We start from the raw sequence: 72089 nt of genomic DNA, 5'->3' as shown, positions 1-72089 counted from the left end.
TAAAGGAATAAAGGTGGAAGTGTAAGTGATATTAAAAGAAAAATTACTGATAAAAATCTACTTCAAACAATACCAGCTTTTGTTACATTACACTTTAAAAAATCAAATCTGCTCCTCCCAACAACCTTGTGTGATAGACAGAACTGATATTATTTTCCCCATTTTACAGATGAGGGAACTCGGGCTCAGAAAGATGAAATAACTTGCGCAGTATCTCACAGAGAGTAAGTTTCAGGGTTGGATTGAAACTGATATTTTTTCCTATCAAATACAGAATTTTTTTTCACAAAGATAACATTTCCTTTAAGACTAGAAAATTTAGTAATAGATTGCAGAAGACCTTGAATATTAGTTAAAAGAGAACTTTGCTTGGCAGACAAAGGGGTGCAACTTTTGAGCAGAGCAATGACATAATGAGATCTCTACATGAGGAAGCTTAATCTACTATCAGTATAAGGAATACCAGAATGGAGAGCAGAGAGCAGAGGTGGTGAGACCTGTAAGACTATTGGGTAGCTGGTAATGAGGACTTGTACTATAGTGTTGATAATGGAAATAGTAAGGAAGAAGCATATGTGATGTATATGACCAATATGAGTGATGTAGAATCAATAGGACTTATAAATCAAAGGGAAACGAAAGATGTGAGAGGTGGAATGAAAGAAACCACCATACTTTCAAATAATGGAGATCTAAAAAATGTTTGTGCAACTGACAGAAACAGATTAATAAAGAATAAGAGAAGACATTGGAAGAGAGATAAGCTTAGGTATGAGGTTCTAATAGGACTTTTAACCTCATCTAACCATAAGTATCCCACAAGGCTCTGCCTTTTCTCCCTGTACTACTTCATTTGGTGATCTCATTAGCATCCATGGATTTACTTATCATCTTTATGTTAATGATTCTCAAATCTATCTTGGCCTAACTTCTCTACAGACCTCCAGTCTTGCATCTCTAGGTGCTTTTCAGACATCTCAAATTGGATGTCCAGTAGACATGTTAAACTCAATATGTCAAAAATGGAACTTATCTTTCCCCTAAAGCCTCTATAGCTCCTAGCTTTACTATTACTTGTCAAAGGCAACATCAGCTTTTCAGTTTCTCAGGCTCACAACTTGGGTGTCATCCTTGATTACTCACTATCTCTCACTCTCCCCACTCCATATCCAATATTTTGCCAGCATCTATTGATTCTACCTTTCCAACATCTCTCAAATAGGCCCCCTTTTCTCCTCTGATATTGCCACCACTTTGATGCAGCCCCTCATCACCTCATATTTGGACTACTGCAATAGCCTGCTGGCGGGTCTACTTGCCACAAGTCTCTTTGTACTCCATTCCATCCTCTATTCAGCTGCCAAAATGTTTTTCCTAAGGTGCAGGTCCAATCATGTCATTCCACTGCTAAAATAAACTCCAATGTCTCCTTATAACCTTTAGAAATAAATGCAAAATCTTCTTCTTGTGTTTCAAAGTCTTTCATATCCTAAGGCTTTCCACTCGCCTTTCCAATCTTCTTACACTTTACTCCCCTCACCTCTATAGACTCCCTGGCCTCTTTGCTGCTCCACACAGGTGACCTTCAATCTCAGCTCTCAGCATTTTAAATGGCTGTGCCCTACATCTGGAATGCTCTCCCTCTTCATATCCACCTGCTGGCTTCCTTGGCTTTCTTCAAATCCCAACTAAAATCCCATTTCTACAGGAGGTCTTTCCCAACCCTTAATTCTAGTACCTTATCTCTTTTAATTATTTTCCATTTTTCTTGAATATAGCTTGCTTGCACATACTTATGTGCTTGTTGTCTTCCTCTTTACATTATAAGTTCCTCTTTTGCCTCTTTTCGTATTTCCAATATTTACCACAGTGCCTGATGTATAGCAGATCTTTTTCACTATTAACCAGCTACATAAGCAGTAATCTTTTAGGCATCCTACAGGCAGTTAGACATGACTAAAGCTCAGAAGAGAAGTCAGGGCTGATAGATCTGGGAGTCATCTGGTTGAGATGACAGTTGAGATGTATGATAAGTGAGATACTAAGGATAACTAGCTTTTAGATAGCACTTGGAGGCTTGCAAAGCATTTTACACGTTACTTTATTTGATCCTAACAATAATCCTGCTAGGTAGGTACTATTATTATCCTTATTTTACAGATAAGGAAATTGAGGCTGGTAGATGTTAAGTGACTTGCCAAGGGTCACACACAAGCAGTAAGTATCTGAGGAAAGATTTGAATATGGGACTGACTCCAGTACTTTTTTTTCTCTGTGCCACCTGACCACCTCACTGACAAGGGGGAGAATGTGGGAAGAGGATTCTGGGGAACACCTGGCTGCAAGCAAGTAACAGGAAGAAAACAAGGTGAGGGACTGCTTACAAACATTAGAGAAACAGGATAGTGTACAGTGTCTCTGAAACCAAGAGAGGAAAAAGTATCCAGAAGTTTAAGGTTAAAAGTTTCAAAGGCTTAAAATAGATAAAAGAGAATAAAGGCCAAATAAAGGCCACTGAATGTAGTGATTAGGATATCACCTTGAAAAAGCAGTTTCAGGGGGTAGAGCCAAGATGGCAGAGTAGAAAGATGCAGCTGCTCTAGCTCTTCCCTCATAGCCCATAAAATACCTGTAAAAAATGGCTCTAAACAAATTCTAGAGCATCAGAAGCCACAAAAAGATACAGTGAAAGAGATTTTCAGACCAAGGCAGCCTGAGGCTGACAGGAAAGGTCTATTGTATGGAGCCCAACCCAGCCTTGGCCATGCATCACCAACAGGAACAGGATTGAAGCACGCCTCAGGGGTGGAATCCCTGGCAGCAGCTGTGGTTCCCATATCCCTCAAACCACAAATGCCAAAGACAGGTTCAAAAGTCAGTGAGAAAGCTTTTTTACCTGGGTGGGAAGGGAGTAGGGTTCTCCCCTACCCCCAGCCCCAGGCAATGTCAGCACCAGCAGCATCCATTTTTGGAGCCCTCTGCCTAAAGACCCTGGGGGAATTGAGTTGCTGATCTGAATCTTAGCCCTGAGTGGTGGTCCTGGGGTGAGGAAGAGTTCTGGCATGGTGAAACTGGTGGAGGCTCTGGAAAGGGAATTCTACTTGCAGATCCTAGGTAGAAAAGCTTCAGTAACTCCCAGACCAGAGCACAGTCCAGGAAAGGAGTAAACTCCTCTCCCTCAATTGTGCCACCTTGGAGGAACTGAGAACTTACAGGTCCTCAGAGTATATCCTCCTCTTGACAAAGGACTCAAAATTCAAGTAAATGGCTGGGAAAATGCCCCCAAAAATGGGGAAAAATAAAACTGTAGAGGGTTATTTTCTTGGTGAACAGGTATTTTCTTCCATTCTTTCAGGTGAGGAAGAACAATGCATACCATCAGAGGAAGACATAAAAGTCAAGGCTTCTGTATCCCAAACATCCAGAATAAATATTCAATGGGCTCAGACAATGGAAGGGCTCAAAAAAGGATTTTGAAAATCAAGTAAGAAAGGTGGAAGAAAAATTGGAAAGGGAAATGAGAGCAATACAAGAAAATCATGAAAAGTGAGTCAACAGCTTGCTAAAGGAGACCCCAAAAAATGCTGAAGAAAATAACACCCTTAAAAATAGACTAACTCAAATGGCAAAAGAGGTCCAAAAAGCAAATGAGGAGAAGAATGCTTTAAAAAGCAGAATTAGCCAAATGGAAAAGGAGGTTCAAAAGTTCACTGAAGAAAATAGTTCTTTAAAAATTAAAATGGAGTATATAGAAGCTAGTGATGTTTTGAGAAACCAAGAAACTACAAAACAAAACCAAAAGAATGAAAAAATAGGAGATAATGTGAAATACCTCATTGGAAAAACAATTGACCTGGAAAATAGATCCAGGAGAGACAATTAAAAAATTAAGGGACTACCTGAAAGCTATGATCAAAAAAAGAGGCTAGACATCATCTTTCATGAAATTATCAAGAAAAACTGCCCTGATATTCTAGAACCAGAGGGTAAAATGAACATTGAAAGAATCCACTAGTCACCTCCCAAAAGAGATCCAAAAAGAAAAGCTCATAGGAATATTGTAGCCAAATTTCAGAGTTCCCAGGTCAAGAAGAAAATATTGCAAGCACCCACAAAGAAACAATTTGAGTATTGTGAAAATACAATCAGGATAACACCAGGTTTAGCAGCTTCTACATTAAAGGATCAAAGGACTTGGAATATGATATTTCAGAAGTCAAAGGAACTACGATTAAAACCAAGAATCACCTACCCAGCAAAACTGAGTATAATTCTTCAGGGGAAATATGGTCATTCAATTAAATAGAGGACTTTCAATCATTCTTGATGAAAAGACCAGAGCTAAAGAGAAAATTTGACTTTCAAACACAAGAATCAAGAGAAGCATGAAAAGGTAATCAGCAAAGAGAAATCATAAGGGACTTACAAAAGTTGACTGTTTACATTTCCACATGGAAAGATAATGTTTGTAACTTCTAAAACTTTTCTCAGTATTTGGGTAGTAGGAGGGATTATATTCATATATATAGACAGAGGGCAGAGGGAGAGTTGAATGGGAAAGGATGGTATCTAAAAGAAATAAAACTAAGCGGTGAGAGAGGAATATATTGGGAGGAGAAAGGGAGAAATGGAATGGGGCAAGTTATCTCTCATAAAAGAGGCAAGTAAAAGTTTTTTCAGTGGAGTTGAAAAGGGGGGAGGTGAGAGGGGAAAAAGTGAAGCTTCCTCTCACTACATTTGACTTAAGGAGGGAATAACATGAATACTCAATATGGTATGAAAAATCTATCTTATACTACAGGAAAGTAGGAGAGAAGGGGATAAGTGGGGTGGGGGAATGATAGAAGGGAGGGCAAATGGGAGGAGGGAGAAATAAGAAGTTATCACTTTAGGGGAGAGAGAAGGTCTAAAGAGAGAATAGAATAAATAGAGGGCTAGCATGGAGGGAAATATAGTTAGTCTTTCATAACATGACAATTATGGAAGTCTTTAGCAAAACTACACATACATAGTCTATATTGAATTGTTTGCCTTCTCAATGAGGATGGGTGGGGAGGGAGGAAGGGAGAGAAGTTGGAACTCAAAGTTTTAGGAACGAATGTTGAGATTTGTTTTTGCATGCAACTGGGAAATAAATAAAGGTAATGGAGTATAGAAATCTATCTTGCCCTACAAGTAAAGAGAGACGATGAGGATAAGGGAAGGGAGGGTGTGATAGAAGGGAGAGGATATTAGGAGAAGGGATAATCAGAATGCATGGTGTTTTGGGGTGAGGGAGAGGAGAGATGGGAAGAAAATTTGGAACTCAAAATCTTGTGGAAATGAATGTTGAAAACTAAAAATAAATAAACAAATAAACTGAACAAAACAAAAAAGAGAAAAAGTTTCAGCAGACTGATGGACAGTGATCTTCAAAGTGGGATGTGTATACCCTAGGCAAAGTACAAGATGATCCATAGGGGTGAAAGAAAAAAAACAGAACTAAGTAGAGAAGTTGTTTAATGCACATAAAGCTAGTGTCTGCTTCTGCCTCTTTGCTTTACCCATTTTGTACCCTGAGCAAGCTACATTAGATGGTTAACCATGCTCATCCTAGGTAGGCAAATTAGCTGCCATTTTCTGCCTGGCTCACCATCTTTCCCTTGTTTATTTCTAGCAGTATACTCTTTCTCCTTCCCCTGGCCTGGGTACTACACAGAAAGTGGACAAGTTCCTCCTTGCCTACTTAGGCTCCTCAATTCCCTCACTCTTGAGAGAACAAGCCCTGGAGGAAGGGCGGTAAGCAGAGCTCAATGTAGCAACAGCTCCAGGAATGATACCAAGAAGCAACAGTAGCAGCAGCTAGCAAGAGATAAGTAAGAAAGATGTGCAGGTGAGTGCTGCTGCTGCTTTTAGTGGGTTTGGGGAACAAAGGGGCAAGCACAGAACTCTCTCAGATCTGCAACCATGACCCCAAGATATCCCCTTCCCTCAACTGCCAAACCCATCAGACAACTTGACAAGATACAAAGCTTATCTACTACCAGACAACCATGTTCTATTGGGGAGACAAATAACTGTATGTATAATATGTATATAGTGCAAATTAATACCAATTTCAGAGGAAAAGGTTAAGGCTGACAACCAGAAAAGGTCTGCTGTAGGGGATAGGATTGGAACTCTCTTGAAGGAAGCAAGGGAAGCAAGTAGTTAGAGATGAGGAAGCAGAATATGCCAGGCGTGAAGATCAGCCAATAAAAAGGCATGGTTGACCTAGACCTTCTTCAAAATGGAAACACTGGGAGAAACTCACCAGTGGGAGAAGGGGACTGACATGGCAGAGGGATATTCTAGGGTGAGGAGGTCTCAGCTGCTAAGGGAATGACATTCTAGGATGAAACTGAATACTCTTTTCTTTCTAGGTTTTCATGACACTTGATTTTCCTTCTTTCTGCTTCTGACATCTTCAGACATCTTTCTTCTTATTGACTGGTAAGATTGAAATCCATCTTAACATTCCATGTTCACAGACTCTAAAATTCCTTTTCCTGATCATAATCTTCTATCATTTCTTTTTTCCTTATGTCTGATAACACCTATTCTTCATCTTCATAGTGACTGCCCATCAGGAAGGGCCTCTGCTCTTTCTTGAGCAGAGTCTTCAAGTGGAATAAAGGATCTGAAAAGTCAGACTTATACAGAGAGAATGTTCTAGGCAGTCTGTGCAAATACTTAAAGGAAGAACATAATGTGTGATGGATGGATAACAACAATAGGCTATTTTGGCTGGAAAAGAGTGTATGTGAATGGGAGCCCTGTGAGATCAGTCAAGAAAGCTAACTAGGGACCAGAACTTGATAGATTCCAATGTCAAACCCAGGAGTGATTTTGTTTATTAGCAAGTAAATAAACTGACTACTGTTCTGACTAATCTTGCTCAATTTCCTTTGCTGGATTGTCATCCAAGTCATGCCCACTCACTTTGAGAGCTCCCAAGACTTGTCTTAGGCCCTTCTCTCTTTTTTCCCTCTATACTATCTTGCTTGGTGATCTGATCAGTTTCCATTGTTCAACTCTCACGTGCGCACAAATGACTTTCAGTACTATATTTCTGGTCTAAGTTGCTGTTATGAAGTCTTCAAACAGACTCAAGTAGGCTTGAAGGCCCCACGTACTTGTCAGGTGTGTTATATGAATGAATGAATGAATGAATGAATGAATGAATGAATGTGAACATTTAAGTGCTTACAATGTATTAAGCAATTCTGCTTAGAATTTTTGCTTAATTTTAGAATAATTAATTAGAATAATTGCTTAATATGGACACAAATTTTAAAAATTGAGATAGTTCTTGCTTTCAAGCAGCTCACATTCTAATTAGCAGAGACAATCCATAAAAGAAATTTCAGAGACAGGGTAAATGGAAAGACTTGGGAGTTCTGTAGGTGCAGTATGTGGGTGAATGTCAAGGTTGAGGAGTCCTTAGGTTACATAAGTAGGTCAGATGTAAGTGTCAGAGGACTACAGGAGCAGAGGTAGAACAGATGATAAAGCCTAGAGGATCTTGGGAGGTGGTGATATGGTAGATGGTAAGATCTGGTGCTCCTCCACATCACTGAAAGCTTATCATATGGCTACACAAGTCTCTGTTCCGGATTTTATCTGGTACAGAGGACTAGCCTTGTGCTTTCACTATGTATCACAATTCTACTACATTTATGCTAAACTAGAATACAACCAATAAACTGACTTGGAGTGAAGTAGAAAAAGTCTTGCCAAACTCTCTTGTACAAGTACAGGAGCCAGGGAATTTTTGGAAGTTCCTGAAGAAATGAAGGAGTTTGAGGGAGAGGAGCCAAGATGGCGGATTAAAGGCAGCAACCCAGATGAATTCTCTTAACATTCCCTTTCAAACAATTTCAAAATAACACTACAAATCAAATTTGTGGAGAGGCAGACACAACAAAGGATAGGGATGAGACATTTTTCCAGGCTAAGACAACTTAAGAAGTCAGCAGGAGAGGTCTATGATACTGGGGTGAAGGCCTGTCTAGAATGTACAAACATGGCTGCAGCAATTAGTGGAAGCAGCAACTGTCCCAGCAGTAACAGCAGTTTGGGGTTTTTTAGCTCAGAAACAGTAAGGGGACTGAACAACTGGTAGCGAAAGAGATTATAGGGGATCTCTGGCTAGCTTGGGGTACAGCTGGTGCTGATAGTGACTCTGTTTTCTTTATGAAGTTCTGGGTCACAGTTCCATGACAGTGCCTGTGAACAGTGACAAGGGCATCCTGGTAATAGTTCTAGTGTTTGTGGGTGCAGGAGAGCAAGGGCCCTTTCTGAATAAAGACCAGAGAATAGACCAGGAGAGCAGTGACTGCACCTCTCTCCTGATCATACCACTTTGGAAGCACTGAAAACTTGCAGATACCCAAAGCTAGCTCTGAAAACAGAAACACAAAAAAGGCCTGATGATTGGGATAGTGCCTCTCCACTCCCATGTGAGTATAGCCCAATGTTAACATAAAATTCAAAGTCGAAAAATAGGCTGGAAAAATGAGCAAACAACAAAGAGAGAGAGAGAGAGAGAGAGAGAGAGAGAGAGAGAGAGAGAGAGAGAGAGAGAGAGAGAGAGAGAGAGAGAGAGACAGGGAGAGAGACAGAGAGAGAGACAGAGACAGAGAGAGAGAGAGAGAGACAGAGAGAGAGAGAGACAGAGAGAGAGAGACAGAGAGAGAGAGAAGGATAAACAGAAGAAAATAGGATAGAGGGAAATACACAGTTATCATAACTGTGAATGTGAATGGGAGGAACTCCCTGAAGAAATGGAAACATACTGGATTAGAAACGATAATCCAAGAATAAGTTGTTTACAAGAAACACACTTGAAATAAGAAGACACACATTATTCAGAGTAAAAATAAGAACTGGAACACAATTATGTTTTACCTGAAGTAAAAAAAAGATCGAGGTAGTAGCCATGATCAAAGCAAAAGCAGCAATAAATCGAAATAAAAGAGATAATCATGGAAACTACATTGTGTTAAAAGGTATCATAAACAATGAAATAACATAAAAATTTTTACTGCAAGTTTCTCTAGTAAAGGCCTCATTTCTCAAATATATAGGGAATTGAGTCAAATTTATGAAACTAAGAGCCATTCCCCAGTTGATAAATTGTCAAAAGATATGAACAGGGAGTTTTCTGAAGAAGAGATCAAAACTTTCTATAGTAATATGAAAACTGTCCTAAATCACTATTGATTAGAGAAATGCAAATTAAAACAATTCTGAAGTACCTCCTCTCACCTTTCAGAAATGACAAACACTAAAGGGGATGAAGACAAATAGGTATACTAATGAACTGTTGGTAGAGTAGTAAACTACTCCATTCTAGGTTTTAGAGAAAAATTTGGAAATATGCCCAAATGATTATAAAACCCTGCATATCCTTTGACTCAGCAATACTACTATTGGATCTGTATTTCACAGAGATTGAAAAAAAAGGGGTTAATGACATATATATATATGTACACACATATATGCGTATATATATACATATATATATATTTTATATTTTTACTGACTCTTTTTGTGGTGGCAAAGAATTGGAAATCAAGAGGATGCTCATTGGTTGGGGGATGATTGGATATGGTGAGGTATATGGTTGCCATGGAGTGCTGTTATGCTGTAAGAAATAAAGATAGTGGTTTCAGAAAAAACATTGCAAAACCTGTTTGAACTGATGCAAAGGGAAAGGCGAAGAACCAGAAGATCATTGTATGCAGCAAGAGCAATGCTGTAATGATGAACAACTGTAAAAGACTTGTTTACTCTGATCAATACAATGATCCAAGACAAATCCAAAGGACTCATGATGAAAAGAACTATCCATCTCTATAGATGGATAAAACTGATAAAGTCTTAGTGCCAACTGAAGAATAATTTTCTCACTTTTTTTGCAATATGGCTAATGTGGAAATATATTGTACATGATTTCACATGTATAATTGATATCGTATTGCTTGCCTTCTCAGTGAGAGAGAGTGAAAGGGAGAAACTTTGGAAGTCAGATTTAAAAAAGCAAACATGTAAATAAATACATTTTTGAAAGGAAAAAAAAACTAAGAAAAACAAAAACCAAACAAAAAGAATTGAAAGAGTTCCTGGGGATGGGAGGGTTCTAGGAGTCACAGTGACTAAAGGTCAGCCAAGGGATGAGCAAGGGTTATTGACTGGGGTCAGGTAGGGTTGATAGCTTGAGATCAGCCAGAAGAAAAGGCAGAGCTGCTCGGGAAGAGGGAAAGAGTAGCTGACCTGAAGGAATTGTCTGACAAGTCTCCAGAACAGCAGGAAGAGTTGCCACTGCCTGAATGCCAACATAAGTTTCCTTGGGCACCAGGAGAGTCATCAGTTAAGCTTGAGTAGCCTATTACCTCTCTAGAAGAGCAACTATTGCTTGCTTGATAGCTGCAGGGATGGTCACTAGGAGCTGAGACACTGACCAGGGCAATCTGGTTCCTCCTGCTATACTGAGGAGTCCTTTTTGGATGGATTAGATGGTCAGCAACGTCCCTTCCAAACCTCCAAACCTCCAATTCTACAATTCTGTGAAAATGAAACATAGAATCCATGAGTAGATATTTAACAGTATTGAAGTATAAGCATGAAGGTCTAGGGTTTTAGTTCCTGCACTTTATGTGTATGTATTTTATTTATAGACATTATTTTGGTCATAAAAAGGGCATAGGGCCATTAGAAGTCCATGTGGAAGCAAGAAAGCACTGACAATAGCAGAAGTAGCACAGATTTTGAAAGCAAATGTTCTCATTGTGATGACTAATGAACAAAGGTACTTCCTGTGAGAGGACCTCATTTTAATTTCCATCTCTGATCCTTAGCTTTGTGACTCTGGGCAAGTCACTGTAATTTTTCCAGCCCTCACGTTGCTCACTGGTTTGGATTTGATGGCTTTTCCAGCACTAAATATATGATCGTATGACCCTGATTGATTATTGCAGGTGTTAGGGTAGAGATAAAGAAAATGATATTTTATGACCATAAAACTCTTGATATCATAATGTGATTATCACCATTTGTTAGAAAAGTTTAAGTGATTTAGAATTGTTGTCATAATGAGAAAGCCAAAAGAATTCCAAAGATCTTTTTTGTGATGGCCTACCTGTTCCGTTCTCACATTTTTCATCAAGGTTACCCTCAGAACATTCATAAACTCTTTAGATATGAAAAAGTAGGCACATGGGGAGTAGGTGTGGATATGTTATTTTTATTCTAAGTTCTTGTGATGGCAATAATAGTTAAGTCTGATTCTTTTCCAATCTTTTGGATTTTTATCTCCACCCCAATTTGCTGAGATTATTTTAAAGGGGTGGGATTTGTGATAACCTCAGAAAATTGATGTTTGAGTGCCTTAAAATTGCGTGATCTGAGCATGGATTTCTTCTGTCTGTTTTCATTAGGCACACCTGTTCTTCCTGACTTTACATATTTCATTTAAACTTCTTCATCAGTCAATCAATTAAGAAACATATATTTAGCATGAATTAATTGACAGGTAGAATGCAAAGGACTTGGAATACAAAGACAAAACCGAAATCATCTCTGCTCTCAAGGAGTTGATGTTCTATCTAGGGAAACAACATGCACACATTTAAATAAATGCCAAATATAAAGAAAACACAGCTAATTTCAGTCAGGAGGAACTAACACCTGAACCTGGAAATAATAAAGTACTTGAAAAATCAGGACCCAGCAAAGGAAATCAGGAAAATTCTTACATATAAAGAGGCACTTGAATTTTGAAGGAACCTTAGGATTCTAATAGGTAAAGGTGAAGAGGGTATATACCCTGGGTGTGCAAAGGCATGGTTTTTGTTGTATTTGTCCTTTGTTCTCAAAGAGGACCATGGCATCAGGGAGATGATGACGTGACTGTGACTTGAGTGAGGGAGGTCTTTATAAGGTCACTAGCCTCACTTTCTCCTCCAGAACCATCTGGGTCCAGTGGCCAGATATGGATCAGGACGACTAGAGATGGCCCAGGATGCAATGGGAGACCTCAAAGGCATGGAATTGAGAGGTGAATGAGAGAACGAGAGAAATCTCTCATGGAAATGAGAGATGAATATGGGGAATATCAAGTAGTTCAGTCCGTCTGCTTGTGAATAATATAATATATAATAAGTATATACATATATAAACATATATGTGTGTATGCACATATGTAGATGTAGATATATAATGTGTAACAAGTGTAGAAATATAGTCTGGAGGCAGATTGGAAAGGATGTTAAATACCAAACAGAGCAACTGGCAGAGAAAGTACCAAGAGGGTAGAGTTGAAATGAAGTGGTTCCACTGTCATTGTGCCCATTAGAATATTAGCCCTTTGAGAGGAGGAGCAGGTTCATTTGTGTCTTTGTCATAGAGCCTGGCACATAGCATGCACATATAAATATTTGTTGAATTGAAAAGAAAAGACACATCACTACAGAAACATGACAAATCTGTTCCATTTTGGGCCTAATCACTGCCTTCCTAGTTGTATCCGGTAATGCTCTTGGGATAATTTAGCTTAGTTTAGTTTTTAGGTAGGTTTGCTTTCTCCTCCATTATTATCTTCTATAAGCCTCACCCATAATGTTTTAGAAATATCATAAACCAGTGCTGCCCTTAACTTTTTGCTGCCTTTAACTACCATCTATCTTGTCTTGACAATTCTGTAAAAAACATCCTCAAGGACATATAGGTTTGGAGAGAAGGCAGGTTAGTCACGTTGCAAAAGAGATAAATAGTATATAGTCAGTCTAATTTTTACTTCCAGTGTATGAACAGACCCAGAACGGGTCCTGCATGTTTGGTGAATCTACTATATAGAAATGTGGCACAGACATGTTGTGATCTTCAGTGATGAAAGAAATGCCACACTGATGTGACCGTAGATCCATTAAGTAAATATTATAACAACAGGTAATCATCAGAGGAGAAGAAACCAAAGGGGGCCAGTGACTCATGACTCTGCATCAAGGAAATTTTTTGGGTGCTGACTGAGGACAAGAGAAAGTTGCCCAGATTCTATTGGCCTTTAGTTTTCTATCAACTTAGCTTATTGGGAAGTGGGAAATAGGAGGGAAGACCTCTTTGGGAGTACAAATCATTTCAGATATGTCCAACTCTTTGTGACTCCATTTGAGGTTTTCTTGGCAGATACTGGAGTGGTTTGCCATTTCCTTCTCCAACTCATTTTATAGATGAGGAAACTGAGGCAAACAGAAGTAAGTGACTTGCCCAGTGTCACACAGATAGCAAGTATCTGAGGCTGGGTCTGAACTCGGGTCTTCCTGACTTCAGCCCTGGTATAAATACATACCTAGAGATTAAGTTGGTTGTAGGCCAATAAAAGTTGAGAATCATGCTATGGAGAGTGTGGGTATACAAGTCAAGGAGGGTTCTCCTGGTCATAAGCTTTAGGCAGCAACCGGTGTATATCACAGTTCTGTGATCTGTGACTTCCAGGGTGCCTAAGTCTCTGACACAGGTACATCTTAAAGAAGGTAAGATCTCAGATGTCTTGTCAAAGATACAATTATTAGTCACAATAAATCAATCAGGCAACTAATTGTGAAGCCCAACGCACGAGATTTTTCCAGGGACCATATAAAACAGGAGAATACAAAGAGAAAGTCACTCAAATATTCAGATTCTTCAAAACTACACTATTCTGCTATAAAGCAATCTCATCTGACTTTCTTGTCTTTCTTTTTTTTTAAATCACAATCAGATGCAAATGCACTGTCTAAGGACCAGCATAGGAATTACAGCCCAGAAATCTGTCTTCCTGTCTTTATATGTGGCTTACAGGCAACTTCAAACTCAGAGAAAAGCTAATATCCTTGTTAGAGTGATTTGCATTAGCTATTCCTTTGGATTCCCACAGTTCAACTGCCTTGATTATGATAATAACATAAGAGGAAGAGATGACTTTTCAAAAACAAAACAAAAGGCTGATAGGAAAACCAGGAAATCTGCTTGTAAAATCTACTTAAGTGAACATTCAGAACAGAGAGATGAATGTGGCAGCAAAGATAGTAGTAGCTTCTGAAGGGATTAAAGTCTGGTGAACTCTTTCAAGCCTTGAAATTTCGAGCCAGGAAAGTTTGGAAGTCATAGAATAATTCTTTGTTGTTTAGTCTTTGGAAAGGGGAGAGGTAGCTTTTCCCGTGCTGTGGAAATCATATTTGTATGATTTATCTCAAAATAACCATGCTAGGGAGGTAACTCAGGGATGTTCTTGCTCAGGTCCAGACATCATATGCCACATGTAAGGGTTGTGAAATCATTTCTGATTGGATAAATATATGGTTATAGAACTAGAACTGAGTTACTATTAGGGCTGAAATGGAGAAGAATTTTAGGCAGAAGGGAGCTAAAGAAAGAGGGTTGCAAGTCCTGTAGCTAGCAACTACCAAATAGACTTAGCGCTAAGAGTCTTTAAACTATGTAACTGTTACCATTTTAATTAATTTCTTTACCTTCTTCCCCCTCTCTCAATTGTATGTTCACCTCTGGTGCTTCATAATAACTCACCTTTTAAATAATAGCTCCAAGTAAGAACAGCAATAGGGGTGGGGGGGCAGAGTAAAGGTGGAAGAAATGAAACCTTTGTGATCTTGCTTCTATTGGGAATGGAAGAACTACAATTTACTGAGCCCCAGAAAATTAAAATAGCTGGAAACCTAAAGTAGACACATGAGTTAAAGCCACAACTTGGGCTGGGGAAAAATAGTGGGGTGCAGTGACCTAGTTTTGTCCATGATGCCACAATCCTAATTTTAGGCGTTTCCTCTGAATGTTCAGAAATACCCTCCTACCCCAAGAGATAAAGGCTGGTCTCCCCTACTTTTCATTGTGCCAGTGAGTAGAAAAGACAAGGAATATCCTTTGAATCTGGAAGTTAGATGGCCTAGTAAGAATCACAGATTTAGAGACAGAGGAGACTTTGAAGGAAACCAACCCTTTCATTTTATAGATGAAGAAAGTGAAACCCAGAAACAATAAGTACTTGGGTTGGCAGAACCCAAATTAGAACCCAGGCTCTATTGACTCCAAATGCACTGTGATTTCCTCTCTGCCAGACGAACTCCCTGAACTAATTACATTATTCTGCGACCTCCAAAATGTGAAGAAATGCAAAGTAAAATAGCATTCTTCCCTGAATGGAACGAGCCTTCTTGAATGATCAGTTGTGAAAATACACAGAAGCAGCATTCAGAGGAAGCCTTTCTACATAGCTGCTTGTCCCATAACAACCTCTTCAAGGTCCATTGACCTAAAAAAATAAAACCAACCAAAAATGATTCCTTATTTCATACTTTGAGAATTATAGATTCTTGTGAGAATCAACTCATTCCATTCAAGGTGTAACTCCCACCTCCCCACATCTGGAATTTCCCGAGTGTCTTCTCTGCCTCTTTTTATGTTGCTTTCTGTCTCCAGGTGTACTGAGGCAGGGTCACCTGTATTCCCTGCAGCAAGGGTTAAATTGCTGTTCTTTTTGTACCCATGGGTGTAATCTGAACCGTGCCAGGTCTACCAGCATAAGCCCGCCTATTCAGACTTGTTTACCAACCTAGACTCAGCCTATCCCTGGCCCCCGGCATTTCTCGACCCTCCAGCATCCAGTTCCTGAGCATCTAAGAGATAGTGATCTAGGTGGAGCTGCCACTTTGCTGACTACAAAGTCTTTCCCCGGAAGCTTTTGCCAAGATTCTCCTTAAACACTTCCCCTCTCACCTGATCCCTTCAGTGGTGCTCAGGCCTCCCAGCTGTCCGCATCTCAGCTCCTCTCCGACCTTGGTCCCTACTTTGGTCCCCAGCTCCTTGAAGTGTCTGACACGATGCTACGCTGCGGCCTGGACTGTGAGCGATGCCGGTGGATCCTGCCTCTGCTTCTGCTAAGTGCCATCGTCTTTGATATCATAGCTCTGACTGGCCGAGGCTGGCTGGAATCAGAGAACAAATCCCAGACGTCCTCCCTGTGGTGGAAATGCCCAAACGAGGTTGGCCCCAGTGGCACCGGCTCCTTTGATGAAGGCTGTGAGACCCTTATGCATTATGGTGAGTGCTCCTAGGGGGACTGAGGAAAGGGCTAGCTAGCTCTTGCTTCATGTGGGACCAAAAGATGAAACTCCAAAAGTGTATATTTTTCACTGGAAAACAACACAAATTCCCTGACCACCACCCCACCCTTGATCCATCTTCCCTAGGAACTTTGTAAAAATTTGTTATCTTTTATTTTTCTTCTTAAAATGCTATGATTTGATACACTCATTCCAAAAGACTTGTCTTTAGTTCTTAACCTACTTTTGAAAGATTTGATAACTGTATTTCATTACAACCGGTTTCCTTTGTAATCCCATGCATTAAGAAATATTATTCTGAGGAAAGGTTTATAAGCTTCCTAAGAGGGCCCGAGGTGTCCATGACAAAAAGTTCATTTATTTTTTTTTTTTTAAGAGAAAAGCTCTGCTCTAGTTCCAAACTAAGGAGAACATCAGCAGATCTAAGTTTGGGAGGTTAGATTTCAACCAGTACTTCCTGGCCCTAGCCCAGAGGATGCTCTTTGGTGGAGCTGACAGTTTTTACTCATAATGCTGCAGTGCTGATTTTGGGGAGTCCCAGAAAAGTAATTGGAAGTATGCACTGTACATTTTCATGAAGGGTTTCTGAAATGGTCCTAATGCATTAGTGGACTGATGATTCACTATATATGTTTAGTTCAACCAGTGCCACCCCCCAATACTCTTACTCATTTCAACTTGAAATTCATGTTGAGAGGAAATGCCTCCAACAACAAGGTTTCCTCCCCCTTTGCACCCAAGTCTTGTTTTCCCCTTTCCTTATTAAAAAATACCTTTCCAAGGGCGACCTCTTATTGATGTAATTTTAATAGATTCTTCTGTAATTTGCAAGGTGAAATCATGTTAGCTTTTGTTTCAAGGAAGATCTTTCTGACTTGCTGACTGAAATGCTCAGAAAAAAAAATTTGTATTTAAATCTATGTCAGAATGGCAACTTCTTGTGGTCAGAAATGACTTTTTATCCGTCTGTCTTTGGATCCCTTGAAGCCAGTATGGTATCTTGCACAAAATGGACACTCAGTAAATGCTTGTTTCTTTGAATTGAATGTAGAGAGCAATGCAAATAAATTCTCATAAGGTAGGTATCAGATTATTTCTATCCTGGCAAAGTGGAATTCAGAGTTGCCAGGTTTTGGGGTTATAGATATAAAGTTGGGAGGATATTAGAAGTTATCCAGTCCATAAATGATGTTTTTCATTATAATTATATAGTATATTTAATGTATAACATTTAATATGTAATATATCATTTGTTATGTAACTATAATTATAATGGCCAAGAGATGGAGAAAGATGGATAAGAAAATGCATCTCTCTCCTTTTTCTTTGATAGGGGCTATAGGTCAATAAATAGGTATTTATTAAGCTCTTACAGTATGACAGCAATTGTATGAGGTACTCAGGATACAAAGACAGAAATGAAACAAGGAGTTTACATGTCCGTATATAAATTAAGGCAAATTAACACTGGGAGATTATGTGCTAGCATTGGGGAGAATCAGAAAAATCTTAATGTAGGTGACGGCACTTGAGCTGAGTCTTGAAAGAAAGCAGAGATTTTAAGAGGTTCATGGGGCGAAGAAGGGAGAGCTGTCTTCGCATAGGGGAAAGTCGGTACAAAGGTGCAAAAGAAATGCAAAATATTACACAAGCAATGTGTAATAACACTGGAAAGGGAGGGTTGGATCATATTACCAAAAACTTTAAATGCCCAGCAGAGGTGTTGATATTTGAGATTAGAGTGAAAGGGAAGCTGCTGAAGTTTATTCAGTGGGGAGTGATATGATCAGACTTGTACTTTAGAAGTTTTGGTGGCTGCAAAAAAAAAAAAAAAATGGATTGGAGAGGAAAGATACTTGAATCAGGGGACCCAATTAGGAGTTTATTCTGATAGTCCATGGGTGTGGTAACAAGGGACTAAACTAGATTGATGGCTGTGTGTGTTGAGAAAAAGAGACAGATGTAAGAGACATGAAGATAAAAACCACAAGATCTGGCAATTAATCAAATAATATGCCTTGATTACAATGGAGAGACGATAATAAGCATTTGCCAATCAATCAATAAACATTTATCTAGTATCTAGTATCTAGTATCAATAAACATTTATCTAGCATACAGGCACTGTGTTAAGCACTCTACAAATGTTATCTCATGTGATCCTCACAACAGACCTGTGAGGTAGGTGCTATTATTATTTTCATTTTACAATACAGGAAACTGAGGCAAACAGAAGCAAGAGGTTAAGTCACTTGTCCAAAGTCACCGAGCTAATAATTAAGTCTGGACTTGAACTCAGGTCTTCTTGACTCCAGGCCCAGCATACTATATACAACGCCACCTAGCTGTCTCAATTATTAGACATTTAAGGTGAATGAAAAATGGAAGATAATACTTAGGTTGAGAACCTGAGTAACTAGAAGGGTAATAATGTCCCAAGAGAAATAGAGAAATTTAGTAGCAGTGTAAATTTTGGGGGAAAGACAATGAGTTTTGTTTGGGTTATATTGAGTTTGAGATGCCTACAGAACTCTGAGTGTGGGACATCACATATATATGTGTGTGTATGTATGTATGTGTATGTGTATGTATGCATATGTATATATGTGTGTATATATGTATCTATATTTAGATATAAATGTCAGAGCTGAGTTTTGAACCTAAGCCATCTGATTTCAAAACCTGTACTTTTTCAGAGTATCACATTACAACGCTAGATGTAAGTCACAGAGCTGGGATTTGAACCTAGACCTTCTACTTCAAACCAATTTTCTTGAATTACCACCAATCCATAACAATTTATTAAGTATCTATATTATGTGCCAAGCAATAAGGATACAAAAGATGCAAAGACAAACATGAAATGGTCTGTTTCTTCAATGGAACATATATTTGTAACCATAAACATAAATACATGTCAAACATAACACTCAAGTAGAACCCCAGTTTGGGATTTCCTGTGAAGGATATTGTTTGCAATCCATCCCAACTTGTCAATGTTCTGCCTAAAGTGAAGTTGACCCAACACATTGGAAGTCTTCTTTGCTTTTCTCCACTCATTGCTTCTCCAGAAATATGTCCATTTGTTGGTCATTGGACAGGGATCTCACCTTTAGAGTATCAAAGTCATGCTGATCTAATGCTGTTGATTGATTTAAAAAATCCTCCTTTGTTTTTCAGTCATTCTCCAATGTCATTGCAGAAATAGAAGAGAACTGCACAGGACTGAAGCCCATTTTAAAATTTTTCTTTGGTTTAAGAGCATGGGCTGCCATCTTCTCCACCCCTCTCAAATTTTATCACCAACTGGCAGCCTATTTGTGATGTGCCCCTCTATAATTAGCCATGTTGGTTTTCAGAAAACAGGCTCACTCTGTTCCTGGGGTCATATTTGAGTATCCTAGAGTTTTTCCAGCATGGTAAAACCTGCCAGAGCTTGTGTTCCACTGGCATAGCCTTTAAGAATTCAGGGTCACCTCCGTACCCCTGAGTCAATGGAGTAGGACTTTGTGACAAGTACAAAATACATACAAAGTAGTTGTGTGGGGGCAGAGCAGACTAGAAACTGAGGGGACCAGAGAAGGAGGGGGGGAGGGGAATAAGTATTGATGAAGTACCTACTGTGTGCCAGACACTTTGCTAAGCACTTTTTAATACATATTGGATCTTCATTGGATCTTCACAAAACCTATGTAAGGGAAGACCTTTTATTATCTACACTTTACAGAGGAGGAAACTGAGGCAAACTGAGATTTAATACATTTACCCTTTCACACCCAGAGAAAGAACTATGGAATTCAATCGCAGAATGGAGCAGATCATTTTCTTTTGTATTACGTTTTGGTTTGTTATATGACTTCTCCCATTCATTTTAATTCTTCTATACAGCATGACTATGGTGAAAATGTATTTAATAGGAATGTATGTATAGAACCTACACATTTTAACAGACTTTTCAAAGAACTAGCATTTGATTTGATTCTGTAATTTTATAATCTTTTTGGTTTCCAATTTATCTTTTTTTCCTCAAATTTTTAAAATTTCCTTTTTTGGGTTTATTTTTAGTTTATTGTCTGGTTTTTTACATTGCATATTCTGTTGAGTCATCTTTTTTTCCCATTTTGTTAATGTATATTCATGGAGATATGACCTCTCTTTCTGGATTTTCGTGACTGCTCTCCCTTAATTCTTTTCCTAAACATTCTCTCTCAATATCCTTTGCTGTTTCATCCTCCATGTCATAACCCCTAACTGTGGGTATAAACCAGGCTGTTTTCCTTCTATGCACCCTCACTTGGGGAGGGAGAGGGAAAGGAGGGGGAAAAATATCTAAGTTATATGGTAGTGATTGTAGAACACTGAAAATAAATAAAATTAATAATAAAAAAAAATAAAGACAAAAAAAAGAGAAATTTACCCAGGGTTATACAGTTAGTGTCTGAGGCTAGTTCCTACCTTCCGTACTCCAGGTCTGGTACTCTCTCTACTGTGCTACCAATTGCTTCATCAGGATCAAGAGAGGCTTCCTGTGGGAGGCAGCATTTGAGTGGAGATTTGAAGAAAGAAAGAATGTGAGAGGGAAGTGAAAAGGGATTGCATTCTAGGCATGGGAGACACTCAGGGCAAAAGCATGGAGATGGGAAATGAAATGTATATATGGAACAGCAAATGGTCTAATTTGGTCATAATATTGAATAATCTGTAATAAGTCATAAAAGATAGACTGGATGCAGGCTGGGAAGGGTTACTAAAGACAGAGGAGTTTTCTTCATAAGGGCAAAACAGAGCCACTGGAGTTTCTTTTGCAGGAGGTGATGTGGTTTGATCTGTACTCTAGCTATATCACTTTATTAACTCTGGAGAGGATGAATTGCAGGGGAGACATATTGGACAGTGAAAGAGCAATTAGGAGAATTCTGTAAAAATCTAGGTGAGAGGTAAGGAAACCCTGAACTGGGGTGATGGCTATGTGAGAGAAAGAGACAGGTGAGCTTTATTGCAGATGCGAATCAACATGACTTGGCTACTGATTGGATATGAAGGGTGAAGGAGAGCAAAGAATCAAGGGTGATGTCAAGGTTGTCAACCTATGTGACAGTAGGCAAAGGGGGTCCTCTCAACAGAAATAAAGAAGTTTGAAAAGTATAGGATTTGAAGCCAGGGAAAGATAATGAGCTCTGTTGTGAATACATTGAATCTGAGATGCCTGCAGGAAGGTAGTTTCATTTATAAATGTTTTCAGGATAATCTAGTTTGGTTAGCATTCGTGCCAAAATTTCTGTGGGTTCATTTTTTTCCTTTCCTGTATGTGATCTTCAAAATCCTCCTGCATAATGTATGGGAAATAAAATATGTTCTCTTAATTGGTTTTGCCTTTGGCTACCATGTCATCCTGTTTAGAAAAAAAAATGATATCAAAAACATCGTAAAGCAAGGATAATACTAAGCTTAAATACACAACTAGCATAGCACCTACATCCATAAAGGGAAAATTAACAAACAGACATGAATGATAACACAACAATTGAAGAATGCCTTAATGTTCCCTGTGGAAAGATGGTTAAGTCTAACAGAAAAAATAAAAAGGGAAATTGTGGAACTAAAGGATTGAAGAATTTAGAGCTATAAAAGTTATAGCATCCTGAATGAGAACAATTTTTAAAAATACATATTTTTCGGTACTCTGAGGTACATTTATAAAACTAGACCGACCACATGGAGAAATTATAAGTAAAAAGGAAATAAGCAGGATACTACACAAATCTTTTGCAGACCATAGTATAGTAAAATGGTAATTAATACAAGGAATTTAAGGAAAAAGATTCAGACATAAATGGAGATTTAAAAATGAATGGGTCAAATAACAAGTTGAGGGAAAAAATTACTATCTTTGTAAAATGATCATGATTAGACCATATACTAAAATTTCTGGTTGAAGCTAAATCAGTCCTCAGAGTTAAAGTCATATCTCCATGAGTATACATTAACAAAATGGGAAAAAAAGATGAATCAACAGAATATGCAACTTAAAAAACTAGAAAATAAACTAAAAATAAGCCCAAAAAAGGCAATTTTAAAAATTAGAGGAAAAAAGATATTGGCAGCCAAAAAGATTATGGAATTATAGAATAAAACTAAATGCTGGTTCTTTGAGAAGTCTGTTAAAAATCAATGAACTAATTTAATTAGAAAGAAGAATGACTTCCTCAACAGATAAATGGTCAAGGATATAAACAGACAACTTTCAATGTTGGAAACTCAAACTTTTAACAACTGTATGAAAAAAAATACTCCAAATCACTAATAATAAGAACAGTGCTAATTCAAACAAATCTGAGGTTCTGTTACACATCTAACAGATTAGAAAAGGTAACCAAAAAAAAAAAAAAAGGAAAGTAAAAGTCAATAAACTGTGTATACTCTTTGATTCATCGATACTATGCCTAGGTTTGTCCTTCAGAGTCAGAGAAAGAGTCTATACGTACAAAAATATTTAAAGGAACATTTTTTTGTTATCAAGCAAGCAGGAAACATTTAGTTCCCACTATGTGCCAGGAACTGTGCTAACCACTGGTAATAAAAAAAAAAAAAGCAAGAGACAGTCCCTGTCCTCAGGGAGCCTACAATGTTACAGCAAAAGAACTAGCAACAAACATCCCATATACACCAAAATACTTTTGGGCCTTTTGTCGCTTTCTCTAGCATTTGATATTACTGATTACCTCTCTTTCTGGATTTTCATGGCTACTCTCTCTTGGTTCTTTTCCTAAACATTCTTTCTCAATATCCTTTGCTGTTTCATCCTCCATCTCATAATTCCTAACTGTGAGTATCAACCAGGATGTTTTCCTTCTATGCACTCTCACTTAGCAACCTAATTAGCTTAATGGATTTAATTATCATCTCTATGCAGATGGCTCTTAAATTTATACTGAGCACTACTCTCCATCTTGAATTTCATCCATGTACCACCAACTACATATCTTACCTTTATCTAGCATTTAATTTTTTAAAATTAAAAAGCATTTATTTTTTTCTCTTTCCCACCCTCTCCTCCCCCAGTAAAAAACGGAAAACTGAACCCTTCTGACAAATTTATATAGTCAAGCGTAACATATTTATATTTGGCCATGCCCAAAAACGTATCTCTCATTGTACATTTTAAGCCTATAAGCTCTCTGTCAGGATGTCAGTCTATCAACCAACATTTATTAAGTATCTACTATTTCCCAGGTACTGTTCTAAGTGATGTGGGATTCAAAGAGAGGCAAAGGCCTATACCTGCCCCTGAGGAGCTAACAATCTAATGGGGGAGACAACGTGCAACCAATGATGAGCTGTATGCAGGATAAATAGGAAATAACCCAATGAGGGAAAGTATTAGAGTTAAGAGAGATATAGAAAGGCTTCCAGTAGAAGGTAGGATTTTAACTGGAACTTGAAGAAAGCTAGGGAAGCCAGGAGGTAGAGAAGAAAAGGGAGAGCATTCCATGTATGAGGGAAGGCCAATAAAAATACCCAGAGTCAAAAGATGCAGTGTCTTGTTCAAGGACTAGCAATGAGACCAATGTCATTGGATCAAGGAGGATGTGTGCGTGTGTGTGTGTGTGTGTGCTTGTGTATGAAGGAAGGGGGAGGTATATAAAGGATAATAAGACTGCAAAGGCATGTGGAAGTATTGGTTACAAGGGATTTTGCATTTTATTCTGTTGGTGATAGGGAACCACTATAGTGGGGGTGACATGATTGGATGTGTGCTTTAGGAAAATCACTTTGGCAGCTGAGTGGAAGATGGACTAGTATAAGGAAAGACTTGTGACTGGTAGATGAACCAGCACGCTACTGCAACAGTCCACGTATGAAGAGGTGAGAACTTGTACCAGGGTGATGGCAGTAGCAAAGGCAAGAAAGGGGCAAATTCGAGAGATGTTATGGAGATAAAATTGATAGACGTTGACAACAGATTGGGGGAGTGCTGTAAAAAAGAGTGAAAAGAGATGATAGGTAGCTCAGAAGCCTGAATGACTGGGAGGATAATAGCATCCTCAGTAGTAATAGGGCATTTTAGAAGATGAGAGGGTTTGGAGGAAAAGATTGAGTTCAATTTTGGACATGTTCAGTTTAAGATATCTAAAAGGTAGTTGGTACTAGATAAGAGTCAACAGAGAGATTAGAGCAGGATAGGTAGTTTTGAGAATCAGCAGCAGAGAGATTGTAATTAAATCCATGGAAACTGATGAGATCATCAAGAGCAAGAAGAGAAAGGGGTCCAGCAGAGATCCCTGTGGGATATTCATGTCAGGTATGACCTGGATAAAGATCTAGTAAAGGAAAGAGAAAGAGTAGACTGATATAGGTAAGAAGAAAACCAGGAGAGAGTAATATGGTAAGCACGTTTCATCATTCGTTCCCTGGAACTGTTGTTGGTCATTTCAGTGTTTCTAAGTTTTTCGAAATCATTTGTATTTATAGAATACAATATATATATATAAATATATTGTACAAATTCTTCTCCTTGTTTTGCTCTCTTAAATTTGCATCATTTCCCAGTCTTCCCAATTTTCCCTGAAACTGTTCCTTTTGTCATTTCTTACGGCACAATAGTTGTTGCATTACACAATTCCCATATCATCATTGATTTAGTCATTCTTTAATTGATGGGTACCTCTTTAGTTTCCAGGGATTTTTTTGTGACTACAAAAAAAAAACCTGCTATAAATATCTTCATATATATAAGTCCTTTCTCATGTTATTTAAGCTTTTCACTTATATGTAGACTTAGTAGTGATATTGCTAGTTTAGTAATTTTGAGGGCATCATTTCAAATTGCTTTCTAGAATGGCTGGACTATTATATATTTCAAACTGGATGCCTCATGAGCATCTAAAACTCACTATGTCCAAAACTAAGCTCATTGTCTTTTTCCAAGATCCCTACCACTTGGAGTTTTGAACTGGTTTAAACATTCTGGAGTACAATTTGAAACTGTGCCCAAAGGGTATAGAACTGTGCATACCCTTTGACCTAGCAATACCACACTGGGTCTGTATACCAAAGAAATCAAAAAAAAAAAAAAAAAGGAAAAGGACCTATTTTTTTTTTGTAGCAATATTTGTAGCAGCTCTTTTTTATGGTAGCAAAGAATTGGAAATCAAAGGTATGTCTATCAACAAGGGAATGGCTAAACAAATTGTAGCATATGATTGTGGTGGAATAATATTGTGCTCTAAAAAATGACAAGCGGGATGATTTTAGAAAAACCTGGAAAATCTTATATGAACTGATGCAAAGTGAAATGAGCAGAACTGGAAGACCATTGTACATAGTATCAGCAACATTATAACAATGATCAACTATGAAAGACTTAGTTACTCTAATCAAGACAGTGATCCAAGACAAGGATGAAAAATGCTGTCTACTTCCAGAGGGAGAATCAATGAACTCTTGAGTGCAAATTGAAGTGTACTTTTTTATTTTGTGTGTGTGTATGTTCTTTTGCAACATGGCTAACATAGAAATATGTTTTGCATGACTTCACATGTGTAATTGATATCATATTGCTTGCTTTTCAATTGATGGGAGAAGGGCAAGAAGGCAGGAGAGAATTTGGAACTCAAAATTTAAAAAAATTGAACATTAAAAATATTTTAATGTAATTGGGAAATATCTTAATGAAATAAATAAAAATATTTTTAAGAAATCCATATCACATCCAAACTTTACTATTTACATTAATAATAACCACCATTCATTAAGGCCCTCAGCATTGCAAAACTCTGTGTTGTTCTTGACTCTTTATTCTCCCTGACCCTGAATATTCAATCCCATGCCTACCCTTGTTGTTTCTGTCTCTCCAGTATCTCTTACTTTTATCCCCTTGATTCTACTCTGATAGTTCAAGTCTTTATCTTCTCTTGCCTGTGCCACTACAGCAGTCTACTAATTAATTTCTCTGCCTCTAGTCTCTCCCCTTTAAAATCCATTCTCCAGCCGCTAAATGAATTTTCCAAGAGTGCGGTGATGTCACTACTCTATGTTTTCCTGTGGCTCTCTGTTGCCAGTAGGATTAAATTTAATTTCCTCTGCCTGATTTTTAAAACTGTTTACAACTTGGCTCCAGTCTCCCTTTTTAACTATAATAATCCCCTTGTGCACTCAAAACTGGACTACTTGCTGTTTCTTACATACAATGCTTTATCTCCATGAATGTCCCCCCTGCCTGGAATGCATTCCCATCTCACTTCTGATTTTTGCAATCTCTTATTTCCTTCAAAACTCTACTCAAGCACTATCTTTCATTTGAAGACTTTCCTGAACCTCCAAGCTGCTAGTGTCCTCTTCTCCCCAAAATTTACCTTGTATTTATTAATATATTTATCCATGAACATGTTGCATCTCTCCATAGAATGTAAGTTCCTCAAAAAAAAAATAGGATGTATGATTATAGATAGGCATAAAGTGGATCTGATTAATTTTTATCCTTGTATCCCCAGCACCTAGCACAGTAACCACCACATAGTAGATATTTAATAAAATGCTTGTTGATTGATCACGACCTAGCCCTTTGGAAAACTCTGCAACTTGTACTACAGCCCAGTGCACATGACACAGATAACACAAAACAGAGGAGCACAAGCACAAATATTTAGCAAATATACTGAGTTACAAAGCCTCCCTAGAACCACATTATTCTGCAAGGAAGAGTTGTCATATGGTTCCCTTTCCCTTTTGTTGTTCGAAAATAGTCAACTATTGTAGTATATGATTATAATGGAATATTTCTGTGCTATAAGAAATGATGAGCAAGTAGATTTCAGAAAAACCTGGAATGACCTTTATGAACTGATGAAAAGAGAAGTGAGCAGAACCAGGACATTATACATAGTAACAGAAATACTATGTGATGATCAACTGTGAATGACAGCTATTTTCAGCAATACAGTGATTTAGGACAATTCCAAAGGACTCATGCACCTCCAGAGAAAGAACTGATGGAGTCTGAATGCAGATCAAAGCCTACTTTTTTTCACTTGCTGTATTTTTTTCCCATGTTTTTCTTTTTCCTTTGGGTCCGTGTTTTCTTTCACAACATGATCATTATGTTAATATGTTTTGTATTATTGAACATGTGTAACCAACATCAAACTGCTTTCTGTCTAGGGGGGAGAAGAGAGGGAGAGACAGAAAAAATTTGGAACCCTCATTTTTTAAACAAATGTTAAAAATTGTCTTTACATGCAACTGGGGGAAAATAAACTATTACTTTTTTTTTAAAGAAAATAATCAGCTATATACCCACAATATATGGCCCATTTTAGGAACAACAGCTGAGAGACTTGTGCTCTCTGTTTTTATGTGTAGTATGTGGTGAGTTGCAGAGGACCAGATATGGGAGCAAAGAAAGACCATGAAGAATAAGAGGATATTTTTGTCAGTGATAGCCAAGATAGTTTCCGATACGGGAAGGAAGGGAAAAGCTGAAACCCTTGTTAGGGTTATTTGTATCAGCTTCAGCTTTTGAGCTCTTAAAGATCAGCTGTTCTCCTTTTATTATGGCAACAGCATAGATAGGGGAGTTTCCATTAAGGGCTAGCATGGCCAAAAGAGCTGTAGAATCTCCTTGTGGCCATTTGCCAAAACAGAAGGATGAGTGAATCTAAAGCATAGTGACATCCAGATGGGTCAAGTCCTGAAGTTTGGGGCAGACCTCTGAAGCCTGTGAGAGTCATTCTTCATTAAGATTTTGGGAATCAGAGTAAACATTCCCAGGCTATAGAGTATGGGTCAGTGTTTTATATTCCAAAATGGCCAAGATAAGAGGACTTATGAATGAAGTTCCTACCTAACTCTATACCCTTCTTTGTCACCTATGAGGATGGTGAACTGCATTTCCAATTAGACAGAGTCACTGCTAAGGAACTCAAAATGAGTTAATATCAAGGCTTATAGTTAAAATAAGAATTTTAAGCAGGAGGAATCCAAGGAAAGTATATATCCTATGGCTAGAGATGAACACCAGAATCTCTGTAAATTTTTAAAATGTTCACTTTTTAAAAACTGATTATACTTTATTTCTGTCTTCAATCATGTTTTCATGTTTTGTTTTGTTTTTGCTTTTTCCAGACTTGTAATTTCATTAATATAATGAATACCCAATAAGGAAACTAAATCTTCCAATGCAGCTCAGAACTTGCTCTATAACTTAGAGTGGTCTGGGACACCAAGAGGATACATTTGTGAAACACGGTCTTAGTATGTATTAAAGATGGAATAGCAATTTATTCCTGACTCTGAGGCCAGCTCTCCATCCACTATACCAGTGGTTCTAAATGTGTGATCTGGGGAATTCCGGGGGTCCTTCATTCTTTTCAGGGGGTCTGTGAGGTCAAAACTATTAATAATATATTAAGATATTTTAATTTCTAACATAGTACACTTTGATAAATCTAATTCTCATGAAATGCCCTTTACCATCCTCCATAATTTTTAAGGGGACTGGGAACAAAAAGTTTAACCACTTATACTAATGGTTCAAGTGCATTTCACGTTCTCCCATAGTACTTAATAATAAATCCCCTTCAATCTGGAGCACAAATTAGCATATTCTTAAAATAATAACTTATTGCTTCCATTCTATCGATTGAAGAGGTAAAGCCAATTTTATGGGACGTCAGAATAGACATTTCACATTCACTTTAGATTTAGAGGCAACTCACAAAATTCAGATCTTTTGGGCAGCCAGGTACACCTCTTTAGTTCCTTCAAGTTCAGAATGATTTTCCTGGGTTTTTGAGAAGCAGTGTAATCGAAGGAAGGGAGCCCCTCCCATTGGGCAGCTGGCACTTAGGAATTCCAGACCTTTTGAACTCTTGGGTTACCTCCATGGTCAGAATTGTCCCTTTCTCATGATAGCTATTTGGTGACTTGGAATCAGTCAGAAAACAGTACAAAACTGAAGAGGCAGCCAGGGTTTAGAGGTCTAGTATTGGGCTCCCCGAGATGAGACACCTTCTCCTTGCCATTGCTGCTGGGAGTGGAAGATAAATCCTTTCCCAGGGATTTTCTAGAAATCCCTTTCCAGTAGCCTATCTAGAAATTCCTAGAAATCTAAAAGAAAACTACTGCTAACTCTGTCTTGAAAGTGTGGCTCTGGAAGAGAGGGGTGGGACTTATTTACAGTTCTCAGAGCCCTAAGGTCCTTTCTGCCTCAGTCACTACTTATCTAACAACCTTTTTTGACATAAGGACCAATATAGAGTTGGTACATTATCTCAAGGTGATCTTCCACAACAGAGACAGTACATATCCAGTTCCATTCCACACTTCAAAATGTATTTTGAAAATAAATCTCATCATTTCATTTTAAATGCATTTTTATTCATATCTTGTTTTTAACATCATTTACATTTCACCATTCCAGAGAATTACCCATATATGTATATATGTATATACATAACACATACACACATATATACATATACACATGTATGTATTGTATATATATACAATACATATATGTGTGTATGTGTATATATAATATATATGTTTATATAAATCTCCTTTTAATTAATGCCTGCTAGACAAGACAGCTACAGGGTCAGAAGGGGAAAAGCAAATGATTGAACTTTCCTTGGCAGAGGGGTTCGAATCTCAGAAAATCAGGAGGCATGGTGGCAGGCAGCTTACTACCCAAAGGGGACACATGAACTTGCAACCCTGGTTTGTTTTTGTGAGAAAACAGTTGGGTTTTCCATAACAGGTGGCCTTCTTATGCTTGTGGTCCCATACCTCTAATTATGGGTGTTTCTGATGTTTTAGAGAAGGATTCTTCTCCCCCCCCCAATTAAATCTGATCTCCTTTATTTCTACTTATGCCACTGAAATGAAAGGTTAAGAAAGATGAGGATGTAAAAATAGCTTTTGAATTTGGCAGTAGGGTGATCTTCCTTGACCTTAGTAAGGATTTAAAGGGGGAAGAGTTGGGATGGGAGGACCCACTTCCAAGAATAAAGCCCCAAACTAACAAGAATAAGCCCTTTATCCTAACCACAGCCTCAGAAATGCAAAGAAACACAAACCATGACCGGATTGCTCCCTGGTTCTCAGATGAGCTAATCCAGAAATACACAGTAAACGCATTTTTGCCTTTTCATAAAACCATTTCTACCTAACTAGCCATTCTCCCTTTTATACTGTTGGAGTCATAGAATACCTTTTCTTTCTGATCGGGAATATCACAGAGCCTTCCTCATCTGTGTTCCTACATTGCCACCTGTCTGCATGTGTGTGAAAACACAGGATTAGCTCCTGATTTTACTGTGGAAAGGATTAAATCATGTTCTCCCGTCACTGTGTAATTTGAACCTGACTTGACTTCAGCCTATCCCAGCCTGAGAGCTCACCTCTGGCTTTACAGGTTCTAGCCACTGTTCTTAGTCATTGGGAATCTAGGTGGGGCTTCCTGGTTGCTGACCACAAAGCCTTTCATGCTTACACTTTCCTCCTTAAATACTTCCCCCTTTACCTACCATTGTCAGTAGTGCCCAGAGCTCCCAGCTGCCCACTTCTCTCTTCTTTCTGGAATCCTGTCCTTTCCTCCTTTGGCCTCAGCTCCCTGGAGTGTTGGACAAAATGCTGCGCTGTGGCCTAGCCTGTGAGCGCTGTCGGTGGATCCTACCCCTGCTTCTTCTCAGCGCCATCATCTTTGATATCATAGCACTCGCTGGAAGAGGCTGGCTGGAGGCCGAGAACAATTCTCAAACTTCCTCCCTCTGGTGGAAATGCTCAGGTGACGCTCTCTTTGGGGGCACCCCCTATGAAGAAAACTGCACAAGCCTTATGGACTTTGGTGAGTGGGCAGGTAGCTGGGGAAGACACGGGCCATTGTTCAGAGGAATGGGCCTTGTTTCAAGGGAGACACAGTCAGCCAAAGAATTTTCCCTTTCTCCTCTTTTCCTTCTGCTTAAAATTGTTTTCTCAGGCCAAATTCTCCCAAGTATAATTTTAGCAGATCCTTTAGTAATTTAAAAGGCTAGATCATGTTAGCTCTTGTTTTAAGGAATGCATTTCTGACTTAAATTCTTTGTTTGCATGTGAGTTCCTTCAGAGCAGCCTGGGTTTTTCTGACTTGTCTTTGTAGCCACTGACCATAGCCCAACGCTTTGCACAGAGTAGGTGCTTAACAAATGCATGTCCACTTCATGTAGAAAATGGAATGCAAATAAACTGTGTAAAGGAGTTTTTAGAAAGTTACCACGATGGTGACCTGAAGCTCAGTGATTCAGGGCTTATGCATCATGGATTTAGAGCTGGAGGGGAACTTTGAGGTTCACAGATCAGAGCTTGGGGTGTAGTGGAGTTTAGAAGTCACCCAAAGATTTGACAGGAAGAAAACTGATGTTGAGAGAACTTCAGTCATTTGCCCAAGGTCATACTGGTTAAAAGTTTCAGAGTCAGAAAACCAGAAATCATTCCAGTGCAATACCCTGACATCCTCTTTCCTGGTGAACAATATGATTTCTACATGCAAGTGTTTCAGTACTGAAATGGAGCTATTGTCTCATGAATGTGGGTAGTCCCTCCAGTTTATGCAAATCACAATGAATGCTAAATTGTTTGCAGTAACAAAGAAAGCATCGCCTGTGTTTTTCCAAGCCATTCACTTTATCAGTTTAAACTGGCACCATATGTGCCAAAGATTTATAACATGATCCTATTCACTGTCAATCTAAAAGCAGCCTCAGTGTTCATTGTTATTCATTTGTTTCAGTTTTATCTGACTTTTGTGAGCCAGTTTGGGGTTTTCTTAGCAAAGACACTGGAGTGGTTTGACATTTCTTTCTCTAGTTCATTAGGCAAATGAGGAAACTGAGGCAAACAGGATTAAGTGACTTACCCATGGTCACACAGCCAGTAAATGTCTGAGGCTAGATTTGAAATCAGGAAGAGGAGTCTTCCTGACTCAAGGCCCAGTACTCTAATCCACTGAGCCATCTAGCTGCCCTAACCTTAGAACTTAAATGCTATTTAATCAAGGCTAACTCAAGACCTTCCTCACCATAACCTGATAACTGATTAAGAAAAAAGAAGAAAGTGTCTGTGTCCTTTTCCATTGCCTGCTATGCCTCCTCAACTTAGATGTCCCTAAGCCTATATAATACCAGGGCTTCTCACCAAATCATCCTCATTGAATAAGTTATTTGTTTACCTCCTATCCAAATATTTAGAACAACCTCTCCTATAATTCCTTCAAAGGGATCCTGTGTTCTTTCAGGCAGGGGATAAATTGGGAAAGGTGATAAAGCTAGGGACTGAATGGAATCTACACTTTGCTAAATGTCTGTGTTCTTTCCTTTAACACACCTATTTTTAAATATTTTCCTAAAACAAACTGAAAGCACCTCTGTTTCAGAGAGAGGAATAAATTCCTTTGAAATAATATAATCCCATGTCCTTGTTAGAATTTTAACTTTCTGAGAGATGATCTAATGGATTCCCAGCGCAGATCGAGACATATTTTTGGCCATGGCACAATGTGGGAATTTGTTTGGCTTGACTATGCCAGTTTGCTTCAGAGATTTTGGTTTTCTTTTGGGTTGGGAAGAAGGGCAGAGTTAGAAGGGGGTGAAAAAAAGATTTTTAACTAAAAAAAAAAACGGTTTTCAAAGACATTTAACAACAAAGGCTAATGGTGAACCAAAACTATGGTAACCTGCTTAGAAAAACAGAAAAGCTCATCAGAGAAAATCTATGGTACTGGAGTGGTAGAAGCCTTAAGAAAACCATCAGGTTCGTTCCTGCTCGAGCATGGTCTGACTTGATGTGCTTTTGCAAAGATCCCTCTGATGAAAGAAGAACCCTCCTTGCTGTGGTTGTCATTTAGGGCACTGCTAGGTTAATTTTTTTTAAACAGGGTGTGGTTTAACTAACCACAGAATGATACTTTCAATTTGAACCTTGAGAGAACATAAGTAATTTAAATTACACATACAAACATTTGTATACATGTTTTCTCAGTTGGTAGAAGTTTATAACCTTTCCCTTTTTAATTTGAAAGGGAAAACTGAAAATGTTTAGACTATCCTTGGTTTTAGCTTTAAAAATACAAAGGGTGCTCAGTATGAACAGTGTACCAAATGCAGTTCCTGCCCATGACTAGGAACCAAATCACAACCAAGGGAAGGAAAGGGAAATGCTCCAAGGGAAAGAGGTAATAATAGAGAGGAGAAGGTAGCTCATTTGACTCATCAGAACAAAGCTCTGACCATTTTAGTCACAGCGTTAGTAATGTTGCTTGTGCTCTGACGTGGGATTCCGTGCCTCTCACCATGGGGTCATTTGTACTTGGCACTTCCACTATCCCTATATTCATTCAATGTCCCACCTAAATTCGTAGTTACCTGAAAATATAGCCATGGTGGACAATACATATCATCAAAGCATATAAACATGTTAAGGGTCCTGTATGGTTTTTTTTTTTATTAATGAGATTTAAATTCTTGATAACTTTCCCCAGATTAGAGATGAAGCCCTTGGCTCAATTGTTTTTTGAAGTCATTTGCTTCAAAGGTACAATACTATCAGATAAGGCATTAAAGAAAAGTCAGAAAACAGTCTTGATAAGATACTATTCTGATTTTCCTCCCTCTAATCTTAGGGCTTGGTCCATGAGAGACAGTGTGCTATGATGGAAAGAGTATTGTACTAGCAGTCAGGCAACCTAGTTCTACTCCTGACTTTTCCACTAACTCTGTATGTGGCCTTGGATAACACAATTTCCTTGAGTCTTATTTTCCTTATCTATAAAATTAAGGGTGTTGAATCTTTAAGTTCCTTCCCAAGTCTAACATTCCCAGGACCACAGAATTTTATAATTTAAGGGACCTCAGGAGGTGCTAGTAAGGGTTTCAGTTTGTTTTTAGGAAAACATTTAAAAATATTTGTCTTAAAGACAAAAACCACAGACATTTAGCAAAGTGCAGATTCCATTCCATCCCTACCTTTCCCAATTTACTTCCTGCTTGAAAGATCCCAGGATCCCTTTGAAGGAATTACAGGAGAGGCTGTTCTAAATATTTGTATAGTAGGTAAACAAATAAGGTATTCAATGAAGATGATTTGGTCAGAAGCCCTGGTATTATATAGACTTAGGGATATCTATAACTGAACAGGAATTCCTCTCTACACTATCCCTAAAAAGTGGCCTAGCATTTGTCTGAAGACTTCTAAATAAAAGGGAATGTTCCAGGTACCCCCTTTAGAATTTGGGACGGTTCCAATAGTATGGGGAAAATCATACTGACGCTGATCCCAACTGAGCCCCCCAGCCCCTCAAGCAACATATGGGAACCCTCTGAGACCAAGAAAAACAACCCAGCTGGCATGGCCCGCATGAGTCTTTGTTAGGCTAAATGTCCTCTGTCTCTTCAATCAGTCCTTTTATGGCATAATGTCCAACTTAGTCATCATCCTTGTGACCATTTCCTGATATTCTCGAGCTCATTAATATTCTTTGCAAACTGCAGTTGCTGTGGTTTTAACAAGGATAGGACTTTAGACTTAGACCAATTAAATTCTAAATATTCAGATTTAGCCTGTCTTTTTTTCCCCCTTGCAAATTTTTTTGGATATTGACTGTCTTCCAGAATACCATCTATCTTTTCTAGTCTATGATTCCAACTTGCCCACATACTTCGTTGGTCAGGGTTCTAAATTTGCAGAAATAGCAATTTTGAAAATACATCTGTGAGATTTAGACTTAGGATAGAAGAAATCAAAGTATTAGTGCTTTTTGATTCCTTATTTGAAATTCTAATTGTTTTCAAGAGGCAGGTTGGCATAGATGATAGAGGACTGGCCTTGGAATTAGGGAGCTCTAGGTACAAATGCTGCTTCTGACGCATATAAGGTTTTTGACCATGAGCAAGTCACATAATTTTGCAGTGTCTTGGACAAATCTCAAAGACTGTAAGCTAGAGAATAGCTGCTGATCTGAAGTCATGGGAAGAATTTTTGTGCTTGGAGTGTCCAATACGATTGAAATCCAAGGAAAAAATAATATTGCTTTTCATTGTTTGTCCAGGAGTTCTAAATCTGAGGCTTATGCACTTAAAAAATTATAACTATTTCCATATATGATTTCCTTTGTAACCCTATGTATTTATTTTATACATTTAAAAGCACTATTCTGAGAAGGGGCACAGGTTTCGCCAAACTCCCAAAGGAATCCATGACACAGAAAAAGCTAAAAGTCTTTGCTTTAACCTCTATACTGAAAGAACTGTCTGTGAGAAATCTGTATGTCTTTACTTGAGGAAACAGCCTGAAAATTTGCATAGCATTGTTTTCTAAATATGATATATCATAACTACAACTCAGCTGATGAAATGTATACAACGTGGATGAGTGCATGATTCACATGATATTTAGGATTTAAACCAAAAGTAGTAGTGGTGATGTCTTATTACTTCTTACAACCCTATACAATTAAATCGTTAATATTAGGGAAGAGTATTTGTAAACTTCTGGCATTAAAAAGTCTCAAAATTACTTTCCCAAAGGGGGAAGGGGCAGGCTCTGCAACTCTTTGCCTTCTCTGTTTCAGTTTTTATAGAGATCAAGGTTTTGTGAACAATGTGATAGTGAGAACATAAAAATAATGACCTAAAAGGGATAGACATATGCTGCTTTTTGAAGAGGGGAAAACGAACCTTAATTAAAGGACTTGGTGTTTATCTGTGAAACTAATCAGAAGTTTCTTTGATGCAACTGAACTAATTTGTTTTGAGGAAGGGAAGGACACTCTCATGACTGGTTGTCATGTACTATAAATGGAGACATTAATTGCTGTAACTGATACAGTGAGACATCTATGTGTTTCATTAGATTATAGATTTAAAGTTTGGAGGGACCTTAGAGGCCATATAGCCCTATCCCATCATTTTACAGATGAAGAAACTGAGGCCCAGAGGGGTCAAGTGATCCATGGCCCTAAAGGTAGTAAATGGCAGTTAGGACTCGAAGCCAGGTTCTTTAATTCTAAATCCATCACATTTTTCACTATATCACTCTTGCCCCTTTTGTTTTGAAGCTTAGGTTTGGGGATCTAGCCCCAGTCTTGGACAGAATCTAGTTTAACCCTGCATTGCTATGCAAGTTCATGCTCCCCTGGAAGTCCTCCCTCCATTCCCACTCTCAGGACAAATAATAAATAATTTTGGAATTGAAGGTTTTGCAGGACAGGGCAACTTATGTGTAAAATCTTAGAATTTTGAGTTGCAATGTTGAGTTGAGTTGAATTAGAGGTTAGCTTGTCTAGTTTCCTACTTTTACATGTAAATGAACAAACTTAGGCCCAGAGAGGTTAGGCTATTCGTTCAAGTTCCCCTTGCTAAACCATAAAATCAGGATACAGAGCTAGGACTCCTGCTTCTAAATATGGTGCCCTTTCTATTATACTAACTTGTTGTCTGATGATGTATTGTGCGGGACTCTGAAACTCATTTCTGCAAAGAAGTGGACCTGAGATATTTTTTTAAGATCTCTCAAATTGCCAATTATACTTAATCCAGTTACCTGAAGGCAGGCACTGTTTCATTTTCAGATTTGTATTCTCAGGATCTAGGATGGTGCCTAGCATGTAAAAAGTGCTTGATAAAGGCTTGCTAACTTGAAATGAACTGAATGGAATGAGGCGAATGACTTTAAAAAAATGAGATTACTTTACAGAAATTAGAGCCAGGATTAATTTGGTTAACTGGAATGATAGCTGGAGATAGGTAGTTTTAAAATAATATAGTGTTAATATGAATACTTTCTAACGTATATCAGAAATTCAATCAAACAGCATAAGTAGCTACTACATATACGCAAGGCCCTGGAGAGACGAGGACTAAAACAAAAAAGTCTAGGTACTCAAGGAATTTTCATTCTTCTAAGAATTTGCTCATATAATTGTTATCATTATTCAAAATGCTTTTTTTGACACGTAAGTAAAATGCCTTTTACTGACAAAATGCTCGCCCAACACTTTTATTATTTACACCCACATAGTAAATTTGCTGACAAATACACTGTCTACCCAGGCATAGCAATGACTCTAAGGAAAATCAAGGGTTTAAAAAAAAACTTAACTATAATTTGCGTTTCTTAAAATATGAAAAAAAATCTAGTCTAACACAAATCCAAATGGTGGTTTGAATTGCTTGTGCAGATAAAATGCTGAGATGGATTTTACTGTTCAAGCATGCACATACATGGAGTGTTCTACTCCACCCAAAGTTCCTCCCTTTCCAGTCTTCTGAGAAAGGCAGGAGCATTAGGTGGATACCTTATGGGGAATTAATTCATGTTGGATTTAGCTTCTTAAACAAGCTACTACAGGTCAGGGAGGGAAATTGTGGAGAGGAATTTGAACCACTCCCTCTTCATGGGGAAAGAAAATGGAGAGTCATTGCAACTTAGTCAAAGAATACTGAACTTGGAATCAGACTCGACTCTTAATCTCTCTTTTAATAAAGGCTTTTTGTATTCTTGGGAAAGTCAGAGAATAATAACGTCAACTCACTTTTATGTACGATGGTAAGGTTTAGAAAACGTTACAGAAATGTTGTGCTTAGATTAAGTGACTTTCCTATGGCCAGTTCAATCGTTTTTCAGTCATGTCTGACTCTTGGTGTCCCCATTTGGCATTTTCTTGGGAAAGATACTGGACTGGTTTGCCATTTCCTTCTCCAGCTCATTTTATAAGTAAGGCAAGCAGGGTTAAGTGATTTGCCCCTGGTCATACAGCTAGAAAGTACCTGAGGCCAGATTTTAACTCAAGTCCTCCTGATTCTAGGGCTAGCGCTGTCACCTGTGCCACCAAGTTGCCCCTCCCCATGGCAAATAGAAAGCATGCTATCTTTGGGGTCAGAAAATCTGGGTTCAAATCTTGCCTCTGATGTTCACTACTTCTGTGACCACAGGCAAATCACCTGAGCCTCAGGGCTTGAACTCATACCAAGGATGGGTCTCCATCTCCAATATCACTTTGCTTTTTAACAACATACAAGGATGAATTGCCTGTTTTAGTTTGTAAGTCCTTAATAGCTTTAAAAACTTCACTAGTAAATCTGCTAATTGCCTCAATAGGTAGAATAAATGGGTGGATGTCTCACATTTCTCTTCCTAATGTTCTACAGGCACCCCTGCATTTACTCCATGAAGCCATAGCCCCTTCTGAAACCTCAAACATTCATTTTTCCTGTATATCTATGAGGCCTGGTATGAATTCTGCCCCACAAAGTATTAAGTAACTTCACTTTTCCTATTGTGTTGCAACTTTGGTGTTGATTCTACATATTTTTTAGTGACATATCCAGTTTTGTTTTGTTTTTTTAATGGAGACTCTATATACAATTCTACAGTCTAGATGTGCTTCACCTAATATAAGTGCTCTTAGGGCAGATAGATGGTGCAGCGGATAGAGTTCCCAGATGGAAGTCAGGAGGACTCAACTCCATGAGTTCAAATCCAGCCTCAGACACTTACTCACTGTGTGACCCTGAGCAAGTCACTTAAATGTTTGCCTCAGTTCATCATCTGTAAAATGTGCTGGAGAAGGAAATGGCAAACCATTCCAGTACCTCTGCCAAGAACATCACAAAGTGCGGCGCATGACTGAACAACAATGAGCTCATATAAAATTAAATAGTAACAATGCCAGAAGATGTCATATCTTTATTAATTAATATCTACTGATATTGCATATAGACATCTTTTTAAACTGTTCTGATACCGACACAACTTAGTCCTGTAAGATTATCCGAGAATGTCACATGGATGCCTCTTTTGTATAGTCAATAGTGAAGAAACATCATTATGAAATTAGAAAAGAAAATTAAGCATGGGTGGAGTGTGAGTTGTAATTTGATTAAGGTAGTAGCATAGTAACTCACCTTCATTTGAGTTAGAGGCTCTTTGTAGTTTACAATTATCTGTTAATGAGTTTAATGATTATTGCTAGCCCCATTCAGCTAAGAGCTCTGCTAAAATCTATTTCCAAATCATGAACTGCCAAATGGACATGTTAAACTGAATGTCCTATAAACATCTCAAATTCAATATGTACAAAACTGAAACTTAATGTCTTTTCCTACAATCTTATCTCTCTGATGAACTGTATTTCTGCCAAGGATACTACCATCTTCCACTTACTCAGATTTGCAATTGTAAACTTGAGGATAGGGATTATTTCACTTTAGTATTTGTACTCACAGTCCCTAGTATATAGTAGGCTCTTAATAAATGCTTGTTGGTTGATTCAGTTTCAAAGTTTAAGTGTAGAGAGATCATAACATTGAATTTTTAAAAATGTATTAAATTTATTCAAGGAATCAAGGAGAGGCTATATAGCATCTTACCTTTAGGAAATGGAAGGAGTCCTTAATTTTGGGGGGAGTCAGGGGACTCATTCTTTTATTGAACTGTCCCAAAGCTATTTAATTAGAATTCATACTTCGCCTTTCAGAATCAGATTCTGCTTGTAATGAAGTCGTTATTTCCATTAAAATAATGAGATGCTCCTTCAAAGATTTTCATGGCAAGATTATATTCAATTGCAAAAAAAAACTAGAAACAATCCAAATATTCAACAATAGGAGAATGTAGTTAAATAAATTGTAGTATATTAATATAATGGAATAGAATATAAATTGGTATAGTGGAGAGAGAGCTGACCTTGTAGCCAGAAAGACTTGGGTCTAATTCCCATCTCTGACAAATTCTAGCTCATATTCTGAACAAGTTACTAAATCTGTCAGTTGCTTAGGTAGTTCTCTTAGACTAAATTGTAGAGTTGGTGCTGATCTGCTATGGTACAGGGAGGTTTTTTTTTTTATTGGAGATTCCCTATTATGATGAAATCCCAGATTCATTGCTAATATTAGAAAGCAATTAATATGTTCAACTATAAGGAATTCAAAAGAATCTGGAAATACCTTTATGAAATCATTCAAAATAGGTTAAAAAAATAAAAGCAGCACTGGAATACACAGTAGCTATGATTATGTTAGGAAAATTGGTTGAGAATAAATGGTTAAGGAAAACTGGCAGGTGCTTTGAGAGAACTGAAAAAATGTATTTTATCCATTGAAATTAGGTCATCTAAATATAAATAGTTACTAAACAAGTATCATTTGCATTAATGTTTAGAGTTGTTTCTGATGAAAAATAAAATAGCTCATTAGTAGACATTAATACTTTTTAAAAAATTAGTGTTATTATTATTATATATGTGTTTGTCATATTAAATGCATAATTTATGCCTGGAGCTTTCGATAAAGCAATATAGCCCCAGTGATAGCATCTTAGTCTCACAGTGGAAAAGAAAAAGTCACCAACTTTATATGAAAATATTCACATACTGGATGTTACTTTGCTAATAAATCAATATCATGTGTACAAATAGAAAGAGGTACTAAGTAGATATGTTTTATTTTAGCTATTATGAATGTGAGTGTGTTAAACTGGTTGTTTTAAAATTGTAAACATTTTAAATGTCATAATAATCAGCTTTCAATATTGTCAATTATCACAATTATATTTAGAATAGTAAAATCTGAATAAATGAAAAATGGGTCATACCAAAGGGAGGTCCTATATTGGAGTAACTAAAATATTTGTATGAATGTGCGGTAGTTGCATATACATACATATGTGTATGTATATATATGTGTGTGTGTATACATGCATGTGTGTGTGTATATATATGAATGTGTGTATGTGTGTATATCATATATATGTATATGCATATACATATATATGTATGTATGTATTTCAATAGGGAGAATTCAGCCTATTACCTTCACCTACAAAACCTCTTGGCAAATGGTAAGAAAGAGTCACAGTTAAATGTTTCCAAGAACGGCATTTTTTTCCCTTTTACTTTTTTATAGGACATTTCAGAAACCTTTTTATTGATAGCTTTTGCTTTTATATCACCAGTATTTCCATATACACATATCTGGGTTGTTCTCTACCCAGAGAACCATCTCCTAGGACGACAAAGACAACTGAACAAAATTAACCAACCTCTTCATCAAGGCTTGTAATATGCTTGAAGTTCTGTGCCCATATTCCCTCACTTCTCTAAAGGAGAGAAGTACATTTTCTCATTTCTTCTTTAAGACTAAGCTTAATCATTATAAGTACATATTGGGAGTTTTTTGATTGGTTCTTCCATTTACATTATCATCCTCATTGTGCATAATGTTTCGCTGGTTCTGCTTACTTCACTTCATAAGAATTTTTTCATGTTTTCCTGTGTTTTTCATGTTCATCATTTCTTATGACCACATAATATTATTAACATTCTTGTTTCCCAGTTGATGGACAAGTATCTTATTTCTAGGTCTTTGTTTACAAATAAAGCGGGGGAGCTGCTATAAAATTTTATCTGTATATGGGGCCTTTCTTTTTGTCATTATCCTCTCTTTGGTATCTGCCTACCCCTGGGGTCTCATATTTAAAGGGAGTAGACATTTTAAGTAACTTTGGGGACATAATTCCAAGTTCCTTTGTCCATTGTGTACTAGTAGATTGTTGCCATGAGCCAAGTTGAGAATTCCATCAATGATTCAGTGTCATGCCCCTTTGAACCCTAACCCCACACACCCTTTGTCTATGTGTCTGTTTGATCTATGCCAGTACAATTTCCTTATACATGTGAAGCAATCTGGTTTATGGACCTTGTTAATAAGAGTTTACAGTCAAAAAGACAGCCCTTGAATCAATCAGTTTTCCATCAGTACAGCCAAGCAAAGGGTTGAACAATTATATATAAAATGTGTATTTATTTACCTTTAAAGCTGTGTGAAAAATATAATTTTAGCAGTAGCTATTTTAAATACACTAAAGGAATATGTTATTTGAAGAAATTCTAGGATAAGCCATATCGAAAAAAACAAATATCCCCTGATTTGTTTTTAATATCTCAGTATAATGTGGAATATAGCTGATCTAATGAATTAGGTCAGCCAAGCTAATTGAGTGGACATTGGGGGCCTAATTATCTTAATTAGCTGCCTCCTTTATCCAGTTCATCACCTAATTGCTCTGTTCTCTTTGGATAATAAGTGGCTGTGAAGGTCTGAGCTTTGTGGGGTTCAGGAGTGGTTAGCAGAAGTTCTTATGTGCGTCAGCTATCATGATGTCATTTTTTGGATAAGTGAACCCTATTAACTAGGCCTTAAGTTAAAATGTAGGATTTGTGGAGGGGTGGAAGGTAGGAAGGGTGTATGCAGAAATGTAATTTTTTTATGTGTACCTGAACCTTTATGTATGTGTTTATCTAACAAAGGCAATCTCAGGGAAAAAAATGTAAAAAATAGTCATGTGTTGCTCTATTTCAAACAGGCATGAGCATAGAAAATTTTTGGCTACATATATCATGCAATTAGAACTACACAGAAAAGATCTAAAGTTTCTCAGGACTAGATCTACCCTTCAGACATTCAAGTCTGATGGTTGTAAGATCTCTAGAGTCAGACATTTACCATTTCCCTTTGGGAGGCTATGTCAGTGCCTCAGTTACCCCTAGCGTTACAGGAGCAACTAGGTGGTGCAGTGGATAGAGCAGGAGTCAGGAGGACCTGAGTTCAAATCTCACCTCAGACACTTGACACTCACTAGCTGTGTGACCTTGGACAAGTCACTTAACCCCAATTGCCTCATCCTGTGTTATATTCACTCAGGTTCTGGAGGAGAAGTGAGACTGGTGACCTGCACAGCCCTTCCTCCCTCAAAACAAAGTCAAGTGCAAGTCATGTCATTATTTCTCCAATGGCATGGTCTTCTTTGGCAATCAAGGACGAATACTCACACAAGCGTTACAAAATTTTTTCTTATATCCAATCTAGTCTTTTTGCTACACCACAAACCTATTTTGTCTTGCTCTGTGACCAGAGATCACTATCCTTCCTATAAAATCCTTTCAGAAGGAGGTATCCCTCACTTACCTGAATAGATATATTCCAATAGTTTTCTGAGGAGTTTCCTTTAATACAAATGTCTGTAAAGTGAATTTCACTAGGCAAAGCAAAGGAAAAATAAGTATTTAATAAAACATTAACCAGTAGACCTAATATTAACAGTATACACAAAATATGAAACAGTAATGCTAAATACTAATTAGGCTTAAAATAAGTCAACTTAAATATGTATGTGTATTTGTATATACATGAAACATACAAAAAAGTATGCAGTGTAATCATCTTATAGATTCTTCCCCCTTGAAAAGCTCTAAAACTGTGCAACTAGATTGGGTGTTTTCACCAGCCTCAGAATGACTTTGCCTCCAAGTTCATTCGTAGATAGATCATTGTTTTAGAGTTTGAAGGGCTCACAGAACTTCAGAGTTAGAAGAGATCACAGCAGCCTTCTAGTCCAACTCAAATATAAAAGGAATCTCTACCATAATGTATTCAAGAATTTGAAGACTTCCAAGGAGACAGAGGGTACTAGGTGGTGAAGTAGATAGAACACTGAGCCTGGAGTCAGGAAGACTTCTCTCCATGAGTTCAAATTCAACCTCAGATACTTACCAGCAGTGTGACCCTGGGCAAGGCACTTAACTTTGTCTCAGTTTTCTCATCTATAAAATGAACCGGAGAAGGAAATAGCAAATCACACCAGGATCTTTGCCAAGAAAACCCCAAATGGGGTCACCAAAAGTTGGACACAACTGAAATGACTGAACAACCACAACAGAAAAGGAGAGCAGTCCAGTCTACTTTTTGATAGCTCAGTTGTTGGGAATCATTTCTAACATCAAACTTAAATTCTCCTCTTTGAAACTTCTACCCATTGCTCCTGTTTTGACCTAATTCTTCTTCCACACAATAGAGACTTTAGAGGTTAACATACTCCATCATTTTACAGACAAGGAAATTAAAATCTAGAAAAGTGAAGCAACTTGCCCAAGGTCACAAAGACAAATAGCAGAGGTAGAATTTGAACCCAAATCCTCTGACTCCAAATGTCTTTCCACTATACCATGGTAGCTCATTTCACTTTTACATGAATTAATTTTGTCTTCTATCCAGGTAATTCCTGTGTTTTGCTTTCCTTGGGGCCAAAGACCATCAAGTAAAGCTTTACAGATTGAAGTATCTGGCTCCTGTTCAGCAATGGAAGCCTTATATGTTGGAATATGTGGTTGGTTGACACTAGTCTATCTGACAATGGTCAGAAAATCAACAAAATCTGTCTTGCTTGACCATTCTCTTCCCAAACCCAAAGTCTGCTGCTTTCCTTGGAAATATTAACAAATCAAGATGGGAGGTTGAGAGCTTCAAAATGTATTCATAATGTTAGGACATTAAACAGTTGACAGAATTCCCTAAGTATTCATAGAATACTTCATAGAAATAGTTCATAGAAATAGAACTAAATGGATCCTTGGAAGTCATTGAGTCCAACCTCTCATTTTGTAGATGAGGACACTGAGGCCCAGAGAGGTGAAATATCTTTTCCAGGGTCACATAGGTAGTAAATGGCACAGGTGAAGCCTGAACCTAGCTGGGCTTTTTAGCTTCAAATCCAACTCACTTTCTGCTGCAACATGCTGAATGCTGGGCAAGCAAAGTCAATCATCAATTACCTCTTTGGCTCCCCTATTCCAAATTCACTATCTGCAATTCATTGACACTTTAATGAAGGATTTATTAGCTATCATTTTAGCAATTTCTGTGACTTGCTCTATCCTCACCACTTCTCTACATCTCTTTGGATGTGGAGGACCTGGTGAATATCAAATATAGAAGAGGGAGTATTCATTGACCTTTATACGTAATGCATGCCACCTCTCTCCTGCAGGAAAAAAATAATTTGATAAGGTATATGAAATGATAACAATTGCTTGGTTTGATGCTGGAAATTCAGTGTTATTTATTTGAAAGTGATAATGGGTGCTACTATTTATTACAAACTGTAGCTGGAATTGTTTCAAAAAAGGCCTGCCCTAGGAAATGCTGACTAAAACAGCAAGATTTAGGGTACAGTTTACAACATACACACCATACAAATTCTCCCTAAAGGTATACGCAACCAGAAGCATTATCCCAAACTTGAGAGTATCTTAACTTGGAATATTGAATAACTTTTTGGTTACGACTCCTCCAGAAAGATATAACAAAGGCTAAAGCAGAGAGAGGCCCCTCACATATTGAGGATGCTTGAGTTTTCATATATATGAAGCTAAGTTTTTAAAAAATTAGTCCAAAGGATATTCTATTTTAGATTGCCCCACAAGAAAAGAAAAGTGGTTTTCATTTTGTATTAATAACTGTTGTTTGTCTCTCTCTCACACGCACACACACACACACACACACACACACACACAATATTTCATCTCCTCTCTCCATGCTTTAGCATCCTTACCTCATGTACATACATATGTACATATATCTATGTACTCCTTCTTTACTTCATATCCCAAGCTTCATTTAAAACTCAGTGACATGCTATCTCTTCCATTAGACTTTGCCTGATCTACTAGTGGTAGTGCTGGTGGTGACTCCATCCTACTAGCACTTTCACATGTGGTTTCTTCCACAGAGTTTCCTCACAGTCCTTGAGATTGTTTTCTTTTGTGGCTTTGTAAATCCATCTTATGAAACACAGGGCTGTGCAGATTAGGAACTTAGTATTTGTTTGACTTTATTAACTAGACCTATGGTAAGTTAGGAAATCTTTAAAAGGGAGAGTTGGTATAAAGTTCTCTTGTCTCAGGGCAGCAAACATTTCCCTCAGAAATAAACACTTGTTCTGGGGGCAGAACAAGGGAGATGGGTGAGCAATAAAGACCAGCATGATAGGGTGAATAGTGTGCAAGGTTCAGGGTAGGGAGGATCAGTGTCACCAATGGCAAATCTCTTAACCTATTTGTGCCTCAGGCAACTCCCTAGTCCTTATCTAATGAGTCATAGACAGGTTAGGGTCTGATGTCTTGATGAAAGGACAAAGGATATAAAGGGATAAAGGAAGCTTCTACACCCTCCTTCCCCACACTGATGAAATCATTGAGCCTTCACCCACTGAGGTTGGAACAGATGAGGCCCCAGGTTGTTCTATTAGACTCAAAACAAAGGTTGCAATATTCTCTTTCTTGGCTCTGGATTCCTATGGGGTGCGGTTATGATCTCTGGCAATCAAGTCCAGGCCCAACATGAGATTAGAAATACGGGAAATGCCATTTTCCTAGATGACTTTCCATGGTTGTGTTTACATTTCTAATCAGGGTGAAGATAATCATATGCTCCTTAAAGGGCAAGAAGGGGAGGTGTGGGAATGACAATGAAGAAATGAAGAAGGAAAATAGCTCCTTTGCTCTCCAAAAAAATCTAATGAAAGAACATGGATGACCACCAGTGTTTCAGTAAGCCGCCCTTGATATTTTTATAGCCTTATTTGTTATTAAATATTGTCTCTTTTTTTTTTTTGGATAGCCTGGGGAAGAGCAGCAGCTGCCATGCTCATGTGTGGCTGCATCATCCTGGTGATATGCTTCATCCTCTCCTTCTTTGCCCTTTGTGGACCACAAATGCTTGTTTTCCTGCGAGTGATTGGAGGACTGCTGGCCCTTGCTGGTAAGACCATGTTGGAAAAGTCATTTTCTTCCCTGATATCTGTGAGCATCAATAGCACACTATATCTCTTAACAGAGACCACATTCTATTGCAATGTAATAGAGAGAGTTCTGGCTGTGGAGCCAATTACAACCCTTAGTTTCCTCATCTGGAAGATGGAAAGGTTGGACCAGATGACCTCTAAGATCCCTTCCAGCTTTAAATCTATGATTTTGTTTTTGAAAGCAACATAGGAGGAATAGGAATAGTAACACATTTATACAGGAATTTATATACATATGTATATAACACTTGGGAGTTTACAAAATGATTTCCATGCATGCTTGTTTTTTCACCTCTGCCTCTTAGAATACTTAGATTTTTTAAAAAATCAGCTCAGAAGCTAGTAGTAACATGACACATTTCCTGAATCCCCCAGGTGCTAGAGCCTCTCCTCCCCAATTACTTGCTATTTCCTTGGTATATAATTTATATTTACTTATATATGTATTATTTCACTGCATAGAACAAGAGGTCCTTATGGAAAGAATAAGCTTTTGTTTTTGTCTTTACATTTCCGGTATCTAGCACAGGGCTTGGCACATTTGTTCTTGTTCAGTCGTTTAGTCATATCTAACTCTTCATGACCTCATTTGGGGGTTTTCTTGGCAAAGATACTGGAGTGGTTTTCCATTTCCTTCTCCAGCTCATTTTAAAGATGAGAAAACTGAGGCAAATGGTGTTAAGTGACTTGCCCATGGTCACAGTTAGTAAATGTCAAGATTTGAATTCGTAAAGATGAGTCTTCTTGAGTTCAGGCCCAGTACTATCCATTATACCACCTTGCTGGCCTATGTGCTTGGCACATAGTAGATACTTAATAAAGGCTTAAATTTATCCAAGGGTGGATTCATTGAATAACCTAGTGAAGTAGAGAATTTCTAACCACTCCCATTTTGCAGATATGGAAAATGAGAGATTCTTTTCCAAACCTATCCTTCTCCTGACTTCTCTATTTCTATCCAAGGCATTGTCATTGTTTAGTCATCCATGTTTGCAACCTTGGTGTCATCCTTGACTCTACACCCTCAGTAACCACACATACCCAATCGATTGCAAATTTTGTTAGGTCTATCTATTCAACATCTCTTGCTTCTATCCCCTCCTCTTTATTCATCCAGTCAATGCTCTAATTCAGGCTCCCAGCACTTCTCACCTGTACTATTTGAAATAGCCTCCTAATTTCTTTCTTTGCCTCAAGTCTCTTCCCTTTCAAATGTATCTTCCATAGAACTGCTAACCTGGTTTTTCTATAAAGCTCTTTAAAAAAAAAATATATATCACTCTACTATTTAGTAAAACTGATTTGAAAACCCTTTACAACTAAGTTTCAGCCTACCTTCCCAGGTTTATTACACATTACTTGCCTTCTAGCACTCTACAGACAAGACATATATGCCTTCTTGCTGTTTCCCTTACATGATATTCCACCTCCTATCTCTGAGCCTTTGTAGTGTGCATCCTTCATGCACGCCCTGCTCACCTCTGCCTCTTACAATCCCTAGTTTCTTTCCTGACTTAGCTCAAGCACCATCTTCCACATGAAGTCATTCTTGATCCCCCTTCTCAAAGTGGCTTCCCTCCCCAATTTCCTTTTTTTTAAATTTTTGTGTATTTTAAACATATTTATGTACATGCTGTCAGTAGAATATAAGCTCCTTGAGAACAGGGACTATATAATTTTGACTTTCTATCTTCAGTACTTAGAATACCTGTCATATAGATGTTATTTGATGCATGCTTGTAAATTTATCATTGTGATCTAGAGATCACAGATATATTGTAGTATTTGAGAGAATTACCTGCTTAATTTCATCACCTAAAAATTTAGCTGAATACCCCAATTCAAGAAAAAATATAGATATAGACCTCTATCAATCTATCTATAGATCGACCCATCTATTTCTATTTCCATATACAGATATCCAGACATAATTAAACCACAAAAATATCTGCACAGTTCTCATCTCAGGTGTTGAAAAAATACACTATCTCTTCAGGAAGCATTTATTTGTCAAGAGTTTCCAAAACAAACAAACAAAATGTCTCTAAAAAGATTGTATATGCCAAAAGCTGGTACCCTCCTGGCAAGGTACTTCTAGGAATTATCAAACCTGAAGATACTATCCATTTTTTCTTTTACAAGTGTCTCATATTTGCTGAGCTATTCTGTGACAAGTAGCTGTTGGAAATATTCTACCTAGCAGATATTTAAAAAAATAAATAAACACACAATCTGTCCCTTCAAGGTAAAGGTCATATTTGTATTGATATTGCTTTTTATACCACCTGAATTTCCTCCCTTATTCCTTCCCTCTACTTTGCCCAGAGAACCATCCCATGTAACAAAGAATAAAAAGCAGGAAAGATGGCTTAGCAAAACTAGCCAACATATCTAAAAACTGACATATGCAATTATCCATACCCTGAGCCAACAAAGGAGGAAGAGAGATACATTCTCATATCTGTTCTTTTGGACTAGACTTGGTTGTTGTGATTATACAATATTTAATTTCATTTTGTTATTTTTTTGTAAACTACACACACACACACACACACACACACAAACATATAGTTTTCCTCACTCTATCTACTTCATTTTCCATCAGTTCATAAAAGTCTTCCCATGCTTCTCTGTATTCTACATGTTTATCTAAAAATAATTGGTAGATGAGACTAAAAAATGATCATCATGATTTAAATGAAGCCAGTGATGTGTTTCCATATTTGTCTACATTTTTTCAGCTATGACAGACATTAAAACTAAACTGAGACCTATGTATGTGTATATAATTTATATATGTATATGTACACATGTATATATGTATATAATTTATAAATAATTCTATGTATATTTACAAATAAGGTTGATCAAAAGAGTTGGGACCCAGAAAATTAGAAAACAGTATGTAGTATATGAGAAAGTTGTGATGTACTATGTGAACTCATAAATATCCCTATAATAATTTCATATTTATTGTTTCATGTTTGCATGTTATTCAATTCAACAAACATTCACTGAGTTACTATTATGCATAAAGCACCGTTCTCCAGTAATTCTTTTGTTCTCCATCATTTAGTGCTAGGCACATGGTATGCTCAATCAAGGATGACTGATTGATCAATATTCTCACCTTTAGAGTAGAATTTATACACGGAAAGAAATATTAAAGATGAAAAAATGTGTGGGTTTGTTTTTATTCATTCTTTCGTGTTTTTCCCCTACCTTTAGCTGTGTTTCAGATCATCTCTCTGGTTATTTATCCAGTGATGTACACTCGCCAATTCCTTCAAGGGGATATTGTTACCAGGTATTATTACAACTGGGCTTATGGCTTTGGCTGGGCAGCTACCATTATCCTCATAGGCTGCTCCTTCTTCTTCTGCTGCCTCCCCAACTATGAAGATGATCTCCTGGGCAATGCTAAACCCAGGTATTTCTACACTTCATCCTAAGAGCTGAGAAACAAAAGAATATCGATACGACTTTGACAACTGGATTCCAGAGACAGAAAGACATTCATTTCTTCCCAGATCATACTGAACTTACATGTCTACAGTGATATGCAAAGGATTCAGCTGTTTTTGAGAAAATTTTTTATATGCCATAAAAATTTGAGATTATCTTAAGTACCTTAAGTGGTTTTATATTTTTATATTCATGTTTCAAGGGAATTGTTGTATTAAATATGCCTTGTTCCTTTTAATTCATTGCTGACAACATGCCAAAGTTTCCCCCAAAATATCTGCCTTTAAAATTAGTATGCAATTTGGAAAAAAATCTAATTATAAACCTAAAGTAATTATCGTATAAAATAGAAACTGGAATTGCTTTAGACAGGTCAAGTTTCTATATGTCTTTATTTAATGTACTGATTCCCTAAGATGGGGCAAGGGAAAAGGAGAAGATATTTTTTAATTTAGCAATAATTGTTCTCAGCTGAATAGCTTAAGATATGCAAAGAATTTTTTTTCCAGTTCACCTTTTTGTCTCTTTAAAAAGCATGGTGATAACCAGCATCCCTAACATTATTCATGATTTCTCATTAACCTTACAAATCCATGAGTTTTCATTAAATTCAATGTTGTATTTAAAATATTATTTAGAGAAACAAAAGATCGATGCCATTCTTCCCAATGGGCCAAAGGGCCTAATGCAGTTGAAACTCTCATTTTGGAGTAAAATGTTAAGATATTTTTTTTTCTTTTTAAATAATACTTTGGGTTGGGCTAAGGTAAAAGCACTATGCTCATTAGTCTGTATTATTTCTTTGTCTATATGACTGGCCAGATTAGACCAGATTGGAAAATGGGGATTAATTTTACTCGTGCTGCATATGCCATGCACACAGCCCCCGTGAATTGGATTGAATTTTTCAGTTCCAGTCTGATTTGGCTGCATGCTTATTGCTATTGCCTAAAATAGTCTAAAGATTGAACCTTAAAGCCTAAAATGCAGTAAAAAGTCTGGTGGTCCTTGGTAAGTAAGGTATAGGTTACTTATAATTTAACTTAAAAATTTTAAGTTAAATAAAATTACAATGCACTGAATAGAAGAGTAATAAAAAAAAAGTTGTTTCTACAAATGACCATACCATAATGTATTTGGTTTTTTACCATTTATATTAGCCAACAGATTGAAAGTCAAAACTGAATTTATTTATCAGTTATCCTTTTTGTATATTGCAGAATAAGCTAAAGCAAATGTTTTCATTACGAACTCTTCCTAATAAACCAGGTCACCTGTTACTTGTTTCTAGTATGATTATTGTGTTTGCTTCCAAAAAAAAAAAAGCTCACAAATAAATATTTGTTTGGAGATAGTAGGGCAAACTTTGCATAAGATGAAAAGTTGTTCTATTATATTGGTTTTCTCACAAACGTTGATCCTCCTCATGACTCACCCAGAATTCCTTTCCCTTAACACATAAGATCATAGATTTTGGGGAGGCATGTTAGAAATCATCTTTCCCCCTCTCACGTTGGAGTTAAGAAAACTGGGGCATGGAGAGATGAAGTGATTTGCTGACAGTCATAAATATGAGATCATTTCCTTGCTGTTTTGCCCCAAAGGGAAATGTATCAGGGTTCTGCTCTATGCAAGGACATTCCATAGTAATAGTAGCTGAATTCTATATAAGGCTAGCACAGTACTTTACATGCACACAACATTCTTGGGGAACACATGAAATTATTCTCTTCTTTTTCAAGATGAGGAAACTGAGTCTTGGAATAGGTGACTTGCTGAGGGTTACACATTGGACTAATGTCTGAGGTGGGATTTGAACCTGATACTTTCTGACTCTAAGTCAAGTCCTTTATGTACTATACTACATTTCTTCTTTGTGAAAATGTCCTTCATTTGCTCCAATGAATGTTGATCTATGTCGATTATATCTATCAGTATTAGAAATTAAACTATCTTGGTGGTATTATCATGAAAGTAATTTTAACCTTGAAGACCCCTTAGGGATCCCTGAATCACACTTTGAGAATTGATGCTGCATGAGCCCTTAAGCTGACTGAAGCTTTCAAGACCTTGCTAGTCTCATTCTCTATGTTTTACCTGAACTATTTTGCTTCTTTTGCCCTTTTCCTTCCTTTACATTAGAGTATTTCCTCTCCCTCTCCATCCTCTAAATGTACTTGAACTTAAGTTATCCTTACTGAATTAGACTCAATTATACATATAAGGAAACACTAATGCAGGTCATCAGATATTAGCGGGTCAAAAATAATAGCTTAGTAAATGTTGGTTGAATCAAACTAAATTGGATTGACTATGTAGTAGTGAAAGGGAGAGAATGGAAACATTTTTTTTCTTTTGTCTAAAGCTATGGGCCTTGGACTTTAAACCCTATTGGTTACTTTGCCTTGCATCCCAGTATGTTCTGTACTTCCTAGCATAAGTTCAAAGGAATGTGAACAAAGCGAATCTTGTCCAAAACAAAATAAACAATTACCTCTTCTACCTTTGGTAGGACCTTCAATGTGGGTAATGACAACTTCGACTACACTGCTACCGAAATAATAGAACTCAATGAAATAATGGGGACACAAAGTCTGACAAACATATGAGCTGATGAGTCTGAAACCTTCCAACCAGACATTCCAGGGATGATGACACACACATCATCATCCCTTTGGCTGGAACCTCTCTTGGCCCAAAGCAAGGGCTGGGGTCCTCCACACCTTGATGGGTAAGACTCAGTAGAGTAGATACTCTTATGTCAAATCCAGAGAAATAATCTAGAAACTGCCTGAGGGAAATGAAGTACTTGGCTGGGAAGTCAGCTCAAGACTAAGAATACATGGCATGCAATTTTCCCATGGTAAAGCTGAGTGCCAGTAACGCTATCATTACTGTACAAGTTCCCACCCTCTTCTCTTATTTGCTTTCAGCAAGCAGGTATGGTTTCCCAAACAATTATCTCACGCTCAAGCTGTTAAATGGTCCAGTATGTTTGGTGCTATTTACCATTGGATGGAACAAAGAAAAAATATGTCAAGCTTTCTTTAGTCACACAATAGAGTTCCATGGTATAATTAACTTTAACTTTAAAAACCACATACAACAAGAATGACAATAAAACATGATGACATTGTTCAATTTTTTAAAAGAATCAAAACAGAGAACATTAGTATAACAACTTAACTAGATTACTATTATATTTTGCCACATCTTGGGAAACAGCCCCTGTAGAGATCCTGGCAACTGCTCTTACAGATGCTATATTCAGAGCCACTAAAGACCCAGGAAAGAATGTTCTTTTCACCGAAGTCCTTGGCACTGTCAAACAGTTCATCAAAACTGATATGATTTAACTGTAGAAATGACATTAAAGAAGAAGCATTGCCATCTGTTTTACTGTTGCAGCCTAAGAACCATGGGACCTTTCCATCTGACTTGCAGCTGAAGCCTTCAATATGTATTGTCTCTTCCATTAGAATATGAGCCCCCTGAGAGCAGGGATTGTCATATTTTCTATTTGTATCCTTAGCAGTTAGCACAATGTCTTTACACATGTTGTTGTTCTTATTTAGTTGTATCCAAGTCTTTGTGACCCCATGTTGGGGGTTTTCTTGGCAAAGATGTTGCAGTGGTTTGTCATTTTCTTTTCCAGCTCATTTTACCAGTGAGGAAACTGAGTCAAGCAGGGTTAAGTGACTTGCCCAGGCTCACACAGCTAATAAGTTTCTGCAGCCAGATTTGAACTTATAGAGATGAGTATTCCTGACTCTAGACCTGGTACTGTTCTACCTAACTGTACATTCATTCATTCTATCATTCAAGTACTATTGTGAAGGCTTAAAGGCTCAAAAATGTTAGGTAAGGTAGGAGAAGAAATTTGGAACAGTTGGGACCTTATTTTCCCCCTCAAATTATACTTCAGTGATAAAAATTTCCTTGAGAAGTAAGAGGTAGTCACAATTATAGTAATTATATTACTTTTTCAGTTTTCAAGAAAGAAAAATAAAATTTGAGTACTGTTCCTTAGGTTCAGACCCAAATAAAGGTTACAGAAGAAATTCAAACAAATTTTAACAAGTATTTATTAAGTGCCTAGTCCTTATAAGACCCTGAGGATAAAAAGAAAGAAAAGAAACAGTCCCTACTTTCAATGAGTTTAAATTCTGCTGATGGGGAGGGGAAATACAGTATGTACACAGAGAAGGAAATAAGTCATTTCAGGAGGCAGGGAGCATTAACAACTAGCAAACAGAAAAGATTTTAATCAAGAATCAAGAAGAGTAGCTGCTAAGATGCCCAGAAACTTATAATAAGCAAAATCCAAGTAAAAAGTCAATAGGAAAACCCACGACTTCAATCATCTATTCACAGATGCTAGGAGATTAAGCAACCAGCAAGAGGAATGGGACATCGAAAGCACAGAGGCAAATTTGCCTTCATATGCATCACAGAGATTCGGTGGGAGGAAACCCAGTTTTTGCCCAATTAATTTTTTTAGGTCTGGCAGAAATTAATCTTAGAGCAACATCTTATATCATTTTCCAAGATAAGTTCTAAATAGACACATGACCTGAATAATAAAAATCTTACCAAAAACATTAAGAAGTAGGTCACATGCTTTTCATAGATATGGATAAGGGATGAACTCTCAACCAAACAAGAGAAAGAGGCAATTCCAAAAGAAAAATAAATAATTGTGATTACATAAAATTCAAAAGCTTTGTACAAACAAAATTAATGCATCTATGACAAGTGCTTGACAGGGAAAAAGCTTTGTATCGATTACTTTTGATGAGGGCTTGATATCTGAGATATAGACAACAGAAACATATAAGACCAAAAGCCACAATACAGTAATTAAGTTTTCAGAAGATATGAACAAACTATTCTAAAAAAGGAAAATTGTAAGCCGTTAAAAATCATATTAAAGAATGTTCTAAATCATTAATGATAAGAAAAATGCACATCAAGACAGTTCTGAGGTTTCACTCAATTCCCAGTAAATTGGGAATTCTTTCCAACTTAGAGAAAGAGGCTTGGTTTTAAGTCTTTTTGAGAAAAAGCATTGCCTCAGAAAAATAGCGAGAAGGTAAAATATCTCATTTTGTAGGAAGAGCTCTATTTGTCTGACCGCAGAAGGCTTCTGTGCATGACATGGCAGAATTTAATTGCTTAGTAAATGAGAAACTAAATTATGTAAAAGAAATTAAAGTAGATTATGCATTTGAAAGTTATTAAGAAATGAGATTGGAAATGTTTTCCATTGGATAGAACTGAGAGAGAGAAGAAGAAAGGGAGGGGAGAGGATTACAAAGGAGAGAATTAAAAGATACTTAAGACAGTTTATGCTGACAATGTAGATGAGAAAATTAATTACAGAAAACAATGTAAAGTTGTAAAGCTGTTCTTAAAAGTAGAAAATTATAAAATGCAACTCTTCGTTCACACAGATGCATTAACTTACCTGGAACCCAGATAAATGGCTTTAGTTTCTGATGCCTTAACATTAGATAAGGGCAGCTAGGTGGTGCAGTGTATAAACTGCTAGGCCTAGAGTCAGGAAGACCTGAGTTCAAATGTGGTCTCAAACACTAGCTGCGTGACCCTGGACAAGTCACTTAACTCTATTTGACCTCAGTTCCTCATCTGTCAAATGAGCTGGAGAAGGAAATGGCAAACCACTCCAGTATCTCTGCCAAGAAAACCCCAGTTGGGGTCAGGAAAAGTCAGACACAACTGAAATAACTAAACAACAACAAAATGTCAACCCTAGTAGTGTGTATTTTATCTGACATCTTAGAAGACTGCGGCGCTTCATACCGCTCAGGCTCAGAAGAATATTCCATTAAATCCAGTATCATCTGAAGAGTACTCATGTTAAAAGGATGGGATTTCACCATAGAGAGAAACTGAGGGGTATTTGAGAACAGCGCAGTTCCCTCCTGTGATCTGGCCTATTTTCTTTTGTTCCATTCTCAGCTGAGGCAATTGCCCATTGGGAGTATCTAAGACACATGGAGCTGTTAATGAGCTCTGTGTGGTTTTTTCCATCTACCTGCTTGTCCCAATCTGGACAACAGCAGACTGTATATCAAGGTTTGGAAGGTTGATCAGGGAACTTTATGGTCAGATTGCTGAGGTTTTACAGTGGTCAGATTTTGGTATTTTGAAAGCATCTCCCTGTGGAATCTATAGATATGCCAACTGGGTCCTGTTTGAGAAGACTTAGGATAGGTATCTCTTGATTAAGTTGTGTTCAAGGTTCATAGTGTTGTGTGATGGATTGTTGGAAGAAAAGCCACCCTTTGTTCTGGCCTTAAAATGGAGTCTTAGTTTGCTCATTCATTCATTCATTTATTCACTCATTTAATAAACATTTAGTAAGTGCCTCCTATGAGCCAACCCAAAGCACAGACCTTTTTGCCTTTTTATCTGAGAGAGCAGTAGAGCTAAGAATAGCAGGACCAGCCATTTATGTTATGTGTTGGGATCTACCTACATATACTCTCCATACAGCCCAAGATAAGAGTTTCTGGATCCCAAGGTCCTAGGCAGCTTTGGATAGGCAGCATGCTTTCTCACACTGAATGATAAAGGCCATAAAGAGGGGGTCCTCCTGGGCAAGTGTTAAGAGTTCTTGAACCTAGCCTTCTGTTTCCAGGAAGGGAAAATTTCTTGGACACCACAAGGCTTGGGGATCAATAACAAGCTTAAAGTTCCACAAGTCAGCCTTCTAGCAAGAGAAAAGGGAGTTGCTAGATAGTATTAGCCATCTGAGGGAGAAAAGGATTGGGGATGTGGTTTCAAAATTGGAATATTAGCAAGAGAGAGTTTTTCGACAGCACAAAGAAGAGAAAAATTATAGTAAGATATTAACATCATTATATGGGAGAACAAGTGACCAATACTTTGCCTTCTACTGTTACTGTGAGTTACCTAATCAATTTAAGTCAAAGGAGAAGGGGACTGTCTGTTCAGCAATCCCACATATATTTCCCTCAGAAGGAGTTTAAGTTTTTAATATAGTACCATAAAACTAAATCCCTCTATGGTTCTCTGGGATAAAATGTTGGACTCAGCAACATAGGGGGATCTAGTAACCTCCAATGGATTTCTCTTCTGTGAGAAGTCCAGGGCCTCAGAGTAGTAATCAAAGGCTGGATGCCTGTCTATAGTGAAAAAGGGGGTTCATGAGGGTGCCAGAGAGTTGTCCTACTAGCAACTTCTAGTTCATTTCCCTTTTAAAGGGAAGTTCAATCCACAGTGGGCATAATCTAGAGACGGGAGAGAAATTTTAATGACAGATCATTAACTGCTATCAATCCTTTATATATTCCCTACATTTTAATGGGCTTTATAAATTCTTTGCATTTTCTGTAGGGTAGGCTAAAGACTACCCTATAGCCAATGTGTGTTGTGATACTAGCCACTTTGTATGAGATATAGACATCCTTTCATCTACATCGGTGGAGACTTAGACACCCGAAATATTTGAGCTGTATAACTGTATTGTAAAAATTTCCAGAGGCAACTTTTGGTGGAAGCAAAATGATCCAAAGAGTCTGTGATTTGGAGTCCTTGTCCCAAAATTGGGCTCAGTAAGTGTAAGCCATAGTGTGGGCAATAAAAGAGATATTATGCTTTTTATATCTAGAATAGAGCCTTTGTGGTTACCTTTGCTAAATCCTGATGAGACTATCACAGAAGAAGGTTATCTATTATAGGCAAGTTGAATGCTTTGTAAAAAAGGCAGTCCATGTAGAATTCTAAGAACTGACTTTTCTGGTTCTAATCAGTCTTTGGAGCTTCCCATTCTCCATATACTGTATGCCTGTTATGTGTTTTTCATGGATATTATGAGGCTTAAGTATTGTTGAAAAAGTGCCTGAGTCATAGAGAGGAAAAATGGAAAAACAAGGTATTAGTGAAATCTTCAATTCAGGGTTGTGTTACATCACAAAAGAGAAATAAAAGGTCAGAGATATAAACAGGACTGGGGAAGGAATTCTTTCCCTTTCCTTATCCAATGTGGGCTTATATGCTGGCATTCCTAGGTAATGATCAGGCTTGTTAGAATCCAGGCCAAGCCTGGTGTTAAGCACAGCAGCAGGGTGGAAGATTAGAGTTATCAGAGCCCTGAAGTGGGGCAGCCAATGGCTGGGGCCAGAGAATCGCTCTGAGGGGCCTCACTTGGGAAAGAGATAGCCCTGGGCCACTTGAGGCAGGCAGTCCCGTGGTTCACCCAGTTCACTGTCCCACTCACCCCAAACCCCTCCCACCCCTTCCCTTTCTTCAGCCTCCGAAATTCTGTTTTTCACTTTTCCCTTTCTTCTATTCAACTTTCTGGGGACAGAGTATGGAAGATCATATGGGCCTCTTCTCAACAGTGCTGGGAGGATATCTTGTATTGGCACAAATATAGGACCTTCCTCTCATCTCCTCCCCTACTCAGAGGCTGCAACCCTGAAAATGCCTTCTCTTTGAGAAGAATCCCCACACATATTGGTCTATTTATATGTACTCTGAAAAAAACTCAGCAACCTAAGTAAAGGCTGGATTCAAGTTTTATACAACAGTTTTTATACATGCATGCACACATGTATATACACATATACTAACATTTACAAAGTACCTGCCATGTTCCGGGCACTGTGTTATTCTCTTTACAATTACCATCTCATGTGATCCTTACAACAGCCTTGAGAGGTAAGTGCTGTCATTATTTATTCTTATTATCATCATCAGGAGGCAAATAGAGGTTAAGTGACTTACCCAGGGTAACACAGCTAGCAAATGTCCGAGGCCACATTTGAACTCAAGTCTTCTTGACCCCAGACTTGGTGCTCCATCCACTGTGCCACCTGGCTGTCATATACCATACCATGCCATACCATACCATTCCATGCCATGCCATGCCATTCCATACCACACCATACTATACTATATATTCCCATAATATATACGATGTGCCTCATATATATGATACATATGCATACACGTACACATATACACATGCAAATCTCACCAAAACCACCCCTTTACAGATGGTAAAACTGAATCCCCAGAGACGTGACCTGCCACCCAGCATAAAGGGTATGTTTTGAACCCAGGTTCTCTGAATCTTGCATTAGTACATTTTCCTGTGTATCATACAAGGCCTCACCCAGCTAGGCAGTGGGCAGCTCCTTTGACTCCAAAATCAGAACTCTTTCCCTTTGATGAGGACAGTGTTGAGACTGAATCAAACTGAAACAAAGGCAAGTATGCATATGTATATGTATGTGCATATTATATGTATATGATGTGCACATGTGAATGTACATAAGTATATATAATGTATGCATAACCTATATATATAATAAGCAAGCATATTATATGTGTGTATTGTGTACATCTTAGTCTGTCTCTATATTTTATGTTTGCATATAAGTAAACATGTACATATACAAGTGTGTATATATATTTCATATAGGTAAATACACACATATATATTTCTATTATCTTACATCCTGTGTATGCCTCTTTTTCTACTCTGACCCCCACTACTGGAAGACCCCGTATATTACATTTAACCCTTTCCTCTGAGGTCTGGTACCCTTAGGGCCTTGGGAGGAGGGGATTTCTCATTTCTGTCAAAGACTCAAGTCCTTACCAATTGTGTTCTTGCAGTTTTAAGGGCCCAAAGCACTCAGTTCCGCTTAGCCACTTACGTCAGATTAGCTTTTCCAAAAGAATATTTACTTCAAAGACGTAGCAAGAATAAACATACATTTTGCCCCAGCATCATGAGGCACAACCTCTCCCCATCCCTATCATACCACCTCAGGAGGGGGATAGCTTAGCTCGTGATTAGTTCGTAACTTAGCTCAGCTCCCGTATGGTGTTAGTTCTACCATCTTCCAAGGCCAAAGCTGTGCACACTTCCACACCGCCACCACCACCTTGGGCTTGTGTCCTGATACTGGTTTCTTAGGACTTCCCTGCTGGGCGGGCAGCAATATGGCCTAGAATTCTGAGCTCCAAGGTGCCCACAGCTCAAATTCCTGCATCTGAGACTTTACGTCTAGTGCTGGACAAACAAAGAAAGGCCAGAACTCCAAACCCCTTCCTCCCCAACTTAGGATGTGGTACCTCTATTGTGAGTGAACAAGACCTATATGCACCAGCATGTTTGTTGTTAAATAGTTAATAGCCAGTTATATAAAAAAAAATACACATGATACACTTACTAACATTTTCTCCAGCTTTCTGAAGTCCAGACAATCAACAAAATAAAAAATCAAGTCATGATTTGTAACATTTGCTGATTTTCAGAGTGTAAATGTTCACACTGAGAAATTAGCAATTGGCTGCTTTTAGCATAGCCCTGATTACACCTCTGGAAGGTGCTGGAAAGAGAGAAATTGTGCCTGGTCAGGCATACTGTCTAGGATAGTGATTTAAATAAAAGCAAATAAAAGGAAAATACTGAGTTTTAACTGAAGTCAATAGCACAATTATTTAAGTCAGAGATGCCTTTTTCATAGACCTCTATTTTTAAATTCTCTTCTAATGAGGGAACTCCAAGGTATCTTCAATATAAACCTATATCTGGGACTCATATTGAAATATTCATTAACATGAATGATATGTCTGAATAAATTGGCTTTGGGCAACTTTGCCGGTATATATGTATTTAACGGCCAAATTGCAAGGCTCAGGACATAACCCATTTGCTGGATGAAAAGATAGGAAGGAGAAAACCAATTCCTAGTGTCCCCATTAGGCTCACAGCCCAGCAGCCTCCCTTGTTGCCACCGTTTGTCCTTTGTTCTTGAAGAGGACCATGACATCAGGGTGGTGACGTCATGACATGCAGCTGAATTGGATTTAAGTGAGGGGGGGCTGTGCAAAGTCACCAGACTTACTCTCTCCTCTACAGACATCTGACTCCAGTGACAAGACATAGATCAGGAGCACTGGACAGGGCCGGACACTGTGGGAGACCTTGGCCTTTTTAAGCTAAGGTTTCTAACAGGTCTCAATTTGACTGAGGCAATGCCCATTCAATGATTAAACCAGAAACACCTGGAAGCTAGCTCATTGCTCTCTTCTCTGGAATGCCTAGGTGGTGTCATGAAGAAAGTGATCTACTTGGACTCTGGAAAACCTGCTTTAGGATCCCTATCTTAAAGGCTTAATACTTGTGTAACCCTGGGCAAGTCACTCAACTTGTCTCAGCCTGGTCCCCATCTGAGTGTATTGGAGGAAATAAGGACAATAATAGCACCTGGCCCACTCTTGGCAGAGGTGAGAGTTCCATAGGTGCAGAGCATTGCACATGATGTCAGATTTATTCATTGTATTGGGATTGGTTTTATTGATCTTTTTCTTTCTCTTTCATTATAAAGGACGGCTCTCTGGAAGGGAGTGAAAGGAGGAATGTAGAGGGAAATCTTGATGATACAAAAATAAAAGATATCAATAAGGATCTTTTTTTAAATAACAAAGTATAACACCTACCTCACAGTTGTAAAGGTCAAATGAGATAATATATGCAAAGTTCTTTGCAAACCTTCAAGCTCCGTATAAAGATACTATTGTTACTATTATTATAGAATTTGAATTCAAGCTTTCTTCAGTTTCTCAGTTCTTTTTCCCTAACTCTGCACATTGGATTTTCAGATTGGAAAAATTCTGAAAGACATAGTGTTCATATGGTAGCCTGCCTCAAGATCTGTTAGCTCTTTTCTTTCAGGATGTCTTGGGTGGGTCTGTCTTGTCAATCATTCAGTAAGTTGATTAACACTGATTAAATACCTACTATGTGCCAGGCACTGTGTTAAGACTTGTCCTGATGTACTGTATGCTTTTCCTGCAAAGAGTTGAGAAACTTGGATCAGTAGTAAGCAGGTACACTGAATTTTGCAACTTTGGCAAGAAATCATTTTGTGAGCATTCCCTGGGTGTGTCGGGGAAGGGTATTAAAAGAAAACAAACCAAAAACCCTGTGCTGGGAAAGGAAAGAGCCAAAAGAAAATTTGTAGGGATCCTTACTTCAACCCAGTGACTATCCTTCCTTTGGCCCTAAGTGCCTCAAGAATTCATTTGCTTAACTGAAGAATTAACTCAAACAAATGGAAATCCTCGGGTCTTCCTATTTAATATGAAGCTAAAGAAAATTAATTCCCAGCTGGTGTGAGTAGCAGGAGATTGTCTTCATGATAATGAGTCACTTACAAACCATAATAGGCATGTCATATAATGGTTTGCCTAGCAAGTTTTTCCTGTGCAAAGAGCTGAGGTAATTAATTTGCTAATATCTATGGTTAGTCAAAGAAGCTATTGTTGAGCATGAAGACCTAAGTGTGGAAATGAAAGATTTAGTTCTGGAAAAAAAAATTACTGTACCCCATGAAATTTTGAAAACAAGTCCCACATAATACTCCTCTGTTTCTAATTATTCATCCCCACTATTCAATGTTCAGTCATTCCATGAGTTTTCTCTGTGTAGATTATGATTCAATAACAATTCTTCCTTCTAAATATCACCCCCCCCACCTCCATTCTAAAGTTAAAAAGGCAACACCCAATGGCTTAATCCCTTCTAAAGAAAGGAAAAAACTGAAAGTTAAGTGCTTTAATGAACTTCCTGGACAATTTGGCTATGAGATCAGTTAATATAGGGAGGTGGGACCAATTCCAATTTCAAAGAGTAATCCAATGAGCAAAAAAGAAATAGTCATAAGCTTCAAAAAAGATGAAAGTAGAACAAATTAACCATACGGGCTCTTCCACATTCCCACAAACCAAGTTTGAATAAAGGGGAAAAAGAGGGGCAAAAATTCATTTAATTGAAGTTATTCTTTCTATTGGTTAAATCTCTCCTTCCTTAAAATAAATGAAAAAGCAAAAAGAGGTTGTGTTTCACCAAATTCTGTCATATGGACTCCTCTAGCCCCTTTCACTCTGATGACAGTAACCAGATACTTTAATAGGTCTTGGGGGCTACCAAGGTAGGGAGAGTGAAGGCAGTACGTTTGTTCAAGATCATGGTATGGCTCCACCCATGAGATGTCTGTTCCTTGTCTCTGCTTATCTTTGAGCCTCTGGCTGTTTCCTAGCAATACCGGTTTCTAGCTGCGGAAGCAGGGTTGGGGTGGAGAAGGAGTGGGGTAAAGAGGAGCTGGACAAGGAGGAGACACAAGAAATCATAAAAGAGAGTGGCGAGATGGAGAAGGAAAGGGGAAGAGAGAGACGGAAAGGGAGGGGAGAAAGGGAGAAGAATGAAGGTTTAGGGAGAGGGAAGGAGTGAGAGGAAGAAGAAGGAGAGAATGGGAGAGAAAAGGAGAGGGAGAGGGAGGGAGGGACAGGGTGGGAAAGAGAAAGAGAAGGTGAGAAGGAAAGGGAAAGAGAGAAGGTGGGAAAGAAAAGGAGAGGAAGAGAGAAAAGGTGGAAGGGGAAAAGGAGAAGGAGAAAGAGAAGGTAGGAGGGAAAGGGAGAGGGAGAGAGTTGTAATTTTGTTGTAGCAAAAATAGTTGCGTTTGTCTTCATGATTACTTTTTTCCCCTTTCAAAGATTAAAAAAAACCACCCCAAACTAAAGTAAATCTTGGATATTTTCTAAAGTAAATTCTCAAAGAAATTAGTGCTTTTGAAGATAAACCTCTACACACTTAAGAAATGGACTCCACATCCTCTCCCTGGCCCCCAACACTACCATTCTCCTTATCAGAATCTTAGGAACTTCTGTCTTGTCTCCAGCATCAGGGATTCTAACAAACACAATCTGCATTCAAAAGAAGCTGGTTTTTTAACCTGGTTGCTGTGAACTTGGAGTTAAAATACATATATATTTTGATAACTCAATATAATTAGTTTCCTTTGTAAATCCTATGTATTTTATTTTTGCATTTGGAAACATTATTCTGAGGAGGATTCCAAAGGCTTCACCAGACTGTCAAAGGAGTCTATCACACACACACACACACACACACACACACACACACACACACACACACACACACACACAGATTTAAGACTGCCTGTTTTAGAATTTAGTGTACATTCAGAGGATTCCTAGACTAAAACCATTAACTGGGACTGGGTTAAACAATATTTTTCCTTTCTCATTCACATACATCCTGTATATCCTTGACAACTGAATAAGCTTATTATAATCCTGCATTATATAATAGTAAGACTTGGACATGATGGCTTCTAAGATTCCTTTCAGTTCTAAATTTATGATCCTATGATACAAGTGTTCTGTAATCCTGAATCCTTTTTCTCTGCCTTTGCTTGGGGCTGTGGATGATTAGCTTCTATTTGCAATTGGCTAATTATCTGTCTCATCCTAAATGGTCTCTCCTAGTTTGTTGAAGGATCTGTGGACAGTGGGGTAATTCTTTATGATAGTAACAAAGAATTCAGTGATGCTGAATTTGTAGAGAAAAAGCGTTTTGAACAGAAATTGCCTTTCTGAACCACCACATTTTAATTTCATTAGCATTTATGGTGTGAAATACAGGTCCCATTACATGACTGGGAGCACAGTAGTGGTAGGCGGGGTACCTCCACGACAATGAAAAAGGCTTGTGTTCAAATCTCATTTTATACCCTGCATATGACACTGGACTAGTAATTTTAACTCATTTTTTTCTCCTGTAAAATGAGAATTACAATATAATTTATGAAATAGGGGTTTTGTGAAGATTAAATGATATCAGTATGTAAAATTATTTGCAAATCTTAAAAAAGCTTTTTAGATCAATTTAAGCTATGTCTCTTCTTCAGGCAAGGATGCTTATTTGTAAGAAGAGTCTGGGGTGATTTTCAATATATTTAAGTGAAGTAGAGAAAAAGAATTTTTTTTCCCTCATTTTGGAAAGATATACGGCTGATGTTTTATTTAGTAAATGAGGCCCCCAAGATGTGAAACACAAACAGAATTTGCTTCTGCTACTCTTTTTGATAACCTTTCTTCCATTGGTCTATGAGGTAGGTGCTGGAAGAGTTTTATTTGTTTATTTTGGTAACTGAGCAATAAAAACTCCCTGGAGGATGAGCGAGTCATAAAAATGTTGGGTGGATCTTGCACATAAAGCATAGACAGCTCACTGGGTGCTTTTTTTTTCTTTTGAAACACCATTCTGCTTAGAAAGTTAACTTAAAAACGAAGAGAAAAATAAAAAATGATTATTTTTAACTGCAAAAATGTAATTCAACTGCAAAAATGATCATTCTAAATGAAAGATACAAAGGCTAGTACATACTCAAGCTTATTTACAGGGTCTAACCTTTATATGTCTTTCTTTCTTTTGAATTTGTTCTAGGTAGAGTGGAAAAAGTAGTGCAATGGCTTTGGTGCCAAAAAACCTGGGTTTAAAACCTCCTGACTGCTGCTTCTTCTGTGGGATCTTACCTCTTTGAGGCTCTTTCCTCATCTACAATAGGGAGGGACTAGACTAGATAATCACTAGGGTCTCTTGCAGCTGCTGCTTCTCTGATTTTTAAATGTAATGCCACCTTATAGAATCCTAGTTTGCTAGATGGCACAGTGGATAGAACACACTGGTCCTGGAGTCAGGAGAACCTGAGTTTAAATCTGACCTCAAACATTAGCTGTGTGACCCTGGTAAGTCACTTAACCCTGTTGGCCTCAGTTTTCTCATGTATAAAATGAGATAGAGAAGGAAATGGCAAAACATTTCAGTATTTCTACCAAGAAAACCCCAAATGGGGTCACGAAGAGTTGGACACAACTAAATAATTGAACATCTTGTTCTGAGCACAGGATAAGAAATCAAAAATTCCTTAGTTTCATCGTAATTTCTCTCTTTTCCCCACCAGCTCTTGCCTCAATTCCTCACTCAATAAGTTACTCTTGGCAAATTAATTATCACCATGAAGTCAAGAAGCCATTTTCAGTAAGTCTGGTTAATGCGGGGAAACCTCTTGGAAAGGGAGTACATCTGTCATCTACCCAGCTTAGTTGACAAGCAGATGTACCTCCCTCTCAGAGTTCCTGTGGGTATCAAATGAGATACTATTTATAAAAAGAGCTTAACAAAGTGCCTGGCACATAGTAGGTGCCATATAAATGCTGATTTCCTGCTCTTTTCTTCCCTTACTACATCTAAGATAAACAAACAAAATAAATAAAATCCTTCTCAGTCTGGAGACCATTTAGAATCTGATTACAACCTACCTTTCTGGTCTTATTTTATATGACTCCATGCTTTCTATATCCCAGACAAACTGTAATACATGCTATCTCCCCCCTCTATACATTTGTTCAAGCTATCTCTCATGCCTAGAATACACTAACTCTTCCTCTGCTCCCCCCCCCCCCCCAAGAATTACTCTCCTCCTTCAAGGTTTAGCTCAAGTATCAATCCCCTCCTAGACTGATACTTTTGTGAAGGCAAACTAGGTCATCTTTTGCCTCAAGTCTTACCTAGCCTTCAGTCACTGAAAAGGTGTTGTCTCAGATAAACTGAGACCTGGGAAAGACCTTAGCTTAAAAAGACCAAGGTCCCGCACTGCATCATCCTGACCTATGCCTAGCCACTGCCCTCCAATGACTGGAGGAGAGAGTGAAACTGGTGACTTTGCAGAGCCCTTCCTCCCTTAAATCCTATTCACTTGCAAGTCAAGACATCACCCTCTGGATGTCTTCACTTGAGGAACAGTTTAAATATCAGTCCTTATCACTTAAATTAACAACTCCCCCCCCCCCGCCCCCCCCCCCCCCCCCCCCCCCCCCCCCCCGCTTTTGTGTATTTGAAGGATTACCTTAGTAGAATGTAAACTCTCTGAGGACAAGACCTATTTTCTTTTTGTATGCATATTCCTGGCAGCTAGCACAAAGCCCAGCACATGGCAGACATTCAATCTTTCTAAAATATCCCCCATGTTAGTCATCTAAGTTAGAACCTACACAGACTCCCCATTTCCCAAGGTCTCAAACCCAAATTCTTCATCTTGTTGTTTAACCTACCCAACTTTTCTGTTGCCTTGCCAAGTGTTGTCATTCTAAACTAAACTGTGAAGAAAAGCTAATTCTTCATAGGTTCTCAAAAGCTCTGTGCTTACTTTTGCCCCAGAATGTTGGCTCTCACTCTTTCCTTTTCTTTGAACACCTTCTCTTCTATAACCTACCCACCCAAAGCCTACCCTGCCTTAAAGGGCTCTAGGTCCACTTGTCCCTCGGGGCCTTTGTTAATACTGTGGGTTTTACTCAGGGATGAGCAGGTCATTCAAGAGGGCTGGGTCCAGAGACTAGATAAACCTGTTCAGAGCGGGATAGGTGATCAGGGAAGGTTCCCAGCAGTGGGCTGTAGGAGTCTGACATAAGGGTGGAGTACCAGGAAAGAATAGTAAAAGGCAATAGGTGGAGGTCCAGGCAGGCAGGTGGATGGCATTAAGGAGGTTTGTAGAGGCAGCAGATGGCTGTAATGACAGAAGAGGAAGCAAAGCTTCAAGGGGTCTCTGGCAGTCACATTAGGTAGAAGTCCAAGCAGGTAGGTGGTCAGTGGGATTATACTAGATTTCAAGTCAATTCAATTCAAATACCATTTGTCAATCAATAAGTATTTATTAAATTCCTATGTATCAGGCGTAGTGCTAAACAACTAGGGAACAGAAGACAAAAGTGAAACTTTTCTTAAGAGACTTTCTATCAGATGAGACAACATACTCATCTCTAGTAGGGAATAGTCCTGAAACCAGTGATTTCACCGACGGAAGGAACTCCTGAAGGAGAAAACTCCCTCTACAAGTGTAGGTCAGCATCTTTTCCATAACACACATTCTTAGAAGGCTGCCTAGAAAATGAAGACATTAAGTGACTTGCCCAGGATCACATAGCCTTGATTTTATGGGGAAAACACTAGCAACTGGAAGATTGGGAAAGGCTTCCTGTAGAAGATGATGCTAAAGCCGAGTTTTGAATGAAACCAGGATTCTTGGTGGTGGGGAAGGAGTGTGGTCTGGGTATTAAGAATAGTCAATCCAAGGCTATGGAGACAGTGGAGAACTCGGTATTAGGGCTGGGAGAATTATAAAGTTTAGGTAAAACAATACCTACTCATATGGAGCTTAACAACTAGAGAAGGGACATGAGATGTACATGAAACTATATAATGTGGATCAAGGGCCAGTGTCTGATCACCACTTCAGGCTTCATTCAAGGCCTGATTAGCACTTGGGTTGTCCCGTGACCTGAGCTCCAGACTTATTGAAGCCTTAGGTTAACTTGTCCTCTTCTCCGTACTTTCTGTATTGGTGTTGCTTATAATGGCCTCCTGCTTTTTCTCACCTGCTATTTGCTTTGTTTTCTGTTGCTGGGTTTTTGTTTTTTTCTCTACCCCAAACCTACCCCACATTCAGGTAAGGAGTCAAACTAGAATCTGGGTTATTATCTTTTCTAAAGACCAGTTCTCTCCTCCAACTCTCTTCTCCCATCCTACTCATGGATTTGGACAGAGATAGGGCTGCAATAATGTATAATGGGGCTTACCTTTAATACACTGATATTAATAGTGGTCACAGCCTTGGGAATAAGGAGATGTAGAGGGAGAAGGATCCAGGTCCTTCATAGGATCATACATTTGGAGTTAGAAGGGATCTTAGAGGCAGTTGGGTGGTGGAGAGAGTGTAGAGCCTAGACTAAAGAAGATCTTGAGTTTTAATCTAGCCTCAGACAATTACTAGCATGTGATCCTGGACAAGTCATTTAACCTCTAGTTGCCTCAGTTTCTCCAACTGTAAAATGCAGATTTTACCTGCCTCCCAGGGTTATTGTGAGGGTCAAATGAGATAATATTTGCAATATGCTTAACATAGATAGTACCTGGCATATATTAGGCATTTAATAAATCAACTCTGCCCCATTTTACAGATGACAAATGGAGGCAGAGAGAAAGTGACTTACTCAGAGTCACACAGCTAAGTGTCTGAAACTGGATTCCAACCTTGGAGTCTTCTAGTCTCCAAGTCCACCTTCCCATTCAATGTGCCTCATTGCCTCTCTATGCTTCTGGTAGAATTTTCAGGGGCAGGGGGATTTTCTACTTGAAAATTCATGGAGTTTCAAAGGGAGCTTTGTTTAGAGTCTCTCTCTCACCTTTTATCCTAAAAGCATCCGAGTCTCCCAATAGTAAGGTTACAGCATTGTTCATGCTTATCAAAGACTGAAATTGCTGCCAAGTAGACTTGTTAGAGATCTGAAACTGAACAGATATGGTAAAGTAAAATGGTATGGGTGATGTCTTTTGATTTGTGCATAAATTGGATTTAAATGAGGCAGAGTTGCATGAAGTCATCAGCCTCACTCTCTACTCCAGAGTCATCATAGTCCAGTGGGAGGACAGAGTAAAGATGACTGGCAATGGCCCAGGATGCAGTGGATGACCTTGGCATCTTCCGTGTCTAACCAAGCTCTAAGTGCTCCACATTGCCTGCTGCATCTGCCATCATGACCATTGGAACAAATTATTCTCATCCTCCCATTCCACCAGATGAAGTCTTCACATGCTTGGGGTAGACACCCCCCTACCTCACCAATGGGCTTGAGAACCCTTGGTTACCCTCAACCTGGTTTGGCCCGTCTGCCAAATTAAAACCAGTATTAGAACCAGTACCAGTACCTTTGGTGTTATAGCTGCAGAGTCCTTTTCAGGGCTCTTCCACCTTTGGTGTCCTTCTGTTCCACTTAACTTTCACCTGTGGCTCCAAGAAGCTGCAGCATGTGCAGCGGTCACACCCCAGTATGGTAAAGTAATCCAATATCGTTGAGAGACTGATCTCAACTGACCAAAACCCAGTAAGAGCTTGTGTGCTTTCCACCATACTGGGTCCTATGAGGAAGCAAATGAAAATAAACAAAAAAGGTCCAGCTGAAATGTACCAATTTCTAGGGGAATGTTGAAGTAATATTTTGCATTACTACATAAAGAACAGTTTGACTCTTTTCTTTTGAGTGCAACAGTGGCTAGAATGCTGGACCTGGAGTCAGGAAGACCTGAGTTCAAATTTCACTTTAGATACTAGCTGAGTGACCATAGCCAAGTTACTTAACCCATGTTTGCCTCAGTTTCCTCAATAGTAAAATGAGAATAATAATAGCATCTCCCAGAGTTGCTGTGAGGATAAAATGACGAAATATTTGTAAAGCACCTAGTCCATGCCTCAAGGCCACATGTGACCCTCTAGGGCCTCCAGTGCAGCCCTTTGACTAAACTGAAACTTCATGGAACAAATCCCCTTAATAAAAGGATTTGTTCTGTAAAACTTGGACTCAGACAAAAGTCCGTACCCACGGACCTAGACAGGCTCCCCTGACCCTAGCACAATACCTGACCTATAGTAGATGCTTAATAAATACCTGTTTCCTTCCTTCTGATTCCCATGTGATTTTGAGGTCCATAAATTGGATGAGCCAAGAGGAAACCAAACCATCATGATGATTTGGTAAGAAGATGAATCAATGGGAGGTAGTTTTTTCCATAGTACCCTATATTTTTCAAATAACTTTGACATAAAATCCCTCAAGTGATCCTTAGAACTCTGTCTGATAGATTCTCTAAAGATAAAAAGTCAACAATAAACAAGTATTTGTTGAGCTCCACCCTGTTCAGACAATGAAAAAGAGGGTCAGAAAGGATAATCCACTTACCCAAATCAACACTGACTCCCTCCTTTTCTGAGTGTCCACAGAACTAATTATACATACCATTCATTTGCAACTTTTGACCATGTCATTTAACAACTTAATTACATACTCTTTTCTGTTGTTCTTTAATTTTCATGTATGCAACTCTTATCTCTCCAAGATGATATCCTGTTTGTGACCAGGGATGAAGTCTGGACATTCTTATGTACTCCCACAGGAGATGATGGATGCTCAGCAAAAATTTGTTGCTTCATATTAAATTTCTCTAATTTTCCACATTTCTAATAAGGTATGAGACAGTGTAGTGTAGTACACAGACAGCCACAGACTTCAAGTCCTCCTGAGACACACAGTGTCTGTGGGACGTTGGACAAGTTCCCAGTGCTTTAGACAACTCTCAAAGACTGCAAGTTACTTTCATCTTCAACTAGGAGTCCTCTGTTCCAATAAAATCACAGGTCCAATTGCTATCCCTTATAATTGGTTAAGTCTATAGAGTTTTCCCAAATGATGCTGATGATCATCTGGCATTAATGTAGTCTGTCCTTCACTCAGCTGTTAGGGATATTTCTAGGACATAGGCCCCTCCTACTCAATAAATCCCACTACTCCCTATCACCTGCAGGATCTAATATGAGATCCTCTTTGTGGTGTTCAAAGCCCTTTGCAACCTGCCTTTCCTCTCCCTTCCCATACCATTTTAGTTTTCCTACACCTTACTCTCCTCCTGTCCCCACCCCCACCCCACAACATACATACTCATTAGATTCAGCAATATTGGCCTTCTTGCTGTTCATTGCAGAAGACACACTCCATCTCTTACCTACAGGCATTTTCATTGGTTGTCCCTCCATGCATGAGATGCTCTTCCTTCTCAATTCTGCTTCCAGGCTACCTACTTCTACCAGAAGTCTTTCCAGAATTCCCTAAATACCAGTCTCTTCTGTTTGTTGATTATCTTTCATTTATTGTGGCTATGACTTGTTTATACATGGTTGTTCACATGTTATCTCCCCTCGTAGACTACCTTTGACCTTTCTTTACATCCCCAGGCCTTAGCACGGTGCCTGGCCCTTGGTAGTAGGTGCCTAATACATGTTTATTGACTGGCATAGTAAGTATACTAAGTTTTGGAAAGTGTTTTATATACCTGATCTA

The 72089-nt window shown here is 38.2% G+C and overlaps 1 protein-coding gene across 1 annotated transcript; it reads left to right on the top strand.

The window, feature by feature from the left end:
• Window positions 1-30510: 30510 nt before the first annotated feature.
• Window positions 30511-51553, top strand: PERP (p53 apoptosis effector related to PMP22). Its single transcript, XM_072643431.1, has 3 exons — window positions 30511-30987; window positions 46625-46765; window positions 50037-51553. The coding sequence occupies exons 1-3, from the start codon at window positions 30771-30773 to the stop codon at window positions 50258-50260; spliced, it is 582 nt and encodes a 193-aa protein (XP_072499532.1). The 5' UTR covers window positions 30511-30770; the 3' UTR covers window positions 50261-51553.
• The last annotated feature ends 20536 nt before the right edge of the window (window positions 51554-72089 follow it).

This window comes from Notamacropus eugenii, chromosome 2 (genome assembly GCF_028372415.1).
Source record: "Notamacropus eugenii isolate mMacEug1 chromosome 2, mMacEug1.pri_v2, whole genome shotgun sequence".
In the NCBI taxonomy this organism is placed as follows: domain Eukaryota; kingdom Metazoa; phylum Chordata; class Mammalia; order Diprotodontia; family Macropodidae; genus Notamacropus; species Notamacropus eugenii.
Note: the sequence above shows the minus strand (reverse complement) of the source record. Positions and strands in the feature narration are given on the sequence as shown.

Coding starts and splice junctions, on each gene's coding strand:
- PERP (XM_072643431.1), top strand. CDS start 30,771: ATGCTGCGCTGTGGCCTAGCCTGTGAGCGCTGTCGGTGGATCCTACCC. Junction 30,988..46,624: donor CACAAGCCTTATGGACTTTG/GTGAGTGGGCAG, acceptor TTTTTTGGATAG/CCTGGGGAAGAGCAGCAGCT. Junction 46,766..50,036: donor AGGACTGCTGGCCCTTGCTG/GTAAGACCATGT, acceptor CCCTACCTTTAG/CTGTGTTTCAGATCATCTCT.